The sequence below is a fragment of the Coregonus clupeaformis genome, chromosome 12 (genome assembly GCF_020615455.1).
Source record: "Coregonus clupeaformis isolate EN_2021a chromosome 12, ASM2061545v1, whole genome shotgun sequence".
Taxonomy (NCBI): Eukaryota; Metazoa; Chordata; class Actinopteri; order Salmoniformes; family Salmonidae; genus Coregonus; species Coregonus clupeaformis.
The window spans coordinates 52,061,848-52,126,625 of NC_059203.1; the positions used below are offsets into that span (position 1 = coordinate 52,061,848).

At 42.8% G+C, this 64,778-nt stretch overlaps 1 protein-coding gene across 1 annotated transcript; it reads left to right on the plus strand.

The window, feature by feature from the left end:
• The first annotated feature begins 9,136 nt into the window (after nucleotides 1-9,136).
• LOC121578723 (caM kinase-like vesicle-associated protein) lies at nucleotides 9,137-50,856 on the plus strand. Its single transcript, XM_041893109.2, has 11 exons — nucleotides 9,137-9,324; nucleotides 37,891-38,026; nucleotides 38,179-38,310; nucleotides 45,381-45,455; nucleotides 45,786-45,924; nucleotides 46,167-46,287; nucleotides 46,456-46,531; nucleotides 48,288-48,424; nucleotides 48,597-48,675; nucleotides 48,779-48,866; nucleotides 49,214-50,856. The coding sequence occupies exons 2-11, from the start codon at nucleotides 37,932-37,934 to the stop codon at nucleotides 49,559-49,561; spliced, it is 1,290 nt and encodes a 429-aa protein (XP_041749043.1). The 5' UTR covers nucleotides 9,137-9,324; nucleotides 37,891-37,931; the 3' UTR covers nucleotides 49,562-50,856.
• Nucleotides 50,857-64,778: the final 13,922 nt, after the last annotated feature.

Below are 64,778 nucleotides of genomic sequence, written 5' to 3' on the forward strand. Positions count from 1 at the left end.
TGCTTTGCTCCGTTCATCTTTACCTCGATCCTGACTAGTCTCCCAGTCCCTGCTGCTGAAAAACATCCCCACAGCATGATGCTACCACCACCATGCTTCACCGTAGGGATGGTGCCAGGTTTCCTCCAGACTTGACATTTGGCATTCAGGCCAAAGAGTTCAATCTTGGTTTCATCAGACCAGGGAATCTTGTTTCTCATGGTCTGAGAGTCTTTAGGTGCCTTTTGGCAAACTCAAAGTGGTCTGTCATGTGCCTTTTACTGAGGAGTGGCTTTCGTCTGGCCAATCTACATTTTACATTTTAGTCATTTAGCAGACGCTCTTATCCAGAGCGACTTACATTTAGTGAGTGCATACATTTATTTTTTATATTTTTATATTCATACTGGCCCCCCGTGGGAAACGAACCCACAACCCTGGCGTTGCAAGCGCCATGCTCTACTAACTGAGCTACAGGGGACTACTCTACCATAAAGGCCTGATTGGTGCAGTGCTGCATAGATGGTTGTCCTTCTGGAAGGTTCTCCCATCTCCACAGAGGAACTCTGGACCTCTGTCAGAGTGACCATCAGGTTCTTCGTCAACTCCCTGACCAAGGCCCTTCTTCCCCGATTGCTCAGTTTGGCCGGGAAGCTCTTGGAAGAGTCTTGGTGGTTCCAAACTTCTTCCATTTCAGAATGATGGAGGCCACTGTGTTCTTGGGGACCTTCAATGCTGCAGACATTTTTTGGTACCGTCCCCCAGATCTGTGCCTCGACACAATCCTGTCTCGGAGCTCTACGGATAATTCCTTTGACCTCATGGCTTGGTTTTTGCTCTGACATGCACTGTCAACTGTGGAACCTTAAGTAGACAGGTGTGTGCCTTTACAAAACATGTCCAATCAATTGAATTTACCACAGGTGGACTCCAATCAAGTTGTAGATACATCTCAAGGATGATCAATGGAAAGAGGATGCACCTGAGCTCAATTTCGAGTCTCATAGCAAAGGGTCTGAATACTTATGTAAATAAGGTATTTCAGTTTTTTATCTTTAATACATTTGCATTCCAGGTGGCTACCTCATGAATCTGGTTGAAAGAATGTCAAGAGTGTGCAATGCTGTCATCAAGGCAAAGGGTGGCTATTTGAAGAATCTCAAATATAAAATATATTTTGACTTGTTTAACACTTTTTTGGTTACTACATGATTCCATATGTGTTATTTCATGGTTTTGATGTCTTCACTATTATCCTACAATGTAGAAAATAGTTTAAAAAATAAAGAAAAACCCTTGAATGAGTAGTAGGTGTGTCCAAACTTTTGACTGGTACTGTACATCCCCATGTTAATCTTCTCATGTGTGTGAATAAAGTTCCCTGTGTGTGTTAACTCTTGGGCTGCCTTAGTCCCCTCTAAACTGGGGTGGTGTCAGTGGGTCACAGGTCAGCAAATATGTAGATCCGTGTCGCTCTCTTTCTAATGTTTTAATGGATGGGGTCATTTTTGCTGTTCTCCAAATAGTATTTTAGAGTTTTTTAATTCCATAGAAATGCAGTAAATGAGCTCAACTTTCTTAAAATGTATTGGGACCTCAGTAAAACTCAGATCCTGGCTACGGCCCTGAGGGGGGTATCTGTGAGTAGGGTCCCGTCAATATACAGTAAGGACTAGTCAAGTGTGAGTGTGTGTGTCTCTGCCTGCCTGACTGCCTGTCAGTCAGTTGCTACTCAAAGCATAGTCTACCTCGGTAAGTAGAGTGTTGCATGGCGATGAACTTGGCTCCTACTTCAGCTGGCAGACTTCTTCCTGGCCTCAGCGATGGTCAGCAGACTGTACCGAGGGGTGAAGGACAGCAGGGGGATCTGATAGCTGCTCAACTCTCCTGCAGTAGAAGTGTTGCATGCAGAATAAAGCATCTCTCATGATGATTGGATGTCAAATAAATCCTTGTCAATAGTTGAGAAGAGCTGCTGTTGCTAGGCTAGTCCCAGATATGTATGTCCAATCACCCACATCTACTAATCATAGACCAGGTGGTCATTCCAGGGATGCAAGCTTGTGAGGGCCCAAAAAGGTCAAAAAAAATGTTTTGCAAAAGTTCTGTTGGCTAGGAGTCTCTGACAACCAGAAGAGCCTAACATTGGCTGTTATTTGTATATAAAGCACTTCTCCAGAAACTCCCATAGTACCTCACTTCACTTCTTATTTGGAAATCCAGCCACCATCAGACTCGCTCTCAAGACTGGCTGGTTCCATGGGTCTCCACAGAGTCCGGGAAGATTACTAGCACATGGAATGACCTGCAGGCCACTTTGAGGCTCTATGGTGTCAAAGGGTCACTTCCGGACTTTGATAAGTAATGCGGTGAAGGAGAACTGCACTTTTTTCTATTGATGTTTTGATTGATTGTGTAATTTTATCTGTTGCTTTTGAATTTGACTTGTTGTAATGTGTAATTGTAAACGTATAGTGTTGTATTGAGACTTTTCATGTTGATTTATTGTTCCCAATGCACCCTTGTAAATGAGACCTTGGTCTCAATGGACCTGGTTAAATAAAGGTTAAATAAATAACAAATAAGAAAATACATGTGCTCTGGTAAAGTTGCCCTCCAGTGGCCACCACCACTCCTCCAGCCACATCTGGAACTCCTAGACAAAAAGACAGACAGGCTGGCAGACAGGTAGGCAGACACCAGTGGCATGTATTCATGGATTTCCAAGGGAAGCCAGGCTTCCCAAAAAAATAGACCAACAAAAAAATCACAAAAAAAAATGTATCTTTCGTCTCTCTGTGTTTCATAATTTTCCTTCAATTCACAAGAGGCTGAATGTTTCTCACAGGAGAAAGCATTTGAGCGAGAGAAACAGTGCCCCTCTGTTTCTCTACGTGATGCTGTCTGGTCCAAACGAGTATGACATTGTTGCTGCCCGTAGCATTGAAGGCAAGGGAATTCAGCGAGCATCTGGCCTCCCTTGACAAAAAATGTATAAAAAATTAGCCAATCAGCGAGCTCAACGAGCTCAACTGTGAATGGTCCTGGTGCACCAAAATAAAGTGTCAAGGGAAGCCAGCTTGGATTTGGCGCCTCCTATCAAATCCTGTTGAAAGCATACGTCATTGACAAAAAAACTTGAATTGTTCCATCATTCCAGTTTCCCAGTCCCTGCCGATGAAAAACATAGTGGATAGTGTTCTCGGGTGATGAGAGGTGATGGGTTTGCGCCAGACATAGCGTTTTCCTTGATGGCCAAAAAGCTAAATTTTAGTCTCATCTGACCAGAGTACATTCTTCCATATGTTTGGGGAGTCTCCCACATGCCTTTTGGCGAACAACAAATGTGTTTGCTTATTTTTTTCTTTAAGCAATGGCTTTTTTCTGGCCACTCTTCCGTAAAGCCCAGCTCTGTGGAGTGTACAGCTTAAAGTGGTCCTATGGACAGATACTCCAATCTCTGCTGTGGAGCTTTGCAGCTCCTTCAGGGTTATCTTTGGTCTCTTTGTTGCCTCTCTGATTAATGCCCTCCTTGCCTGGTCCGTGAGTGTTGGTGGGCAGCCCTCTCTTGGCATGTTTGTTGTGGTGCCACATTATTTAATTTGGATTTAATGGTGCTCCGTGGGATTTTCAAAGTTTCTGATATTTTTTTATAACCCAACCTTGATCTGTACTTCTCCACAACTTTGTCCCTGACCTGTTTGGAGAGCTCGTTGGTCTTCATGGTGCCGCTTGCTTGGTGGTGCCCATTGCTCAGTGGTGTTGCAGACTCTGGGGCCTTTCAGAACAGGTGTATATATACTGAGATCATGTGACAGATCATGTGACACTTAGATTGCATACAGGTGGACTTTATTTAACTAATTATGTGACTTTTGAAGGTAATTGGTTGCACCAGATCTTATTTAGGGGCTTCATAGCAAAGGGGGTGAATACATATGTAGGCACCCCTTTTCCGTTATTTATTTTTTAGAATTTTTTGAATCAAGTTATTTTTTTCATTTCACTTCACCATTTTGGACTATTTTGTGTATGTCCATTACATGAAATCCAAATAAAAATCAATTTAAATTACAGGTTGTAATGCAACAAAATAGGAAAAACGCCAAGGGGGGTGAACACTTTTGCAAGGCACTGTAAATCACGGTCACAAGGCATATGAATTATCACAGCGTAATATGGCTTTTTTGTGTGTGTGTGTGTGGGGGGGCTTGGCTTCCCCAGTGTTTTTACCCACGCACTGCTACTGGCAGTCACACACAGTCTGAGAGCTGGGCAATATAGACAAATGCAAAAAACAAATGTTGCCATTAATAGTTTTCACCTCCATCACTTGGTCGCGCCATGCCAATGTAAAGAACGTAACGTTCTCAAGCCACACTCTGCCGGCGGTGCCATAGCGGCCCCCAAAAGTCGTGATAGACAGAGGCTAAAGACTGTTTCATCTAAATTACTCTACAGTGGCCTGGAAATTCGATGGCATTGCTAAAGTAGGCAAATGTTTATTAGGAAACAACTTTTCCATCATTATCATGTTGTCAAATGAACTTTAGACAGATAGCAATGTTGTCATTAGCTAGCAAAGTTAATCAAAACAGCTTGCCTCCTTTTGAAATGTCATTGTATTTCCATGCCACTGTAATGTACTTTTGATTAAATCAGCTCTCATTGACAATGCATTGAGTAGAATGCTTGATCAGTCGGACATGCTTCTCAGATAGGGGCTTGCTTGTTCTTGATATGAGTATAGCCATAGCTAGCAACCATTGTGATCCCCTCGACAGTAGCTAATTTCAGTGCATCATTCATATCGCTTGCTAGCTAGCTTGTTGGCTGTGCTATAAATTATATAATCATGCTAGCTAATTGTTTCAATGTACCTTCCAAATGTGAAATTACAAGACAAAAGGACACTTACCTAAGGCTGTTCCTCTATGACCTCTTGGTTGTGAAGGTAAGGTAGCTAGCTAATCTTGTTCCCAGAGACTTCCATCCGAATGCACTGTGTGCCCCTGGGGACGAGGTTACCAGCTAGCTAACTTTTTGCGAGGGAATGCAAAATAATTACATTTTTTTCATTTTCTATGTGTCCCTTCAGAGGTTCCATAACATAGGCTACCATTAGCCTTGATAAATGGGCGCTTTCAAGCAGATCACTTTTGTCAAGTGTCACCGCCTTTCAAGGTGTGTTGCATTATAGGGATAAAAATGGTCTGACTTGCGCCAACATGTCGACTGCATTAACTTTGCAAAAATCATGTGATCAAAGGTCATGAAGTTTTGACTTCAGTCAACTACAAGTTTCTGCAGTTGCTGTTCACCAACTTCATCCTGCAGCCATCGCCTGCATTGTGGGAGGCTCCATTGTCAACCAATCATTGGGGTGTTTTTGTTTGACCCACACGAACACGACCAAAGACATGACTTGAAACAGGAACCAACTTTGCCACGATTCCTACAGTGGATTCAAATTAATGTAATATTTAAGGCTCTCTCTCACTAATTGATTATACAATGTACACAGATATGATTTCAGTTTGTGAGTGTGTGATATTGAGGTTGGAGACATTATAAAGAAAACCATTTATAAACAATGGCAACACTGCCAAGTTGATCTGAGCCTTGCTGTTGGAAAACCACATTAGTATCCGACTTTCGGCTGTCACAGATGCACCTCCTGTGAATTACCACCGCTCTTTTTAATGATGTCGAAACCCCACCTTCACAACTACCCAATTGAAAGCAGTGTATGCGTTGTTGTTTTTTGGCACGGGTAGTTAGGCACTCGCCTCTGCTTTGCAAGTTCCAAAGATGGACTCTCGCATCAGCTGTTCACTCTCTTTACATTTGTCAGCTATATTTTCAACTCCAAAACTCCTGAATTTTACATGACACAATCTCTGTCTGCCCAACTGAGTGGAGCCTTGTGTTTGTAAATCATCTTGGGATATTCCTAAATTAGGAATAAGGAGAGAAGTAATTTAGGATGCAGTTGGTGGTCCTGCAAGGACGCCTGCCTCTCTAATTGGCCCAAAAGGAATTGATGGCTGTCAAAGGGTTTAAATACTGTCTGAAACAGAGGACACCGACTGGACAAATGGCCTTTGTGTTGGCTTACATTCAAATTGACCATATAGAATGACTGGATGTGGGTTAGCATGTCCTTCTTTGGGACATATGATGGGCAACAGTCCTTGTTCTGCACAGAGCCACGAGGTCCAGACAAGAAGCAACTCCCCAGGGAATTATCAATGTTTTCAGTCGCAATTTGCTGTTACCTCATACAGAATAATGACTTCCAAGATATTGATAAAACGAAGCCTGGTTTATTCTAAGGCAACTTTAATACGGTAGCTAGTGTAAGCCTAAGACGAGCTCATGTCTAACTATGGTTCAGCTAAACGTCAGCATTCAGCCAGCATGTTTATGTGAGGATGCAGAAATTATTTTGTTTAGCTAGCTAGCTAGCTAGCTAGCTTGATAGCTAACATTACCTAGCTGTGTAACCTATATTATAATATGAGTGACACTGTATGATAACGTTACTGTGCTTTTATATTATATGGGAGGGGTAAACGTTCATTATTGATATGCTAACGTTACTTAATCATGAAGCATGTTGTTAGTTAGCTAGCTAGCAGGAGTTAGCTGTGTATTGTCAGCTAAGTTAATGTGTACGGACGAGGAAATAAACCATTTAATTGTCTACACATGCTTGTGGATTGTTGCAGTATTCAAGCGTGTAATATGGTTTGGTTGCATTATTCAACATTGTAATATGTTTTAGAAGAAAAGTTAAATTGTTACACTGAACAAAAATATAAATGCAACATGCAACAATTTCAAAGATTTTACTGAGCTACAGTTCATATAGGAAATCAGTCAATTCAAATAAATAAATTAGGCCCTAATCTATGGACTTCACATGACTGGGAATACAGATATGCATCTGTTGGTCAATAGATACCTTTGAAAAAAAAGCTAGGGGCGTGGATTTAAAAAACAGTCAGTATCTGGTGTGACCACCATTTCCCTCATGCAGCGCGACACATCTCCATCGCAATAGAGTTGTTCAGGCTGTTGATTGTGGCCTGTGGAATGGTGTCCCACTCCTCTTCAATGGCTGTGCAAAGTTGCTGGATATTGGAGGGAACTCGAACACACTGTCACACACGTCGATCCAGAGCATCCCAAACATGCTCAATGGGTGACATGTCTGATGAGTATGCAGGCCATGGAAGAACTGGGACATTTTCAGCTTCCAGGAATTGTGTACAGATCCTTGCGACATGGGGCCATGCATTATCATGCTGAAATATGAGGTGATGGCGGCGGATGAATGGCACGACAATGGGCCTCAGGATCTCGTCACGCTATCTCTGTGCATTCAAATTGCCATCGATATGTGTTTGTTGTCCTTAGCTTATTCCTGCCCATACCATAACCCCACCGCCACCATGGGGCACTCTGTTGACACAATGTTGACATCAACAAACCGCTCGCCCCCACGACGCCACTGTCTGCCATCAGCCTGGTACAGTTGAAACCGGGATTCATCCATGAATAGCACACTTCTCCAGCATGCCAGTGTCCATTGAAGGTGAGCATTGGCCCACTGAAGTCGGTTACGACGCCAAACTGCAGTCAGGTCAAGACCCTGGTGAGGACAATGAGCACGCAGATGAGCTTCCCTGAGACAGTTTCTGACAGTTTGTGCGGAAATTATTTGGTTGTGCAAGCCCACCATAGTGGGAATATGGCTTATCAAATAGACAGTCCTCTGAGGATAACCAGGAGAGGGAGGGAAAGTATGGTTTCATTAGGGTTCAGTCAGTCTACTAATGAAGCATCTACATACAGCTGTACAGACTCAAGCAGAGAAAACGGAAGGAAGCAATCCCTTTACTGAATGGCTGTAAGGGAAATTCACATCTCCCCACTGAGTACAATGTAACCACTGCCAAGGTCAGTAAGAACCATATTCCCATGGGTGACAATTAATAATGCCATGGAAATCATAATGTATTATTCAAGTAAAGTAGCCAAACGCCTGTAATAACAGCTTCTTCTGGGAAGCATCTTTTGGGTTATTAGTGTGTGTGTGTGTGTGTGTGTGTGTGTGTGTGTGTGTGTGTGTGTGTGTGTGTGTGTGTGTGTGTGTGTGTGTGTGTGTGTGTGTGTGTGTGTGTGTGTGTGTGTGTGTGTGTGTGTAAGGAATATTTACTTAGAGGAGCACATTCATATGTCAGTACATTGCTTTACCTGAGGGAAAATCCGGAAAAACAAGGGATCCACGTAAGGCAATTGGAGTGGATATAATAGCTTATAGAAGTCCCATTCACACAGCGAAGAGGCAGGAGAGCCCTCCAATACCATTTTGAGACACAAGCGTAAAGCCCATTTTACAAGCAATAACATGTGAGTAGACACTGCTGTCAAAGAAGATCCTCACACCCTACTGAAAGTGTTGCAGAGATCCGAGTAGATCCAAGTAGATTACTGCATCTACAAAAAGCTAAAGTTGAAGGAGAACTTTAAATTATAGCATTAATTAATATTTCACCCCCGCTTGATCCATTATGTAATTTTGCTACATACTGTATGTCAATCTTCAACTAGTCATTGATTGGATGACTACAGAGAGATGTGAAAGACTATTACAGACAACTATCAGTTTCCATAGAACCTAGTCTGATAAAGTTAAACCACACTAACTAATTAGTGTCCTTGTTGTATATATTTTACGGTTATTGTGTGTTTACAGTAATTTGAATAACAGTCAACAAGAAAAAAGTGACTGAAGAAAAAGTATTCACATCATGCTTCATGTGCATGCAGATGAAAATCCCTTTTATACTGGGTTGTAGGCTGATGGGTACTGTTCTTATTACAAACACAGTCTATTTGAAGGTACTAAAATCATTCCATGAAGGATCTCCTATATTGATCTTTTGTTGCAAGACAAAACAATTGTTTGTTTTGCGTCAAAAAACCTAGTGAGGTGAACATGAGACTAGCCAGCCACTAAATTTAGCTCTGTTCCTGTACAACACATTGCGGATGGGCAATGCGTCTATACTCCCCCCCACCCCCCCGCCCTCCCCCCTCACATGTGATGCTGCTGGTTGCGTTCTAAAGGCACAGCACTGTACCATGACGCTTATGTAGGACTTGGTATCCAAGGCAACAAACAACAGAACAGAATGGTCAGATTAGGCAGTGAAGCGTGAAGAAGAAGAGGGAAAAAGATCTCAGACTCATAACCAATAAGTCAGAAGCTAGAACACAAGGTGAAGAGGGACCTAAGTCTTTCCTCTTCCATCCTGTCTACAGCAGATCAAACAGGTAAGAGGAGAAGAGCTATCTCGCCGTTCTCACCAGTGATTTCATGTAGTTTTCCAATTACCTTGCAGTTCTGTTGTGGAATCTGTTGTCCTAGGTGCTGATGGTAATGATCAGTATGGCTGGGAATTGCCAAGGACCTTATGATACGATATTATCACGATACTTAGGTGCCGATACAATATGTATTGCGATTCAATACTGTGATTTTATTGCGATTCGATGTTCCGAACATATTACTCACCATATGTCTGCTGCAGAGGGACAAGAGAGAGCCATGAGAAAACGAGTTTTGATCAGTCATGGAAATAAAAGTGCTGAAAACAAATTGGCTCCTTATTAAAAAAGAAGATGGAGAACAAGCTATGAAGGAAAAATACCGGAGTTTTGGTGCAGGTACAGCCAACTAGCGCAAAAATAATATTGCGATATTGTCAAGATGATACGATATGATATATATCATCAAAAAGAATATCCGATATGTAACTGTATCGATTTTCCCCCCCATCACTAACATTCAGGGGTGAAAGTAGATTTGATTTCTTACAGGTATGGGACTCCCTATGTGTCACATAGATACAAACAATTAAAGCGTATAGTTGTAATCATAGAATTACATCTAGAATCCCTATTAATTACATATGATCTCTGTGTGCCTATTAGACCTAGTAAAATGTGTCATATGACTTTTAACATGTATTATCTTTTAATGTGGCATAAACACAACCAGTCATGATGTTTTCATCTGATTGTCAATCATTTCAAAAAAGCGCTCCTGTAGGCTACCTGCGCACGTTCGTCCACTCACCAAATAATTCCAGCATCCAAACAATTTGATGAATGGAAGGAGACATCTGTTACAAAACACCTAAACATGTATTGTAATGACACTTGTAGCCTGAATTTATGCGTCCATCGCTGTCCGCACGCGTCTCGGTATCGGCCACTCATCTCCACCTTGGCAAAATGTCAGTGTTCTCATAGAACCACACCGCAATTTGGAGAGTACGTATACCATCCAGTTTCAAGTCAATTCGCTCATATTTCACAAGGCTGACAGGCGGTAAAGTTAAATAATGGTGTAATAGCCAACAGTTTTCTTGGCATTTTGTGTTTAATTATTGTGATAGGCTCATTTTTTACCGGTACGGCGTAACCCCACTATTTATTTTTCCGGGATGCCGTACTAGACCGTACTGGCTAACTTTCACCCCTGGTAACAATCTATGTTTGTGTTTTATCTGTTTTACACTAAATCTAGTGTGTATTGAGGTTGATTTAATCAAATTCCTCTAAGCGGGGATAATACACAGCGATGGTCTTACCGTTCTGAAAGGCAATGTCTGGTTCCTAGCTTGGGGTTGTGCATGACCATCTCCCCTCTGTAACCAGCGCTTCATAAGCCTTAACCTTTGTGGGCCCCAGGTTGAGCCAGGGATCAGGCGCCAGAGTCATGCCTGTGTCAGACCTGGGAGACTGGGGAAAATGATTTATCTGGTTATTGTATGGTACTTACAGTATATATGAGACAGTATGAGATGAGCTACTGAAAAGGCCAGTCAAGGATGGACACTGACAGTACATCACCCAATTGTACAGTTCATGACGCCTTAATACTCCATCACAATATCTGCGGTGAAAGATTTGAAGTATCTGTAGCTCCCAAGCCATTACTCTCAGATAAAGACTGGCCGTGTCCGAATACCCATACTAGCGTACTACATATTTAAATTGCATACTATGTACTCATCGTCACATACTATTTAGCATGTACCGTTTAGTGAAAATGATGCAGTATGCCACGGCCACAACGCAGTAGTGGCTCCTGACTGGCTGAGTAGGTGGGGCGGGGTCGAGTGCGGGTGGATTTTTCCAAAACAGACAAGCATCGCATTAACCAGTCTGATAATAGCTCATTTTCAATTCAATGAATTTCTCTAAACTCTGAATTGAATAGAAATTGAGTTATAGGCCTACTCAGGGTGTTTATAGGCAGACTACCACATTATACCTACAGTGGGGGAAAAAAGTATTTAGTCAGCCACCAATTGTGCAAGTTCTCCCACTTAAAAAGATGAGAGAGGCCTGTAATTTTCATCATAGGTACACGTCAACTATGACAGACAAATCCAGAAAATCACATTGTAGGATTTTTTATGAATTTATTTGCAAATTATGGTGGAAAATAAGTATTTGGTCACCTACAAACAAGCAAGATTTCTGGCTCTCACAGACCTGTAACTTCTTCTTTAAGAGGCTCATCTGTCCTCCACTAGTTACCTGTATTAATGGCACCTGTTTGAACTTGTTATCAGTATAAAAGACACCTGTCCACAACCTCAAACAGTCACACTCCAAACTCCACTATGGCCAAGACCAAAGAGCTGTCAAAGGACACCAGAAACAAAATTGTAGACCTGCACCAGGCTGGGAAGACTGAATCTGCAATAGGTAAGCAGCTTGGTTTGAAGAAATCAACTGTGGGAGCAATTATTAGGAAATGGAAGACATACAAGACCACTGATAATCTCCCTCGATCTGGGGTTCCATGCAAGATCTCACCCCGTGGGGTCAACATGATCACAAGAACGGTGAGCAAAAATCCCAGAACCACACGGGGGGACCTAGTGAATGACCTGCAGAGAGCTGGGACCAAAGTAACAAAGCCTACCATCAGTAACACACTACGCCGCCAGGGACTCAAATCCTGCAGTGCCAGACGTGTCCCCCTGCTAAAGCCAGTACATGTCCAGGCCCGTCTGAAGTTTGCTAGAGTGCATTTGGTTGATCCAGAAGAGAATTGGGAGAATGTCATATGGTCAGATGAAACCAAAATAGAACTTTTTGGTAAAAACTCAACTCGTCGTGTTTGGAGGACAAAGAATGCTGAGTTGCATCCAAAGAACACCATACCTACTGTGAAGCATGGGGGTGGAAACATCATGCTTTGGGGCTGTTTTTCTGCAAAGGGACCAGGACGACTGATCCGTGTAAAGGAAAGAATGAATGGGGACATGTATCGTGAGATTTTGTGTGAAAACCTCCTTCCATCAGCAAGGGCATTGAAGATGAAACGTGGCTGGGTCTTTCAGCATGACAATGATCCCAAACACACCGCCCGGGCAACGAAGGAGTGGCTTCGTAAGAAGCATTTCAAGGTCCTGGAGTGGCCTAGCCAGTCTCCAGATCTCAACCCATTAGAAAATCTTTGGAGGGAGTTGAAAGTCTGTGTTGCCCAGTGACAGCCACAAAACATCACTGCTCTAGAGGAGATCTGCATGGAGGAATGGGCCAAAATACCAGCAACAGTGTGTGAAAACCTTGTGAAGACTTACAGAAAACGTTTGACCTGTGTCATTGCCAACAAAGGGTATATAACAAAGTATTGAGAAACTTTTGTTATTGACCAAATACTTATTTTCCACCATAATTTGCAAATAAATTCATTAAAAATCCTACAAAGTGATTTTCTGGAAAAAATTTTCTCATTTTGTCTGTCATAGTTGACGTGTACCTATGATGAAAATTACAGGCCTCTCTCATATTTTTAAGTGGGAGAACTTGCACAATTGGTGGCTTACTAAATACTTTTTTCCCCCACTGTATATATACTGTAGGCCATATCATCTATCTATCCTATTTAAAAAGTACTGAAGTCAGAAACAGATAATTCAGTTCCATTTCAACAAATGTATTAGTGAAACCAAAGTGCTGTGTCATACAGTACCAGTCAAAAGTTTGGACACACCTACTCATTCAAGGGTTTTTCTTTATTTTTACTATTTTATACATTGTAGAATAATAGTGAAGACATCAAAACTATGAAATAACACATATGGAATCATGTGGTAACCAAAAAAGTGTTAAACAAATCAAAATATATTTTATATTTGAGATTCTTCGAATAGCCACCCTTTGCCTTGATGACAGCTTTGCACACTCTTTGCATTCTCTTAACCAGCTTCAGCTGGAATGCTTTTCCAACAGTCTTGAAGGAGTTCCCACATATGCTTAGCACTTGTTGGCTGCTTTTCCATCACTCTGCCTTCCAACTCATCCCAAACCATCTCAATTGGGTTGAGGTCGGGGGATTGTGGAGGCCAGGCCATCTGATGAAGCACTCCATCACTTTCCTTCTTGGTAAAATAGCCCTTACATAGCCTGGAGGTGTGTTGGGTCATTGTCCTGTTGAAAAACAAATGATAGTCCCTCTAAGCCCAAACCAGATGCGATGGCGTATCGCTGCATAATGCTGTGGTAGCCATGCTGGTTAAGTGTGTCTTGATTTCTAAATAAATCACAGACAGTGTCACCAGCAAAGCACCCCCACACCATAACACCTCCTCCATGCTTTACAGTGGGAACTACACATGCCAAGATCATCCGTTCACCCACGCCGCGTCTCACAAAGACACGGCGGTTGGAACCAAAAATCTCACATTTGGACTCCAGACCAAAGGACAAAGATCCACCGGTCTAATGTTCATTACTCGTGTTTCTTGGCCCAAACAAGTCTCTTCATCTTATTGGTGTCCTTTAGTAGTGGTTTCTTTGCAGCAATTAGACCATGAAGGCCTGATTCATACAGTCTCCTCTGAACAGTTGATGTTGAGATGTTTCTGTTTCTTTCTATGTGAAGCATTTATTTGGGCTGCAATTTCTGAGGCTGGTAACTCTAATGAACTTATCCTCTGAAGCAGAGGTAACTCTGGGTCTTCCATTCCTGTGGCGGTCCTCATGAAAGCCAGTTTCATAGTGCATGATGGTTTTTGCGAATGCACTTGAAGAAACTTCATGTTCTTGAAATTCATGTCTTAAAGTAATGATGGACTGTCGTTTCTCTTTGCTTATTTGAGTTGTTCTTGCTATAATATGGACTTGGTCTTTTACCAAATAGGCCTATCTTCTGTATACCCCCTTAACTTGTCACAACACAACTGATTGGCTCAAACGCATTAAGAGGGCAGACCTGTTCATTGAAGTTTACATCAAATGCATTCCAGGTGACTACCTCATGAAGCTGGTTGAGAGAATGCCAAGAGTGTGCAAAGCTGTCATCAAGGCAAAGGGTGACTATTTCAAGAATCTCAAATATAACATTTATTTTGATTTGTTTTTGGTTAATGGATTTTGGGGGGGGGGTTTATCATTTCATTTACACAACATGCTTACCACTTTGAAGATGCAAAATATTTTTTTGCATTATACAATAAATAAGACAAAAAAACTGAAAACTTGAGCGTTCATAACTATTCACCCCCCCAAAGTGAATACTTTGTAGAGCCACCTTTTGCAGCAATTACAGCTGCAAGTCTCTTGGGGTATGTCTCTATAAGCTTGGCACATCTAGCCACTGGGATTTTTGCCCATTCTTCAAGGCAAAACTGCTCCAGCTCCTTCAAGTTGGATGGGTTCCGCTGGTGTACAGCAATCTTTAAGTCATACCACAGATTCTCAATTGGATTGAGGTCTGGGCTTTTACTAGGCCATTCCAAGACATTTAAGTGTTTCCCCTTAAACCACTCAAGTGTTGCTTTGGCAGTATGCTTAGGGTCGTTGTTCTGCTGGAAGGTGAACCTCGGTCCCAGTCTCACATTTCGGGAAGAATGAAACAGGTTTCCCTCAAGAATTTCCCTGCATTTAGCACCATCCATCATTCCTTCAATTCTGACCAGTTTCCCAGTCCCTGCTGATGAAAAACATCCCCACAGCATGATGCTGCCACCACCATGCTTCCTGTGGGGATGGGGTTCTCGGGGTGATGAGAGGTGTTGGGTTTCCGCCAGACATAGCGTTTTCCTTGATGGCCAAAAAGCTAAATTTTTGTCTCATCTTCCATATGTTTGGGGAGTCTCCCACATGCCTTTTGGCGAACACCAAACGTGTTTGCTTATTTTTTCTTTAAGCAATGGCTTTTTTCTGGCCACTCTTCCATAAAGCCCAGCTCTGTGGAGTGTACAGCTTAAAGTGGTCCTATGGACAGATACTCCAATCTCTGCTGTGGAGCTTTGCAGCTCCTTCAGGGTTATCTTTGGTCTCTTTGTTGCCTCTCTGATTAATGCCCTCCTTGCCTGGTCCGTGAGTTTTGGTGGGCGGCCCTCTCTTGGCAGGTTTGTTGTGGTGCCATATTTTTTCAATTTTTTTATTTGGATTTAATGGTGCTCCGTGGGATGTTCAAAGTTTTATAACCCAACCCTGATCTGTATGTCACGATCGTCGGTGAGAGAGGACCAAGGCGCAGCGTTGAAGGTGAACATATCCTTTTATTTTTACTGATCACACGATCAAAACAATAAACGATAACGTGACATCTACGGTTTAAACACAAACCGAAATGAACAAGAAACCACAAACACAAAGTGCAAGACAGACAGTTAAATATGGCTCCCAATCAGAGACACCCAGCTGACACTCGTTGCCTCTGATTGGGAGTCACTCAGACCAACATAGAAAAATAAACATAGACTTACACACCCTGGCTCAACATAACATAGTCCCCAGAGCCAGGGCGTGACAGTACCCCCCCCCCCAAAGGCGCGGACTCCGACCGCGCCAAACAACCACAACAGGGGAGGGACCGGGTGGGCACTCCGCCTCGGCGGCGGATCCGGCTCCGGACATGACCCAGGCACGGGTTGTGCTGGACTGACGACGCGCACCCCTGGCTTGGTGCGTGGAGGAGGAACGGGCCTTACCAGGCTGACGACGCACACCGTAGGCTTGGTGCGTGGAGCAGGGACAGACCGGACTGGGCTGACGAAGCACACCCCTGACTTGGTGCGGGGAGCAGGAATGAGCCGGACCGGGCTGACGACGCTCACCACTGACTTGGTGCGGGGAGCTTGGATGGGCCGGACTGGGCTGGCAACGCGCACCACCAACTTGGTGCGGAGAGCAGGAACGGGCCGGACAGGGCTGACGAAACGCACCACAGACTTGGTGCGGGGAGCAGGAATGGGCCGGACTGGGCTGGCGACGCGCACCACAGACTTGGTGCGGAGAGCAGGAACGGGCCGGACAGGGCTGGTGACGCGCACCACAGACTTGGTGCGGGGAGCAGGAATGAGCCGGACCGGGCTGACGACGCGCACCACTGACTTGGTGCGGGGAGCTTGGATGAGCCGGACTGGGCTGGCGACGCGCACCACAGACTTGGTGGGAGTGGCAGGAACAGGCCGGCCCGTACTGGGAACACACACCACTGGCCCTACGTGGGGATCAGGAACAGGCCGGACCGGACTGGCAACACACGCCAGTACCTCTCGCCGTGCCTCTACAACCTCCTTCCCCCTGGTGACCAGTGACTCCCGTAACCTGGCGTCCTCCTCTGCCAATCCGCTGGGCCGCTCTGCCTCGGTCTCCTGCTGGCCCGACGTCGTGAGCCCCCCCCTAAAAATTTTCTGGGGGTCTCTCCTCCCCGTGGGCCAGGCCTCCATCATTCTCGCCAGACTCTCACCCCACTGCTCCAAAGTCCAACCTCTCTCCTCTTCTCTTGGCTTGGCCCAGTCGAGACTCCTACTCCACTGCTCCCAAGTCCATCCTCTCTCTTCTTCACGCTGCTTGGTCCTGTTATGGTGGTTTCTTCTGTCACGATCGTCGGTGAGAGAGGACCAAGGCGCAGCGTTGAAGGTGAACATATCCTTTTATTTTTACTGATCACACGATCAAAACAATAAACGATAACGTGACGTCTACGGTTTAAACACAAACCGAAATGAACAAGAAACCACAAACACAAAGTGCAAGACAGACAGTTAAATATGGCTCCCAATCAGAGACACCCAGCTGACACTCGTTGCCTCTGATTGGGAGTCACTCAGACCAACATAGAAAAATAAACATAGACTTACACACCCTGGCTCAACATAACATAGTCCCCAGAGCCAGGGCGTGACACTGTACTTCTCCACAACTTTGTCCCTGACCTGTTTGGAGAGCTCCTTGGTGGTGTTGCAGACTCTGGGGCCTTTCAGAACAGGTGTAGATATACTGAGATCATGGGACAGATCATGCGACACTTAGATTGCACACAGGTGGACTTTATTTAACTAATTATGTGACTTCTGAAGGTAATTTGTTGCACCAGAGCTTATTTAGGGGCTTCATAGCAAAGGGGGTGAATACATATGCACACACCCCTTTTCCGTTATTTATTTTTTAGAATCTTTTGAAACAAGTTATTTTTTTCATTTCACTTCACCATTTTGGACTACTTTGTGTATGTCCATTACATGAAATCCAAATAAAAATCCATTTAAATTACAGGTTGTAATGCAACAAAAACGCCAAGGCGGATGAAAAGTAAAAGAAAACCCTTGAATGAGTAGGTGTGTCCAGACTTTTGACTGTTAGTGTATATAAATTAAATCAAATAGCCATAAGTGTTCAAATGTTCAAATCAAAAGGCTATTGCACAGAAAAACGTGGACAGTCGGGTGCATTACAAATTCAGAACTGCTGGACAGCAACATAATAAACTAAAGCACTGATAATTGGGAACGAGATCAGAATGACTGCTAAGGCTTGATCCATAAATTCAATTATCCTAGCCTACAAAACTAAAACAATCCATGTGTTCATGTCAAAAGGCCTGATTAACATGACATCAATAATGCAGCCACATCTCGAGTCCCCGGTACCGACACATTCAGAAAAAAAACAATTTGTTTAGTATTTAGTTTAAAAGCTCTGACGAAGGCCAAGAGAACAATAAATACTTTTCAATGAGAAAACAGAAATCCACTTTTTCAAAAATACTTTTCAAAGATGCAATATTCGTGATATTTTTAAGTAGAACAAAATCTATTTAGCCTACATTTGAACACCACCGCAGAAGCTTTGCTATTCTGCATCTTCCCAATTAAGTAGCCTAGTTTTGTTGTTTGGCTACTTGAAGAGAACTAGGTCCTGTCACTCACAGCCCACCCCTTCCAATCTACTAGATGAAGAGCCAAAATGAGTATAACATCCTGGCATTTAAACCATACTCAATTTTTTTGAAAATGTGCATACTATAAAACATATTTTCGTATACTGAAAATGCGTCATGGGCTATTGCGTTGTTTCCTGCTATTCGTTGATTTCGGTAGCGCATCCCCAAATCTAATGAATCAGTTGTTGTCAAAGCCAAAATTAGTATGACATCCGGGCATTTAAAGTATACCCGAAGGAATTTTAATCCGAGTAAGGAGATTGCATGTAAACTCATGCTAAAACAACCAATGGACTACTATACAGCATGTGTATTGCAACTTATGTTGATTATTTGATGATAAATCTGGTATATACATTTGTTTATGTTGTAGTTTGGTGATTTTTGCACCCTGAATTATAGTCCTAAACAGACTATGGTCCAGACAGTTGATAATACCGTAAGGCAGATTCTTTGAAGGACTATAGGTTTCCATCCAATTGGCGAATATTCTAAAATCTTCATAAAAACAACATGCGCATTTTCCCACCAGAGATGTGTTTGCATCAAATTGACTTGTTGCAGATAAAAAGCTGTGTGTGATGACATAAGTGCACATAAAATAATTTGTAGTGCACATAAAAATAACTTGCATAGAACCCCGAGTTGATTATCCCTTTTATACCATGGCTATATTTTAACACATTTGCTGGTAGAAATGTGTTCAACATCCACTGAAGTAGCTAGCAACTTTACTAGATAGCTACAGTAGTTACCTTGGTAAACAAACAAACAGATTTGCTAGTTTAGCTAACCAAACCATCAGTCCTAGTTGAAATTATGAAAATCGAATTCAACAATGCCAATAATGTTTTAAATTCGACTTTTGCTTTCAAAAGCAGCTCAAACATAGAACTATAGCCATTGAATTCTACCGTGCAGATATACTGTGCGTTATAGGGAAATGATGCACACGCTAGAATGCCCTTCAAGCCAATCAGAAACGAGTATTCAACAATGCCAAGGTCCAATTGTATTTGTCAAATGGCAGCCAAGTATCGATCATCATGTCACCAGAATAAGACCCTCTATATTTATTGGAAAGGAGCATCAGACTCATCACAGTGCACTTTCGCCACCCTGTGAAGTTCATCGTAACTTATTTCATCTGTAGCCTAATAAACTGTGTGCTTTCCCGAGTTGTAGTGGGAGGGCCAAACAACATATAATCGCGTGACTCCAAGTTAACTTCGATATGATGGTTATTGTATCAATATTTGCGTAAAGATGTTTCCACTGCCATTGCTCGCATAATTACATTTACAGACACAAAGATCCCACCTTTTGATTTGTCGACGTTTGGAAAGTTTACCGACAAATTAACTGTATCCATCAGGCCTGTCATGACATTTTTTTATCCAACATGTACTTTACTTGCATAAATATATTGGATGAAAACCTGGTTAGTGTGTAACTTGTTTGTCTCAGCAGTGTTGTGACGAGACTTTTTGCATATTCATGGTTTAGGGTTAGCACAGAGGCTCAGACAATACAGCGAAGAATGATGAATGTTTATGCATTATGCTAAGCAGTATTTGTATTAGCTAGTATCACCACTGATTGATGCTGTGTCTCGCAATTGTTTTGTTTGCTGAAACTGAATTGGATTATTGCTTTGCTTAGAAAACAAAATAATTGAATAAAAAGCAAACAAATGTCCTCTTATTCAGACATTAAACCATTTTTAAAAGTGACCCCTGAGCCAACACTTCACTATTTGAACAAGAGCTGGATAGCAAAACCATAATGTGATTGTAGAACAAAGTGTCACCAGGTGGAATGTCTTTATGAAGCAGTTATATAAGCTCATTTGGTGTGTGTGTGTGCGCGTGTGTGTATGTGTCTATCAGAGTATGCTTGTGTTACACCCCCTGCGCCCCCCCCTGCCGGCTCTCCCCACAGTTTGGGAACCACTGGGTTAGAGACAGCCAGGCAGGCAGCCGTTGTGGGGGCCGTTCCCCCAGGATCCATGCTTGAGAAGAGGTCTCAGCATGTGGAGAGTGGCAGGCTGTACTTTGGACTTCAAACTACTAACAAATCTGTGTTTTAACATACAGTACCAGGGAGTGATGCTGAGCTCTGCAGCTTTCAGATGGAAGAGAAAGGAGGTGTGCATACTGTATACAGGATGAATTCTGTAGGCTGTATACACCCAAATGTACACAGAACATGTTTAGCTACGAAATACATATGTTTCAAACGTATATCTGCATTATTCCATGTTGTTCAGTGAGCATGTGTCTTTGGCTATATGCTCTTACACCTACCTGTCTCTTCCCTTGATTTCTAGAAGACTGTCTGCAAAAATTACTCCTCAGATAGTGGATTGTGAACATGAACATTCTCCTTTCCCCCTTATGTTCCCCCTATAGTGTCCTATATAGTGCTGAATCACTCCCTGGAAGGGGAGTGATTCAAACGGTGTAAACGATCCCTCTTGCCTGCCAGTCAGAATGGTGTTACTACAGACCCCTGTGGGACTCCCTACACCCCTATCGGCTCCAACCTCCACTGTTCCCAGTTAACCAGGCACTCCCCACAACCAGCCTGGTCCTCCTGGTTTCCCTGTCTCCTGGCCATGCATTATTCCCTGTGATGATGATGTGTTGATTATGTGGAAGTGGGGTTTAGAGATAATTAGCTAGGTGTTCAAAACTCATTATGGAAGAACAGCATGTGTCGTCCCAGCAGGACTTGGTTGGCACTGGACTCTTGCCTCCAGGTTCAATAGTAGCTGATAAAGGAGAGGAGATTTGGTGTGAGAGAGGAGCATGTGTGCCAGCAGATATGTCTGCTATCACTGTACAATATCAGAATGTAGCTGGGCACTGCTTCAGGTTGAAAAACAGGGTCTTTGCTGCAGTAACATAAACCAGGTTTCCATTCAACCTTTTTATACGAGTAAAGTATGTGTCGGATAAAAAAATTCATCACAGGCCTGATGGATACAGCTAATTTGTCGGTAAACTTTCCAAACGTCGACAAATCAAAAGGTAGGATCTTTGTGTCTGTAAAATTAATTATGCGAGCAATGGCAGTGGAAACACCTTTATGCGCAAATATTGATACAATAACCATCATATTGAAGTAAACTTGGAGTCACTACGACTCGGGAAAGCACGCAGTTTATTAGGCTACAGATGAAGTAAGTTATGATGAACTTCACAGGGTGGTTAAAGTGCACGGTGATAAGCTTGATGCTCCTTTCCAATAAATATCGAGGGTCTTATTCTGGTGATATGATGATTGATGCTTGGCTCTTTTTGTTCATAATAATCTCATCATGTAAACTATACCCACACTGTATCTGCAAGCTGTTGGCTAGAATGCACATGTCAAGATCAGAGTGGGCACATTCGCTATATAACGCAACATTTTTAGTGACAAAACCCATTTAACAAATGTTTTATTAGGTATATGAGAATTTAACCGCAAAAGTTATTTTTATGTGCACTACGTCATCACGCACAGCCTTTTATTCGCAATAATGGAAACACATCCATGGTGGGAAAATGTGCATATTGGAATAGTCACATGAAAATCTGTTGCCTATTGGATGGAAACCTAGCTACTGATACATACTACATAGGCTACTGTTCAAGGCTAGACTACATCTGTATTCTCCAACTGCCTGTGCCAAGACACCCAATGTAGCCTACAGTTGGCAATGCTGGCCTCATGCCCTCATCATTCATACTACAGAGCAAACAGAAACACATTTGCAGAGGCTTATTTTGGGGTATGTATGGAAGGGGTAAAAGGTCAAAACAGAAATGAATGTATTCACACACAAGCAGCTTATGAAAATGTGCTGGCAAACCTGCTGGCACCGCTCTTTCATTATCACTATACAACCACATAGAATATGGAATATGAATGCTAGGATCAATGTGATGCTAGGTGACAGAGGATTACAGGTCCCGTGTGTGCAATGCCAGGGATGTGGGTTCGATTCCCACGGGGGACCAGTACGAAAAAGTATGCACTCACTACTGTAAATTGCTCTGGATAAAAGTGTCTGCTAAATGACTAAGATGTCAAACGTAAAAAATGTTTAATAGGTACAAACGTACCTCTGCATGTGTTATTGCCAGAGAGTAAAAAGTTCACAAAGCTAATACCTCTAAAACAAACATTTGGGGAGTGATGTGGTCGATCTAATCTCAGACCTACGGAGAAAGGTTTTGACTAACTTAAAGATCTAGTGTCCCCCATGTCAGAACTGACTCGCTGTCAAATGTACAGCTAAAATCAAGACAGATATGACAACCCTCATACAGTATGTCATCATCCCCTTTGTTTTTGACTTCTGAACTCTTTTGTTGTCGATTTTACAGTAGGCTACATTTACTCCAGGTACTGTAGAAGCAGTGTTATGTAGAAGTCTGTGGCAACTGTGATGGAAATTAAACATTAGGTACAGTTAGACTGATGTGTGTGAGGTTGTCAGGAAGGTGAGCTAAGGTAAGGGCAATAGCCTGTATGGATATTACTACACATCACTGAGACTGCTAATCCTGAGGGGAGAAAATACAACAGGCGGTATTCCCTGTGAGGAAAGCTGTCAAATGTCACAGCAACATGTGACAGCCTATATTTAATGTAAAGCCTAGATGAGGCTTCCCAACCCCTAACGGTCTATTAGCTTGACGGAGCCTGAAAAAACTGAACAAAGGGACAGGCCAATGTAGTGTGTCCATTCTTCTGTCGTGGAATGGGTTTGTGTCTCTTGTGGAGTAGGTCTGGATTAGAATACACAATGGACTAGTACCACTATATTTATGAATGGAAAATAGTTACAGTATATCAAAATATAAATGATATTAGTAATGTTTCAGGACATATGACAACACAGAACAAATGGCCCATGTACTAAGTATTAAGATCGAATTGTACTACGCTGGCTCTGACGCTCATCAGATGTGGCAGGGCTTGCAAACTATCACAGATTAAAAAGGGAAACCCTGCCACGAGCTGCCCAGTGACGCAAATCTACCAGATGAGCTAAATGCCTTCTATGCTCGCAATACTATGCAAGCAACACTGAACCATGCATGAGAGCACCAGCTGTTCCGGACAGCTGATGTGAGTAAGACCTTTAAACAGGTTCACATTCACAAGGTTGGACTACCAGAACACAGACGAATTACCAGGACGCGTACTAGGAGCATGTGCTGACCAGCTGGCAAGTGTCTTCACTGACATTTTCAACCTCTCCCTGATCCAGTCTGTAATACCTACATGTTTCAAGCAGACCACCATAGTCCCTGTGGCCAAGAATGCCAAGGTAACCTGTCTAAATGACTATTGCCCCGTAGCACTCAAATCTTTACCCATGAAATGCTTTGAAAGGCTGGTCATGGTTCACATCAACACCATCATACCAGACACCCTGGATCCAACCCAATTTGCATACCGCCCCAATAGATCCACAGGTGACGCAATCTCTATTGCACTCCATACTGTCCTCTCCCAACTGGACAAGAGGAAGAATACTGTGTGAGAAGAGACCTATGTGAGAATGCTGTTCATTGACCACAGTTCAGCATTCAACACCATAGTGCCCTCCAAGCTCATCACTAAACTAAGGACACTGGGACTGAACACCTCCCTCTGCAACTGGATCTTGGACTTCTTGATGGGCCTCCCCGGTGGTGAGGGTAGGGAACAACACAACCGCCACGCTGACCCTCAACACGGGGGCCCCTCAGGGATGCGTGCTTAGTCCCCGCCTGTACTCCCTGTTCACCCACGACTCTGTGACGGGCACGACTCCAACACCATCATTAAGTTAGCTGACGACACAACAGTGGTAGCCCTGATCACCGATGACGATGAGACCGCCTAGAGGGAGGAGGTCAGAGACCTGGCACCACACTGCCAACAACCTCTCCTTCAACGTCAGCAAGAATAATTAGCTGATTGTGGACTACAGGAAACAGAGGGCCGAACACGCCCCCATTCACATCGACGGGGCTGTAGGGGAGAGGGTTGAGAGCTTCAAGTTCCTCGGTGTCCACATAACTAAGGATCTATCATGGGCCACACACACCAACACAGTTGTGAAGAAGGCACGACAGCGCCTCTTCCACCTCAGGAGGCTGAAAAGATTTGGCATGGGCCCTCAGATCCTCAAAAAGTTGACTGGCTGCATCACCGCTTGGTATGGCAACTGCTTGGCATCTGACCGCAAGGAGCTACAGAGGGTAGTGAATATGGCCCAGTACATCACTGGGGCTGAGCTCCCTCCATCCAGGACATCTATACCAGTCGGTGTCAGAGGAAGGCCCTAAAAATTGGCAAAGACTCCAGCCACCCAAGTCTCAGACTGTTTTCTCCGCTACCGCACGACAAGCGGCAACGATGCATCAAGTCTGGAACCAACAGGACCCTGAACAGCTTCTACCCTCAGCCATAAGAATATTTAACCAAATAGCTACCCGGACAATCTGCATTGACCCTTTTTGCATTAACTCTTTTGACTCATCACATACTCTGCTGCTACTGTTTATTATCTGCCCTGTTGACTAGTCACTTTATTCCAAGTTATATGTATCTATATATACAGTCCCAGTCAAAGGTTTGGACACTACCTACTCATTCAAGGGTTTTTCTTTATTTTTACTATTTAATACATTGTAGAATAATAGTGAAAACATCAAAACTATGAAATAACACATATGGAATCATCTAGTCAACAAAAAAGTGTTAAACAAATCAAAATATATTTTATATTTGAGATTCTTCGAATAGCCACCCTTTGCCTTGATGACAGCTTTGCACACTCTTGGCATTCTCTCAACCAGCTTCACCTGGAAGGCTTTTCCAACAGTCTTGAAGTAGTTCCCACATATGCTTAGCACTTGTTCGCTTCTTTTCCTTCACTCTGAGGTCCGACTCATCCCAAACCATCTCAATTGGGTTGAGGTCGGGGGATTGTGGAGGCCAGGTCATCTGATGCAGCACTCCATCACTCTCCTTCTTGGTACAGTGCCTTGCAAAAGTATTCATCCCCCTTGGCATTTTTCCTATTTTGTTGCTGTCACGGTTTCGGCCGAGGCTGCTCCTTCTCCTTGTTCGGGCAGGCTTCGGCGGTCGTCGTCCCCGGAGTACTAGCTGCCACCGTTCGTTGTGTCTGTGTGTGTTTGGTTTGGTCTGATTTGTTACACCTGTTGCTCATTTCGTCTTGATTATGTGTCCTTTAAGTTCTCGTTGTTTCTGTCTTGTGGTTGTGTGTAGTTGTTCTATGTCAGCAGGTGTTGCCAGTCAGTTTGTGCTCTATGTTATTAGAGAGTCCGCACGTTGTGCGTTTGTTGTACTTTTACGCTGAGTGCGTTTATTTTTCCCTTGTTCACCGGCTCTGTTTATAGCCGTTGTTTCTGTGGACTTTATTAAAGTGTTTTTGGACTTGCATCTGCATCCTGCAATTGATTCCACACCACACCTACGCCCGGCCTTGACAGTTGCATTACAAAATGTAATTTAAATAGATTTTTATTTGGATTTCATGTACTGGACACACACAAAATAGTCAAAATTGGTAAAGTGAAATGAAAAAAAGTAACTTATTTAAAGAAATTCTCAAAAATAAATAACGGAAAAGTGGTGCGTGCGTATGTATTCACCCCCTTTGCTATGAAGCCCCTAAATAAGACCTGGTGCAACCAATTACCTTCAGAAATCACATAATTAGTTAAATAAAGTCCACCTGTGTGCAATCTAAGTGTCACATGATCTGTCACATGATCTCCGTATATATACACCTGTTCTGAAAGGCCCCAGAGTCTGCAACACCACTGAGCAATGGGCACCACCAAGCAAGCAGCACCATGAAGACCAATAAGCTCTCCAAACAGGTCAGGGACAAAGTTGTGGAGAAGTACAGATCAGGGTTGGGTTATAAAAAAATATCAGAAACTTTGAACATCCCACGGAGCACCATTAAATCCATTATTAAAAAATTGAAAGAATATGGCACCACAATAAACTTGCCAAGAGAGGGCCGACCACCAAAACTCACGGACCAGGCAAGGAGGGCATTTATCAGAGAGGCAACAAAGTGACCAAAGATAACCCTGAAGGAGCTGCAAAGCTCCACAGCGGAGATTGGAGTATCTGTCCATAGGACCACTTTAAGCCGTATACTCCATAGAGCTGGGCTTTAAAGAAGAGTGGCCAGATAAAAGCCATTGCTTAAAGAAAAAAAATAAGCAAACACATTTGGTGTTCACCAAAAGGCATGTGGGAGACTCCCCAAACATATGGAAGAAGGTACTCTGGTCAGATGAGACTATAATTGAGCTTTTTGGCCATCAAGGAAAATGCTATGTCTGGCGCAAACCCAACACCTCTCATCACCCCAAGAACACCATCCCCACAGTGAAGCATGGTGGTGGCAGCATCATGCTGTGGGGATGTTTTTCATCAGCAGGGACTGGGAAACTGGTGAGATTGAAGGAATGATGGACGGCGCTAAATACAGGGAAATTCTTGAGGGAAACCTGTTTCAGTCTTCCAGAGATTTGAGACTGGGACGGAGGTTCACCTTCCAGCAGGACAATGACCCTAAGCATACTGTTAAAGCAACACTCGAGTGGTTTAAGGGGAAACATTTAAATGTCTTGGAATGGCCTAGTCAAAGCCCAGATCTCAATCCAATTGAGAATCTGTAGTATGACTTAAAGATTGCTGTACACCAGCGGAACCCTTCCAACTTGAAGGAGCTGGAGCAGTTTTGCCTTGAAGAATGGGCAAAAATCCCAGTGGCTAGACGTGCCAAGCTTATAGAGACATACCCCAAGAGACTTGCAGCTGTAATTGCTGCAAAAGGTGGCTCTACAAAGTATTGACTTTGGGGGGTGAATAGTTATGCACGCTCAAGTTTTCTGTTATTTGAAACTGGTAGGCATGTTGTGTAAATAAAATGATACAAACACCCCAAAAATCCATGTTAATTAATTAATTAATTACAGGTTTTAAGGCAACAAAATAGGAAAAATGCCAAGGGAGGTGAATACTTTCGCAAGCCACTGTAAAGTAGCCCTTCACAGCCTGGAGGTGTGTTGGGTCATTATCCTGTTGAAAAACAAATGATAGTCCCACTAAGCCCAAACCAGATGGGATGGCATATCGCTGCAGAATGGTGTGGTAGCCATGCTGGTTAAGTGTGCCTTGAATTCTAAATAGATTCCAGACATTGTCACCAGCAAAGCACCCCCACACCATAACACCTCCTACTCCATGCTTTACAGTGGGAACTACACATGCGGAGATCATCCGTTTACCCACGCCACGTCTCACAAAGACACGGCAGTTGGAACCAAAAATCTCCAATTTGGACTCCAGACCAAAGAACACATTTCCACCGGTCTAATGTCCATTGCTCGTGTTTCTTGGCCCAAGCAGGTCTCTTCTTCTTATTGGTGTCCTTTAGTAGTGGTTTCTTTGTAGCAATTCGACCATGAAGGCCTGATTCACACAGTCCCCTCTGAACAGTTCAACGTTGTTGAAATGTTCCATATTGACTGACCTTCATGTCTTAAAGTAATGATGGACTGACGTTTCCCTTTGCTTATTTGAGCTGTTCTTGCCATAATATGGACTTGGTCTTTTACCAAATAGGGCTATCTTCTGTATACCACCCCTACCTTGTCACAACAGAACTGATTGTCTCAAACGCTTTAAGAAGGAAAGAAATTCCACAAATTAACTTTTAAGAAGACACACCTGTTAATTAAAATGCATTCCAGGTGACTACCTCATGAAGCAGGTTGAGAGAATGCCAAGAGTGTGCAAAGCTGTCATCATGGCAAATGGTGGCTATGTTAAGAATCTCAAATCTCAAATATATTTTGATTTGTTTAACACTTTTCTGATTACTACATGATTACATATGTTATTTCATAGTGTTGATGTCTTCACTATTATTATACAATGTAAAAAAAATGTACAAATAAAGTAAAACTCTTGAATGAGTAGGTGTGTCCAAACTTTTGACTGGTACTAAACATAACTACCTCAATTAGCTCGTACCCTTGTACTAGTACCCCGTGTATATAACCAAGATATCATTACTCATTATTATTACTTTTCTATTATTTCTCAATTTTATTTCTCTGCATTGTTGGGAAGGGCCTGTAACTAAGCATTTCACTGTTAATGAAGCACGTGACGAATAACATTTTATTTTATTTGATGTATGTTTATCAGTTGCAGTAATAGCGTTGCATGAGGGGAGGCTGATTATATTAGCGCCACTGTGCTGTTCAGCCAGCGAGTCAGGCAATGTGTATCTCTGGAGACCTGATCCTGGAGTTATATAGTAATGAGTCCCGCTGTGGCCCACACTACACTCATCCTCCTCTTCTCCTCTCCTCTGTGTCTTCATCCCAGGGACTCTCTCCTTCCTGCGCTGATGATTGATTCACAACCTGAAACAGAACTATTCGCGCTTCTTCTCCTCTCTCGCTGCACAGGGTTCATTATTTTCCTCTCCTGGCTCATGTCGGCTGGAGATATTGCCCACTCCGCTCCGAACGAATGCAGGCAGGACTGCTGCTGCTGTAAACTGTTGAAACACTAGACACGGAATTTAATCAACGCTTTGAAAGTTCTTGTGGAAAAAATTAATAAAAATTAAACACCCTCCTCTGCCAGAGTGTAGACTGAGTAGATAGCTAATGGCTCTGGCTTTTGTGTGTTTATTAGAAAAATATATTTTCTGTATGCAATCATTCTGGCTCTGAAATTATACTTCAGTCTGCTCTCCTGGCCCAAAGAGCTATTCTGGGAGATAGGCTCTGGAAAAAGGAGTGTGTTCTTTTCATGGTCTAGTCAGTGGAAAAGCAGGCTTTAGCTCAGCCATGAGAAGTTAATGTGTTAATAAAGCACTTTCTTAATGTGTATGTCTATCTGAAATGGCTAGGGGTCTTCCATTTTACCACTAAGAGAGAGAGGTATTTTTTTAGGTTTAGAGCTTTAAAGCCAGTAAAAAATTTGCCCAATGTCCATCAAATCTCTGCAGGATGTTCAAAAACATTTTTTTGACTGCTAACAATAGATTATAGGTCACAAACACCAGAGATGTCCTCACCTTTCTGATTTGAACCATAATCAAGTGACTTTGTCTGCCTGTTGTCAGTCCTGCTGCACCCTCAGCGCCATCGGAGACATCAGGTTTTCAGGGGAAAGGATGAGAGCCTGTGATGCGACTTCCTCTTTTGGACATGCGCCTCGCTGTTTACAGTCCCCAGTGAACAGGGTTCTACACAAAATTGTTCCATTGGTGGCACTGGTGCTACAAACTTTTTCAGTTGGTGGCACCAGCACATGATTTGGTCGCACCAATTGTTTCATTAAAAAAATATATACAGTGAGGGAAAAAAGTATTTGATCCCCTGCTGATTTTGTACGTTTGCCCACTGACAAAGAAATGATCAGTCTATAATTGTAATGGTAGGTTTATTTCAACAGTGAGAGACAGAATAACAACAACAAAATCCAGAAAAACGCATGTCCAAAAAAATTATAAATTGATTTGCATTTTAATTAGGGAAATAAGTATTTGACCCCCTGCTGATTTTGTACGTTTGCCCACTGACAAAGAAATTATCAGTCTATAATTGTAATGGTAGGTTTATTTGAACAGTGAGAGACAGAATAACAACAACAAAATCCAGAAAAACGCATCTAAAAAAAATTTTGACATTGATTTGCATTTTAATGAGGGAAATAAGTATTTGACCCCCTCTCAATCAGAAAGATTTCTGGCTCCCAGGTGTCTTTTATACAGGTATCGAGCTGAGATTAGGAGCACACGCTTAAAGGGAGTGCTCCTAATCTCAGCTTGTTACCTGTATAAAAGACACCTGTCCACAGAAGCAATCAATCAATCAGATTCCTAACTCTCCACCATGGCCAAGACCAAAGAGCTCAACTAGGATGTCAGGGACAAGATTGTAGACCTACACAAGGCTGGAATGGGCTACAAGACCATCGCCAAGCAGCTTGGTGAGAAGGTGACAACAGTTGGTGCGATTATTCGCAAATGGAAGAAACACAAAATAACTGTCAATCTCCCTCGGCCTGGGGCTCCATACAAGTTCTCACCTCGTGGAGTTGCAATGATCATGAGAACGGTGAGGAATCAGCCCAGAACTACACGGGAGGATCTTGTCAATGATCTCAAGGCAGCTGGGACCATAGTCACCAAGAAAACAATTGGTAACACACTACGCCGTGAAGGACTGAAATCCTGCAGCGCCCGCACCAACCTGAAAACGGTTAGGCTATCATTAGCATCACTAACCGTTGCACAAAGTTGTAGGCATATAGGACCTACAGGCACCCCACACAGCAACTGAAAGCTACAGGCCCGAATGAAGAAAATACTGTCAGGAAAGCAAATGATACGGGCATAATTTCAATAGCAGGTGATTTGGTTTTTGATTTGCAGTCTGAGCAAGTAGCCTATGTGCAGGGTACATTGGCAATTAAAAGACTTGCAAGGACTTTTTCAAGCACTTCATTGTATTTTTCAAGGACATATTTTTTTTGTAATAGACTATAGAAATAAAACTTTCCCCAAAATGTATGCAAAAAAGTAGGCCTATGAATTACCACTTGAAGAATAATGCATTTTTTAATAGGCCTACCCAATGGCATTATGCATTGACATTCACATTATTTTTACATTCTAAAATATGTCAGAATAATGTGGGCATTGCCTGACTAAATAGACAGCATGCTCCGACACAAACACACTACTTGGCGGCAGGTAGCCTAGCTGTTAGACTGTTGGACAACTAACCGAAAGGTTGTTGGTTTGAGTATGAATAGTTCCTCTGTAGCTCAGTTGGTAGAGCATGGCGCTTGCAACGCCAGGGTTGTGGGTTCATTTCCCACGGGGGGCCAGTATGAAAATGTATGCACTCACTAACTGTAAAGTCGTTCTGGATAAGAGTGTCTGCTAAATGACTAAAATGTAAATATTTGAGCCGACATGGTAAAAAATCTGTTGATGTTCCCTTCAGCAAAGCACTTAAACCTAATTTGCGCCTACAGTGCTGTATTACTACGGCTGACCCTATAAACCTGCATCTATCCAGTGCATTTTCTTTTATGAAGTCTGTCCATGTGGTAGCTAGCTAGTCAGTCTTGCCATTTGAGATGTTGAAGTTATTGAGGGGTTACTTTATCATGTTTTAAAAGGAGAAAGCGACCAAAAACCTTTGAAATGGAACACTTTGAATGGAAAACCAAATTCAAGCCAACATTCGATGCTGTCTTGCTCATAATAACCACACATGGTTTTATAGCAACAAGCATAATAGCGCAACACCCTTCAATTGAAATGGCGGGAAACAAACGAAAGCACCTACATCTCTCAAACTGATCAGAAATGAAATCATGGAATAATTATATTGGAGCAGTAGAACTTCTAAATCGGCTACCATAACTTCAATGACTTTCAAGGACCAAATAGCCAAGAGGAAATGTCTGATTTTTAAGTTAGGCTATTCCATGATGACTGAACTGCAAATATTCAAACAATACTTTTTTGTCCTGAATACAAAGTGTTATGTTTGGGGCAAATCCAATACTACACATTACTGAGTACCACTCGCCACATTTTCAAGCATAATGGTGGCTGCATCATGTTATGGGTATGCTTGTAATTGTTAAGGACTGGAGAAATCCACATGCAAAAACCTAGAGGAAAACCTGGTTCAGTCTGCTTTCCATCAGACACTGGGAGATTAATTCACCTTTCATCAGGACAATAACCTAAAACACAAGGCCAAATCTACACTGGTGTTGCTTACCAAGAAGAAAGTGAATGTTCCTGAGCACTCAAATAAGTTCTGGCTACTCAAACATTTTGAGGAAACCGATTACCTCAAAACAATTTTTTTAAGAAACTTAAAGAGCTGAAGTGAGCATTACTACCTTAATATGAGTAAAACAAATACTGTTTTTTTTGTAAGGTATTCTTACATTTAACGCACACACTAAGCCACGCCTCCAATCATTTCCCAGTGTGCCTTGCCTTTTCGATTGAATTGTAGAGTTACCACCCATGACTGTATTTGTTAGTGACAGAGACATCATTGTTGAATTCATTCAGTTTCAGTCCTGTGGCCTTCACCGAGTGAGTTCCTATGCAAATATTATCATTGTAATTAAACCATTAAATATATCATGAGGCCTTATACAGTGACCTGGAACTCAGTGTACAGGCCACACCAGGCCTGCAAGCAGGAGTGCAAAATTCCACAAACATTCCCCAAATATTGTCCAGTAATCTTCCAAATAGGATTTCTGGAAAACCTGGGAAATGTACCAGAATTTTGCAACCCTAACTGTAAATCACATTATTCTGGCTTGTAAAGTAATGTGTAATTCCTATTGGAATCTAGCCAGTGTTAGGCTATCCAACAGTTGAAATGTGTATTCACCCATAACCTGCATTCATAATGACTGCCAGGGTTAAGAACAGTGGGAGGAAACTACCTAAGACATTTAAACTGAAACAACCATTTCAGTAACGGGTGCAAAAATTAAATGATTGGATTAGTTTATACTGAACAAAAATATAAACGCAAAATTGCAAAAATGTAATAGATTTTACTGAGTTACAGTTCATATAAGGAAATCTGTCAATTGAAATAAATTCATTAGGCCCTAATCTGTGGATTTCACATGACTGGAAATACAGATATGCATCTGTTGGTCACAGATACCTTTAAAAAAAAAAGGTAGTGGCGTTGATCAGAAAACCAGTCAGTATCTGGTGTGACCACCATTTGCCTCATGCAGCGCGACACATCTCCTTCACATAGAGTTGATCAGGCTGTTGAATGTGGCCTGTGGAATGTTGTCCCACTCCTCTTCAATGGCTGTGCAAAGTTGCTGGATATTGGCGGGAACTAGAAGATGCTGTTGTACACGTCAATCCAGAGCATCCCAAACATGCTCAATGGGTGACATGTCTGGTGAGTATGCAGGCCATGGAAGAACTGGGACATTATCAGCTTCCAGGAATTGTATACAGATCCTTGTGACATGGGGCCATGCATTATCATGCTAAAACATGAGGTGATGGCGGCGGATGAATGGCACGACAATGGGCCTCAGGATCTCATCATGTATCTCTGTGCAATCAAATTGCCATTGATAAAATGCAATTGTGTTCCTTGTCTGTAGCTTATAACTGCCCACAGCATAACCCCACCGCCACCATGGGTCACTCTGTTTAAAACGTTGACATCAGCAAACCGCTCGCCCTGCCCAGTACAGTTCAAACTGGGATTCATCCGTAAAGAGCACACTTCTCCAGCATGCTAGTGGCCATAGAAAGTTACCATTTGCCCACTGAAGTCGGTTACGATGCCGAACTGCAGTCAGGTCAAGACCCTGGTGAGGACGACGAGCACGCAGATGAGCTTCCCTGAGACGGTTTCTGACAGTTTGTGCAGAAATTCTTCGGTTGTGCAAACCCAGAGTTTTATCAGCTGTCCGAGTGGCTGGTCTCAGACGATCCCGCAGGTGAAGAAGCCGGATGTGGAGGTCCTGGGTTGTCGTGGTTACACATGATCTGCAGTTTTGAGGCTGGTTGGACGTACTGCCAAATTCTCTAAAACAACGTTAGAGGTGGCTTATGGTAGAGAAATTAACAGTCAATTCTCTGGCAACAGCTCTGGTGGACATTCCTGCATTCAGCATGCCAATTGCATGCTCCGTCAAAACTGGAGACATCTGTGGCATTGTGTTGAGACATCTGTGGCATCTGTAACATTTTAGAGTGGCCTTTTATTGTCCCCAGCACAAGGTGCACCTGTGTAAGGATCATGCTGTTTAATCAGCTTCTTTGTATGCCACACTTGTCAGGTGGATGGATTATCTTGGCAAAGGAGAAATGCTCACAAAAGGGATGTAAACTAATTTGTGCACAACATTTTAGAGCAATAACATTTTAGTGCGTATGGAACATTTATGGGATCTTTTATTTTAGCTCATGAAACATGGGACCAACACTTTACATTTTACGTTTATATTTTTGTTCGGTATATATGTGTAATGATGTCATGTCATAGTATTGTGAGGACCGAGGTAGAGTTATGAGATAATTGGTTTGGTTCCACTGAGTCTACATTCCTTATGTCAAAGGAGATTACTGATGTTTATGGCAGTATGATTGATGGACAGGATATAATGACCTGGGGCAAAGGGTAATAACAACAGAGGAGGGGAGTGCCTATGATGGTTGCCAGATGTATGTGAAAGGAAGGATAACCAAGAGTATAAAGGAGGTGAGATTTGTGTGTGTTGGCAGTTCAATTGACAAAGGGCAGAGCTATATCCGTTTGTTAGATGAACCCACAGGCTCGTGATCAAATAAATACTTGGTAAAATCTCCACAGAATGTCTAAGTAAATTCTTGCATCTTGAACTTCTCAATACCAGAAACTCATCATAACAACATGGGAAGACCGGAAATGGTTGTCTAGCAATGATCAACAACCAATTTGACAGAGCTTGAAGAATTTTGAAAAGAATAATGGGCAAATGTTGCACAATCCATGTATGGAAAACTCTTAGCGACTTACCTAGAAAGACTCACAGCTGTAATCTCTGCCAAAGGTGCTTTTACACAGTATTAAGTCAGGGGTGTGAATACTTATGTAAATGAGATATTTCTGTTTTTCATTTTAAATACATATGCAAAAATTTGTAAAAACATGTTTTCACTTTGTAATTATTAAGTATTTTGTGTAGATGGGTATGAAAAAAATAATCTATTTAATCAATTTGGAATTCAGGCTGTAACACAACAAAATGTAGAATAAGTCAAGTGGTATGAATACTTTCCCCTAGATAAAAAATTGCATTATTACAACAACAAAAATAACCGGCCCAAGCGGGCCACTGACCGGGATGATCGACTGGCCCGGAGGGTTTCCAAAACCTTCCCTGTATGTGGAGCCCTGACACACACAGACAGGGGCATTCCTGTGTCGTTGTTGCCTCTTCAGAAAGTTGGTTTATTTTTGGTCAATTGCACATTACTGTTTGAAAAGATCATGAGGATAAGAAAATGCTCATTTTGAACCAAAAACTAACGTGACCAGGTCCATTTTTTTCACTGGCACCCTTGCGACCAGTTAAGAATGTGTCTCACTGCGAAGTGAAACAGTCGCAAATGTGACTGTTTTGGTCGAAGTATTGAACCCTGTCGGTGAAGCGTAGCAGATGAGCGTACGACTGGAAAACATGTAGCTTTCTGAGCAAGTATTTGAGGAAGCACTAACTAAAACTTCCAATATTCACAGGATAGCTTCTTGCCACAAAGTCGACAGACACCACATACCAATTTTTTGTCAGAGATTCCATTATTGCTAGATAACGCAAGCTAGTATCTGGCTAGCAGCTAGCAACGGCACATTTGCTAGCTTGCGCTCTGAAGTTGTTTCTGTCAGGAATATTAACAAGGCGACACTCTGTCTTAACCCCTCCTCCACATTTGCTGGATTGGTTGAACAGTGCAGAAGAGAACCGACCCCGACAGTTTCTCGTCATATGGGACAGTTAGTTTCAGGTGTTTATTTATGAACTGTAGTGTACAACAAAATTGTTTACCAATAAATGTACTCACCTAGAGCTTTGCATTTCTTATATAAACTGTAGTTGTACCTAACTATTTGTTACTCCTAATACTACTACAAGATTAGAACTGTTTTGAAATCATGTGCATCTACAATGGCTATTACTGCAGCCCTGGTAATGGCTCATTTACAAAGGCCAAGTGCCTTATTCCCTGTATCATTTATTTTTCCATTGTTTCCTCATATATTCATGATCCTTTCATAAGGCCGTGTTATTTTCCTCTACCACAGAGTGAAACCTCGCATTGATTTTCCACCAAAGATGAGCAATCCATTTTTCTTCTCATAATAGGGACATGATTGATGGCTCCACTGAGATGGCACCTCAGTCAAATTCACTCTCCTCCTCCTCCTCCCACTATATTTCACTCTGCTTCCTGCTGCCAAATCAACGGGATTGTTCAGCAGCCAGAAACCCATCCAGAGAGGATCATATTCGTATTGCATGTATTCAGGGAACTGTGTGCTCTGTTCAGAAAGAACAATAGCTACTGCTGCTCCTGGTGGTATTAATAGTCCCAAGGCTGAATACTGAGTATGTGTAGCTGCTGTGGACCAGATTTATGGAAACCTATTCAGTTCTATAAAGTCACTTTGTAAATGGTGATTTCGCTTTGTTTCTCAATCAAAGACAATCAATTCACTTTGCATCTGAGGATCACACTGGCTAATAAGTAAATTAGTTAGAACAGAACAAAGAATGCTATCCTGAATTCATGAAAATATGAGCGATGTGCCGGAGATTACATCTATGTATTACATAGATGGGGCGGCAGGTAGCTTAGTGGTTAAGAGCGTTGTGCCAGTAACCGAAAGGTCGCTGGTTCTGATCCCTGAGCCGACTAGGTGAAAAATCTGTTGATGTGCCCTTGAGCAAGGCACTTAACCCTAATTGCTCCTGTAAGTCGCTCTGGATAAGAGCGTCTGCTAAATGACTAAAAAAGAAAACATTTGCCAGCTTGTCTTTTGTTACATGCATCTATTCCCCCCTGCATTCCCCACTGCTGTACATCCTGTCATAGTATTCTCACAGAGATACAGAGAGCAGACAAAGGTTGCAGCCGCAATGCCAGTACAGGGCTGGCTGACTCACTGTTGAGTGAAAAAGAAACACGCCTTAAGTCTTTGTACAGTAGAGTTATGTGATGGGTGAATATGAATTAATCCGGTTATTTTCAAGGTCCCATGGAATACAATGTTCTCTAAAGCTTTTAATCAAAGTCATTATAATATTGAGTCCAAAGTGCATTATGAAGACAATGACCGGCATACTCGAAACACATTTTGAAAATGATAAGTGCATGCTGCCTAATGTGTGCATTGATTGAAATAATATATTTTTTGGTCTGCACCTTAATTGTTAGCAATGACAGGCTACTTCTAGACTAGATACCTCTAACACAATGTCAGGCCTGGTCTTATGTAACCTCACTCAGAGTATTGTTACACTTATGTTCAGCAAGTGGACTGCTACAGTAGGTAGGTGAGGGCTTTAACATCCAGCAGGAGCCTATTACAATTGTGCCATTTAGAGCTAACAGTGAAATGCTTACTTAAGTGCCCTTCACAACAATGCAGAGAGGAACATTTAGAAATAATAGAAAAATAATAACACGAGGAATAAATACACAATGAGTAACGATAACTTGGCTATATACACGGGGTAAGTACCGAGTCGATGTGCAGGGGTATGAGGTAATATAGACGTGTATATATAGGTAGGGATAAAGTGACTAGGCAACGGGATAGATAATAAACAGTAGCAGCAGCGTATGTCATGGTGCTCTTATTCAGTTGTTTAGTAGTGAGATGGAACTCATACCTATGACCGCAGCACAGCCATGCACAAAAAAAAAATAGTTGTTTAGCATGACCTCTCATTTACAATTGCTTTAATGTGTATTGTAGCAACTATATGCTCTGTCTTGTTAACAGGTGGTGTTGGTGTGATATCCCTGTGAAGGGCAGGAGCTGCCATGCCATTTGGCTGTTTGACACTCGGGGAGAATAAGGATTATAACAATCCCTCAGAGGTGACCGATAAATATGACCTTGGACAAATTGTCAAATCGTGAGTATTCCTTCACAATGCTTAAACGACTGTTACATTCTGTATTCTGGGACTGTGACTAAATAGTAAAACATATGCTTTTTCCATTCAGTATAGATTTGACAGTTTTAAAATGTTTATTTAGTTTGTTATTGTGTGTGGTCCTTATTAAGGGAGGAGTTCTGTGAGATCTTCAGAGCTAAGGACAAGAACACACTCAAAATGTTCACCTGTAAAAAGTTTCTGAAAAAGGATGGGAGGAAAGTGAGGAAAGCTGCCAAGAATGAGATCCTGATCTTGAATATGTGAGTGAAATTCAGTTTTAGCTTATGCATTAATGCAGAGCTTTATCCTTGGCATCTGAAATGCCACAGGAAATCATGAATCATTGTGTGTTATAATGATCTATCGTTTTACAACACCATAGAGATAGTTAACAGAAATGAGTTAATAATGGTTACTAATTACTGACATTATTGTTTCTATAACATCCCCATAATGTTTCCATAACATCACCATAACATTCCCATAACACCACTCCTGTTCAGCTTGAATTATCCATTAGCCTTTAACAAATAGTTACAATAACGCAATATCTCTTGAGCAGTCCAGTATTGAATTTGAAGTAGGATCTGTAATGAAAGAGCCACAGAGCCATCAGTTATTGAAAAAAATGATATTAAAATGTAATTAAAACAATTGGGATTACATTAATTAAAACAATAATTAACGTAAAACTGTGAATAAAATATGCCAATCAAGATTCCTTGAAAGGCCTAATTAAATGTATTATTAGGATGTCAGTGGATTACTTCTGTAGTGAGACCAATCTCTATTTTGAATTCATTAATCAGAATTTCACTGGAATTGGAAATGGTCCACTCTCCATACATATTGAAATATAATCATTAAGCCACTCCTACAATATCACAAGTAATGTCCGTTTTTAATGCCTATTTGTAAATGTTTGTCTATGGGGAGAGTGGGGTAAGTTGAGCCATTTTTTACATTCAGCAGCACTCAGTCAAGGGAAATATTGTATTATTTCTAACAAAGATATCTACATACAGTATATTTCAGGATGTTGTGTATTCCCCCAGAATTCATATAAACATCACAGTTTTGAAAACATAGCTTGTCCCAAAAAAGTGGTCTCTGACACAATTTACCCCGGCTATGGTGTAAGTTAAGCCGCCTTCAAATGTATGTACTGAATGAAATATTACCACTATCTTTTTAAAACCATGTCTATCTTTATTCCCCAATAACAATTGCTTTTTTGTCTTTAAATAATTTTAAGCATCTTTTAACACAGGCTTAACACCTAACAGTTTGTACTTTTTTGAAACACTTTTGGCATAGGCCAGGCCCTGTTGTTACCTCATTTCCCAGTGGTAATGCCTTTCATTATGCCTTGGAAGAAAACACTTACCCTACCAGTCAAAAGTTTGGAAACACCTACTCATTTAAGGGTTTTTCTTAATTTTTTAATTTTTTTACATTGTGGAATAATAGTGAAGACATCAAAACTATGAAATAACCCATATGGAATCATTTAGTAAGCAAAAAAGTGTTCAACAAATCAGAATATATTTTATATTTATATATTATACTCTTGGCATTCTCTCAACCAGCTTCATGAGGTAGTCACCTGGAATGCATTTCAATTAACAGGTGTGCCTTCTTAAAAGTTAATTTGTGAATTTGTTTTCCTTCTTAATGCGTTTGAGCCAATCAGTTGTTTTGTGACATGGTAGGGGGTATACAGAAGATAGCCCTATTTGGTAAAAGTCCATATTATGGCAAGAACAGCTCAAATAAGCAAAGAGAAACGACTGTCCATCATTACTTTAAGACATGAAGGTCAGTCAATACGGAAAATGTCAAGAACTTTGAAAGTTTCTTCAAGTGCAGTCGCAAAAACCATCAAGCGCTATGATGAAACTGACTCTCATGAGGACCGCCACAGGAATGGAAGACCCAGAGTTAACTCTGCTGCAGAGGATAAGTTCATTAGAGTTACCAACCTCAGAAATTGCAGCCCAAATAAATGCTTCACAGAGTTCAAGAAACAGAAACATCAACTGTTCAGAGGAGACTGTGTGAATCAGGCCTTCATGGTCTAATTGCTGCAAAGAAACCACTACTAAAGGACACCAATAAGAAGAAGAGACTTGCTTGGGCCAAGAAACACGAGCAATGGACATTAGACCAGTGGAACTTTGTCCTTTGGTCTGGAGTCCAAATTTGAGATTTTTGGTTCCAACCGCTGTGGCTTTGTGAGACGCGGTGTGGGTGAACGGATGATCTCCGCATGCGTATTTCCACCCGTAAAGCATGGAGGAGGAGGTGTTATGGTGTGGGGGCGCGTTGCTGGTGACACTGTTTGTGATTTATTTAGAATTCAGGGCACACTTAACCAGCATGGCTAACACAGCATTCTGCAGCGATACGCCATCCCATTTGGTTTGCGCTTAGTGGCACTATCATTTGTTTTTCAACAAGACAATGACCCAACACACCTCCAGGCTGTGTAAGAGCCAAGAAGGAGAGTGATGGAGTGCTGCATCAGATGACCTGGCCTCCTCAATCCCCCAACCTCAACCCAATTGAGATGGTTTGGGATGAGTCGGACCGCAGAGTGAAGGAAAAGCAGCCAACAAGTGCTCAGCATATGTGGGAACTCCTTCAAGACTGTTGGAAAAGCATTCCAGGTGAAGCTGGTTGAGAGAATGCCAAGAGTGTGCAAAGCTGTCATCAAGGCAAAGGTGGCTATTTGAAGAATCTCAAATATAAAATATATTTTGATTTGTTTAACACTTTTTTGGGTACTACATAATTCCATATGCTATTTTATATCCGATCCGGGACTCGAGCAGGTTCAGATCCAGAATTCTAAATAATGTCACAGGTCTGGGTCAGATCTGATATAATTGTCACAGGTCTCAGGTATGTGTAATTTTACATATCTGAACCCGAATGCTGCAGTAGAGAGAGAGAGAGAGAGAGAGAAATGGTATAATTTATTCTGCTGACATTTTCACGAGAGTAGCACATGTAGCTTGTTGTTGGCCAATCATAAGTCATCAAAGTGTCATATAGCCTCCTTATGTAGCAAAAGTTAGGAGATAGATTACATGACCAAAATTATTTTGACACCTCCTCGTCAAACATCTCATTCCAAATCATGGGCATTAATACAGTTGGAGTCGGAAGTTTACATACACTTAGGTTGGAGTCATTAAAAATAGTTTTTCAACCACTCCACAAATGTATTGTTAACAAAGTCTGTTAGGACATCTACTTTGGGCATGACACAAGTTATTTTTCCAACAATTGTTTACAGACAGATTATTTCACTTATAATTCACTGTATCACAATTCCAGTGGGCCAGAGGTTTACATACACTAAGTTGGCTGTGCCTTTAAACAGCTTGGACAATTCCAGAAAATGATGTTGTGGCTTTAGAAGCTTCTAGTAGGCTAATTGACATCATTTGAGTCAATTGGAGGTGTACCTGTGGATGTATTTCAAGGCCTACCTTCAAACTCAGTGCCTCTTTGCTTGACATCATGGGAAAATGAAAAGAAATCAGCCAAGACCTCAGAAAGAAAATTGTAGACCTCCACAAGTCTGGTTCATCCTTGGGAGCAATTTCCAAATGCCTGAAGGTACCACGTTCATCTGTACAAACAATAGTACGCAAGTATAAACACCATGGGACACGCAGCCGTCATACCACTCAGGAAGGAGACGCGTTCTGTCTCCTAGAGATGAACGTACTTTGGTGCGAAAAGTGCAAATCAATCCCAGAACAACAGCAAAGGACCTTGTGAAGATGCTGGAGGAAACAGGTACAAAAGTATCTATATCCACAGCAAGGAAGAAGCCACTGCTCCAAAACCGCCATAAAAAAGCCAGACTACGGTTTGCAACTGCACATGGGGACAAAGATCTTACTTTTTGGAGAAATGTCCTCTTTCTGATGAAACAAAAATAGAACTGTTTGGCCATAATGACCATCTTTATGTTTGGAGGAAAAAGGGGGTGGCTTGCAAGCCGAAGAACACAATCCCAACCGTGAAACACGGGGGTGGCAGCATCATGCTGTGGGGGTGCTTTGCTGCAGGAGGGTCTGGTGCACTTCACAAAATAGATGGCATCATGAGGAAGGGAAATTATGTGGATATATTGAAGCAACATCTCAAGACATCAGTCAGGAAGTTAAAGCTTGGTCGCAAATGGGTCTTCCTAATGGACAATGACCCCAAGCATACTTCCAAAGTTGTGGCAAAATGGCTTAAGGACAACAAAGTCAAGGTACTGGAGTGGCCATCACAAACCCCTGACCTCAATCCTTTAGAAAATGTGTGGGCAGAACTGAAAAAGCGTGTGCGAGGAAGGAGGCCTACAAACCTGACTCAGTTACACCAGCTCTGTCAGGAGGAATGGGCCAAAATTCACCCAACTTATTGTGGGAAGCTTGTGGAAGGCTACCCGAAATATTTGACCCAAGTTAAACATTTTAAAGGCAAGGCTACCAAATACTAATTGAGTGTATGTAAACGTCTGACCCACTAGGAATGTGATGAAAGAAATAAAAGCTGAAAGAAATTATTCTCTCTACTATTATTCTGACATTTCACATTCTTAAAATAAAGTGGTGATCCTAACTGACCTAAGACAGTGAATTTTTACTAGGATTAAATGTCAGGAATTGTGAAAAACTGAGTTTAAATGTATTTGGCTAAGGTGTATATAAACTTCCGACTTCAACTGTATGTGGTTGGTCCCCCCTTTGCTGCTATAAAAGCCTCCACTCTGAGAAGGCTTTACACTAGATGTTAGAACATTGCTTCAGGGACTTCCTTCCATTCAGCCACAAGAGCATTAGTGAGGATGGGCACTGATGTTGGGCAATTAGGCCTGGCCGATCCACACCGATCTCGACAAACCATTTCTGTATGGACCTCGCATTCTGAAACAGGAAAGGGCCTACCCCAAACTGTTGCCACAAAGTTGGAAGCACAGAATCGTCTAGAATGTTATTGTATGCTTGTAGCGTAAAGATTTGCCTTCAATGGAACTAAGGGGGCTAGCTCAAACCATAAAAAACAGCCCCAGACCATTATTCCTCCTCCACCAAACTTTACAGTTGGCACTATGCATTTGGGCAGGTAGCATCCGCCAAACCCAGATTCGTCCGTCGGACTGCCAGATGGTGAAGCGTGATTCATCACTCCAGAGAACGTGTTTCCACTGCTCCGTCTAATGTCTAATGGCGGAGAGGTTTACACCACTCCAGCCGACGCTTGGCATTGCGCATGGTGATCTTAGGCTTGTGTGCGGCTGGTCGACCATGGAAACCCATTTCATGAAGCTCCCGAAGAACAGTTCTTGTGCTGATGTTGCTTCCAGAGGCAGTTTGGAACTTGGTAGTGAGTGTTGCAAATGAGGACAGACGATTTTTACGCACTACTCACTTCAGCACTCGGCGGTCCCGTTTTGTGACCTTTTGTGGCCTACCACTTCGTGGCTGAGCCGTTGTTGCTCCTATAGGTTTCCACTTCACATTAACAGCACTTACAGTTGACCAGGGCAACTCTAGCGGGGCAGAAATTTTAAAAAAGTGCCATCCTATGACGGTGCGACGTTGAAAGTCACTGAGCTCTTCAGTAAGACCATTCTACTGCCAATGTTTGTCTATGGAGATTGCATGGCTGTGTGCTCGATTTTATACATCTGTCAGCAACAGGTGTGGCTGAAATAGCTGAATCCAGTAATTTAAAGGGGTGTCCACATACTTTTGTATATATAATGTATCTAATCAATGGAAGATGGAATTAAAATTACGGAATTAAAAGTTAAAGGAGAAGGATAGGCTACAACGACCAAGAGCCAACAGCTACTTAATATTCTGAATTGAGTTGTTGTTATTTGTAACTGTAGGAAGAGAAAGTGCATGCACTGCAGCCTCAATTAGCCTAGCTCGCTAGCTAGTTTATCTACAGTGAACAAAAATATAAAAGCAACATGTAAAGTGTTGGTCCCATGTTTCATGAGCTGAAATAAAAGATACCAGACATTTTCCATAAGCACAAAAAGCTTATTTCTCTCAAATGTTTTGCACACATTTGTTTACTCATCACCATCACCTCATGTTTGAGCATGATAATGCACGGCCCAATGTCACAAGGATCTGTACACAATTCCTGGAAGCTACAAATGTCTGAGTTCTTCCATGGCCTGCATACTCACCAGACATGTCACCCATTGAACATATTTGGGATGCTCGGGATCGACTTGTACGACAGCGTGTTCCAGTTCCCGCCAATATCCAGCAACGTCGCACAGCCATTTGAAGAGGAGTGGGACAACATTCCACAGGCCACAATCAACAGCCTGATCAACTCTATGCGAAGGAGATGTGTCGCGCTGCATGAGGCAAATGGTGGTCACACCAGATACTGACTAATTTTCTGATCCACGCCCATACCTTTTTATTAAAAGTATCTGTGACCAACAGATGCATATCTGTATTCCCAGTAATGTGAAATCCATAGATTAGGGCCTAACAAATTAATTTTCTTTGACACATTTCCTTATATGAACTGTAAAATCTTTGAAATTGTTACATGTTGCGTTTATATTTTTGTTCAGTGTATCTTCTTGGTTTGATGTATTCAAGACTGGTACTACGTAATCATATTGGATGATAAATAACCTAACTATGGCAGGTATTAGTCTACCATAGAGTCAGCTTGGTTGGTTGCTGTCTCTCATCTCTCCCTCCCTTCTCCCTGCTCCCCATGTCACTCGCTCACAGTAGCACGCCCCCTTCCCCGCCTGCTAGAGCAGCATCTCTCTCTCCCTCCTCTACCTCGCGCTTTATCAGCTCCGGTTAATAAAGTAGCTTAAAAACGTGACTTTTCTGCTGCTTCTCTCACTCGGATCGGGTCTGGATCCGACCAGGTCTATACAGAACGGGTCTAGTTAGTTATTCATTTTTTGGACCTAACTTGCTTACCACTTCTTCCATGTGGTTTCTTCCTTCGCAGACTCCATGAAATGATGACCTCTTCTTAAATATTTGGTCAAATTATAAATTTTAAGTATGGTTTCCTAGAAACTTACCCCTTTGGCTCAACTTACCCCACTCTCCCCTACTGATTTTATTTTGTGCATGAGTAGGCATTTCATAATCTGAATTTCACTTAAATTGGAAATGGTCCAATTCTCTAATTATTAGTAAATCATTAAACCACATACAAATGATCAAATGTAATGTATTTTGATGATTGCTAGTTAATCTTGGCTTATAATTGCTTGATAAATAATATTGTTTATGTCTTTCTCTGTTTTCCTTTTTAACAGGGTAAAACATCATAACATCCTCCAGCTGGTTGATGTCTTTGAAACTAGAAAGGAGTACTTCCTCTTCCTGGAGCTGTGAGTGTTATTGGAAATTATTGAATGACGTTGGTTAGTTGTTGTTTTGTTGTACTCATTCCCTTGAAGTCATTGTGGTGCCGTCCCAATGATTACACCATTTTACGGAGAGTACAAAAAGATAGCCTACGTCCTGCAGACTTTCCAATGCAAACTTCCCTTTCTGAACCCCTGTGTGAAATGTCTATTTTCCATATTCTGCAGGAGAATCTCATTTTAGTCATCTCATCTGAGAGTTGATTTGATTTGTTGAGTGTTGCAAGAGAGCTACAGTACATTTGAATGATACGACATATGACAGTGGTTTTCTCTGGATGTTCTTCTCTGCAGAGCTACAGGCAGAGAGGTCTTTGACTGGATCTTAGACCAAGGCTACTACTCAGAGAAGGACACCAGCAACGTTGTCAGACAGGTGTTGGAAGCCGTGGCCTATCTGCACTCCCAGAGAATTGTCCACAGGAACCTCAAGGTATACTTACACACAGGACACTGCTCCCATCTGGTGTTGTATAGAGGCTATTACACCACAGGCCATTCAGTTGGGTGCCAGCATTAGAAATGAAGCTACTTTGCCCTCTGCCTTGATTTTTATTCAATTCAATGGCACCCTGAGTAATTGTTTAACCTGACAATTATGTATATTTTTGTAATGCTTTCTACAAAAATTAATTATGATGTATTCAAATGTACACTTTGTTTTGTCTCACACAGCTGGAGAACTTGGTGTACTTCAACCGCCTGAAGCACTCTAAAATAGTGATCAGTGACTTCCACCTGGCCAAGCTGGAGAACGGACTCATCAAGGACCCCTGTGGAACCCCAGAGTACCTTGGTGAGGGGGTAGGGAAGAGGGCAGATCATAGACTTATGGGGGCAGATGGATTTGGCATGAGAGTGGTACAAGTCTTTGGCCAACTTTAGAGCTGTACACCATCTTGCTACCTCTGGGCATTCCATTTTTCTATTCATAAAATATTGGATACTGTGTGTCTTCCTGCAGCTCCTGAGGTGGTGGGACGTCAGAGGTATGGAAGGCCAGTGGACTGCTGGGCCATCGGGGTCATCGTGTATATTCTGTGAGTGTTCTTTATCACCTACAGTTGAAGTCGGAAGTTTACATACACCTTAGCCAAATACATTTAAACTCAGTTTTTCACAATTCCTGACATTTAATCATGGTAAAAAATTCCTTGTCTTAGGTCAGTTAGGATCACCACTTTATTTTAAGAATGTGAAATGTCAGAATAATAGTAGAGAGAATGATTTATTTCAGCTTTTATTTCTTTCATCACATTCCCAGTGGGTCAGAAGTTTATATACACTCAATTAGTATTTGGTAGCATTGCCTTTAAATTGTTTAACTTGGGTCAAACGTTTTGGGTAGTCTTCCACAAGCTTCCCACAATAAGTTGGGTGAATTTTGGCCCATTCCTCCTGACAGAGCTGGTGTAACTGAGTAAGGTTTGTTGGCCTCCTTGCTCGCACATGCTTTTTCAGTTCTGCCCACAAATATTCTATAGGATTGAGGTCAGGGCTTTGTGATGGCCACTCCAGTACCTTGACTTTGTTGTCCTTAAACCATTTTGCCACAACTTTGGAAGTATGCTTGGGGTCATTGTCCATTAGGAAGACCCATTTGCGACCAAGCTTTAACTTCCTGACTGATGTCTTGAGATGTTGCTTCAATATATCCACATAATTTCCCTTCCTCATGATGCCATCTATTTTGTGAAGTGCACCAGACCCTCCTGCAGCAAAGCACCCCCACAGCATGATGCTGCCACCCCCGTGCTTCACGGTTTGGATGGTTTTCTTCTGCTTGCAAGCATCCCCCTTATTCCTCAAAAAATAACGATGGTCATTATGGCCAAACAGTTCTATTTTTGTTTCATCAGACCAGAGGACATTTCTCCAAAAAGTACGATCTTTGTCCCCATGTGCAGTTGCAAACCGTAGTCTGGTTTTTTTATGGCGGTTTTGGAGTAGTGGCTTCTTCCTTGCTGAGCGGTCTTTCAGGTTATGTCGATTTAGGACTCGTTTTACTGTGGATATAGATACTTTTGTACCTGTTTCCTCCAGCATCTTCACAAGGTCCTTTGCTGTTGTTCTGGGATTTATTTGCGCTTTTTGCACCAAAGTACGTTCATCTCTAGGAGATAGAACGCGTCTCCTTCCTAAGCGGTATGACGGCTGCCTGGTCCCATGGTGTTTATACTTGCGTACTATTGTTTGTACAGATGAACGTGGTATCTTCAGGCGTTTGGAAATTGCTCCAAAGGATGAACCAGACTTGTGGAGGTCTACAATTTCTTTTCTGAGGTCTTTGCTGATTTCTTTTGATTTTCCCATGATGTCAAGCAAAGAGGCACTGAGTTTGAAGGTAGGCCTTGAAATACATCCACAGGTACACCTCCAATTGACTCAAATGATGTCAATTAGCCTATCAGAAGCTTCTAAAGCCATGACATCATTTTCTGGAATTTTCCAAGCTGTTAAAAGGCACAGTCAACTTAGTGTATGTAAACTTCTGACCCACTGGAATTGTGATACAGTGAATTATAAGTGAAATAATCTGTCTATAAACAATTGCTGGAAAAATTACTTGTGTCATGCACAAAGTAGATGTCCTAACCGACTTGCCAAAACTATATTTGTTAACAAGACATTTGTGGAGTGGTTGAAAAACGAGTTTTAATGACTCCATCCTAAGTGTATGTAAACTTCTGACTTCAACTGTAAGTTCACTTAAGTTTACAGTGTCTTGCACATTCAGTACTAATGTCATCGTCCTTCTCAGGTGACTATCAACAGTCTTGTTTTCCCTTTCTCTAGCCTGTCAGGAAACCCCCCTTTCTACGACGAAACGGAAGATGAAGACTATGATAATCATGACAAAAACCTTTTCCGCAAGATTCTGTCAGGAGACTATGAGTTTGACTCACCGTACTGGGATGATATCTCTGACTCAGGTATAAAGCATAATGTAATATCAAATCAAAATGCAGTACTACGTATCACATTTAGGAACCAGTAAACAGGTAGATGGGAAAAGTAAGGTTTTTAGGGATGTCCACTTTTGTTGCACCAGAAGAGAGAAAGAGCAGATGTGTACTGTATTGTTCTTGTTGATTTCTTCCACAGCAAAAAGCCTGGTGTCATGTCTGATGGAAGTGGAGCAGGATCAAAGACTGACTGCACAGGAGGCCATCAACCATGAATGGTATGGATCCAAGATTGAAATACATACCAATTTCTGTCTTCTCAAGTGTACAGTATGTGTATGTGTTTTGGTGGGTTTTCTGTTTACCTGGCCCTTGTTTCAGGATTTCTGGGAATGCAGCCTCCAATAAGAACATCAGGGATGGAGTGTGTGGGCAAATTGAAAAGAACTTTGCCAAAGCCAAGTGGAAGGTACGCTTCCTTTCTGTCAAACTTTTAAACAAAATGTTTACAACCATATCTGAACTGGGCTACACCGTAGTATGCATAATGCATGAATGTTGTGCATGTGAAGTTCTATTCATTTACTGGACAGTTTGTTCAGTTAGATTAGCCCCGCGTAACTCAGTTGGTAGAGCATGGCGCTTGCAACGCCAGGGTTGTGGGTTCGATTCCCACGGGGGGCCAGTATGAAGAAAACAAAAAAAACATGTATTCACTCACTAACTGTAAGTCGCTCTGGATAAGAGTGTCTGCTAAATGACTAAAAATGTAAATGTCTTCTAAAAATATCCTTCTATGGTCTTGGTCTTCCACAGAAAGCTGTAAGGGTCACAACCCTGATGAAGAGGCTTCGAGCTCCAGAACAGAGTGACTCCGGTGCCTCCAGCCCAGTTCCAGGGGCCTCCGCTGGCCCTGTCACCCCTAGCAACACTCCAGTACCCCCAGCTGATGCTTCTGAGGGCACCCCTGCCAGCACAGAGGCCTCAGTCAACCTTCAGGTTCCTGATTCACAGAATGCACCCACCATCATCACTCCTGATTCCCAGCCCCAGCCCAGCCCAGCTCCTGAGGAGCCAGAGGCAGAGCCCCTGGAACGGTGTAACGGGGACTCAGCAGCACCACTCCAAACACCCCCACAAACACAGGAGGATCAGAATGGCTAGACAGAGCAGGACCAGTGTCACCCTACCCTGTAAATAAGGCGCTGGCATGATGATCCATAATCTGCTTTATGCCTAGCCCCACCCACCCTCTTGCAGCATTAGTGCAGCATAATCTCAGTCTGTTTTTTGTTTTTTTTGCCTTTGCTCTGCACCCTGTGATTGTTTGAATGGTCTGTCTATCTTTTGCATTGTTATCGCTCACTCTTTTCCCCTCTAGTTTTGTTGATACTCATCCTTTTGAAAATGTTTCATGAAGTGCAAGGAAGACATACATCTAATATTTGTTTTGAGCAGGTCTCACACTTTCTCTTCACTGAATTACTTTTCATTTGATAGAAATCTAAATTCTATCAATTTATCTATTTGAATCTACATGTTTGTAATGGCCTGCCACCTTGGTTAGAGGGCAACTTAGAGAGCAATCTCAAAATCTGTTTTCTACTGTACCGTACCCAATGTTAGTGAGAAATGGTCTGATAACTGCTTATATTCTCTCTGTATACTCTTTTTTGGAAAGAAGAAGGAAATCTGGTGAGAAAAGCTGTATGCTTGATTATTGGTCCAAATAAAATAGTGTATAGGCCTTTATGAACATTTTGCAAATAGTAGCTCATGTTGTATGTAAGTTTAAGATAGTGTCAAGCCAGTTAAAGAGTGTGTTATTTATGTTTTAAGCATCTTTTAGCTGAGCTGAAGTGCTGCCAAAGTATTATGTAAATCTATGAACTGAGCAATATTTGTATTGCTGTATAAAACTGTGACACTTTTCAGAATTGTTTTTAATTGTGACTGATCAGTATGATTTACATTTTCATATGCCATGACCAGCCAATTCCACCTGATTGCTTTTCAAATGACACATTCGTCATTGATCCTAAAATGTGTTCCTATGTAGGTATGGGACGGTAGAAAATATTTTAAACAGATCATACCCTTTTCACATTATTGTTTTTGCCATTTCATTTTTGCCCATGAATACCTGTAAAGCTGAAAAATATTTTCTTAATTCACTTTGTCTGATTCATATCATGGGAGCCACCACAAAACAAAGTGTGACAAATCAAAGCAATGATTGAATCAATCCTCACACATTTAAAAGAATGCTATATGGTTAATGTATGAATTAATTATTTAACAGTATGCTTTTATTATGTATTTATTTAGCTAATCTACTTGTACATTTTCTTGTATTTTGAGTCATGTCCCATATGTAGTCTGTATTTCTTGACTGTAATCTAAAATAAAATGTATTGGGATTCACAAGTTATCATTTTGATGCACAATGTATAGGTGCTGCATCGATGCCCAAAAGGTGAGTTGCAAGACTGTGTAGGTTTATGGTCCAGAGCAGTTAGCATGTTAACCCATTACACCCTCATCATTTTGCTATTTGATTTTGAATTTTAAGACCCCTTGAAGTAACAAAAAAAATATATAAAACAATTATTTCATGAACATTTTTATTAGGCCTTACTGATATTATCCCATACAAACACATTGCATTACAGATTCACTAAATGGAACAACAGATAGTCCCCACAAAAAAATCTAAAGGAAATTTGTTCTGAAGTGTGTCCTATATCTGAGAAACATAAGAAATATGTATTTAACCCCTTATTTTTGGCACTGAACAGTCTCCATATATAGTTCAATTAATTATTTTAACTGGTACCTGGGGACCTTCAGAAGAGTCTTGTGAGGCCTGTGGGCGTCAAAACAACCAACATGTACAGTGCATTCGGAAAGTATTCAGACCCCTTGACTTTTTCCACATTTTGTTACGTTACAGCCTTATTCTAAAATGTATTAAATAGTTTTTTTCCCTCATCAATCTACACACAATATCCCGTGATGACAAAGCAAAAACAGGTTTTTAGAAATGTTGGCAAAAAAATAAAAATATCACATTTACATAAGTATTCAGACCCTTTACTAAGTACTTTGTTGAAGCACCTTACAGCCTCGAGTCTTCTTGGGTATGACGCTACAAGCTTGGCACACCTGTATTTGGGGAGTTTCTCCCATTCTACTCTGCAGATCCTCTCAAGCTCTGTCAGGTTGAATGGGGAGCGTCGCAGCACAGCTATTTTCAGGTCTCCAGAGATGTTAGATCAGGTTGAAGTCCGGGCTCTGGCTGGGTCACTCAAGGATATTCAGAGACTTGTCCCGAAGCATCCCCTGCGTTGTTTTGGCTGTGTGCTTATGGTCGTTGTCCTGTTGGAAGGTGAACCTTTGCCCCAGTCTGAGGTCCTGAGTGCTCTGAAGCAGGTTTTCATCAAGGATCTCTCTGTACTTTGCTCCGTTCATCTTTCCCTCAATCCTGACTAGTCTCCCAGTCCCTGCCGCTGAAAAACATCCCCACAGCATGATGCTGCCACCACCATGCTTCACCGTAGGGATGGTGCCAGGTTTCCTCCAGACGTGATGCTTGGCATTCAGGCCAAAGAGTTCAATCTTGGTTTCATCGGACCAGAGAATCTTATTTCTCATGGTCTGAGAGTCCTTTAGGTGTCTTTCAGCAAACTCCAAGCGTGCCTTTTACTGACGAGTGGCTTCCGCCAGGCCACTCTTCCAAAAAGGCCTGATTGGTGGAGGGCTGCAGAGATGGTTGTACTTCTGGAAGGTTCTCCCATCTCCACAGAGGAACTCTGGAGTTCTGTCAGAGTGACAATCGGTTTCTTGGCCATCACCCTGACAAAGGCCCTTCTCCCCCGATTGCTCAGTTTGACCGGGCGGCCAGCTCTAGGATGAGTCTTGGTGGTTCCAAACTTCTCCCATTTAAGAATGATGGAGGCCACTGTGTCCTTGGGGACCTTCAATGTTGCAGACATTTTTTGGTACCCTTCCCCAGATCTGTGCCTTGACACAATCCTGTCTCTGAGCTCTACGGACAATTTCTTCAACCTCATGGCTTGGTTTTTGCTCTGACATGCACTGTCAACTGTGGGACCTTATATAGACAGGTGTGTGCTTTTCCAAATCATGTCCAATCAATTGAATTTACCACAGGTGGACTCCAATCAAGTTGTAGAAACATCTCAAGGATGATCAATGGAAACAGGATGCACCTGAGCTCAATTTTTAGTCGCATAGCAAAGGGTCTGAATTACTTATATAAATAAGGTATTTCTGTATTTAATCCATTTTAGAATAAGGCTGTAATGTAATAAAATGTTGAAAACGTCAAGGGTCTGAATACTTTCCGAATGCACTGTACGTGTTCGTGAGTCTCATCTTTCCATAGAGGAGTCATAATAGTTTGTAAGCAAACCGTTCTGACACCACAGAAGACCGATTTTCGGGATGTCTCATGGTCTGACAAACATCGCTCTAACTCTGTCACCTTTCACCACAGATGCGGAAGTGCGACAACGGCGGATGGGGTGGACTGATATGCATCCAATACAAAAAAAACAGATCTAGTATTTCTAGCTTAAACTGACAGATTTCTATCAGGATTTTTGTATTATGCTAATTTGATTTCCACAGGGGCGCGGACATCTACTCTAGGGGTTTTAACAGAGAGGAAGAAGCGAAACGAGAGGCTCCACTGCTGTCAACATCTGTCCACGAGAGAATACAGCGATAAGCGGACCAAGTGGGGAGCTGTCTCTGTCCATTCATACTTTAGTCACACGCAATATCTTAGACACCACGGGCCCGATTTTGACGAAACTTAGGTGAATGATGCGTCTTGCCATAGAGATCTGGCATTTATGAAATTACACCGATTGGCACAAGGGGGGCGCTATAGTAATCAACTAAAATTCCGAACTTTGAACAAACATATCTCCTGTCCCGTTTGAGCTAGTCATGGCCTTTTGTACATACAGTATATGAATCTCCTCATGGGCAACACGTTTCCCATAAGGATTTATAAGCTCGTCACCATTACATTTTCTGCAAATTAGAGTTTTTGTATCCCACCAAACTTTGAACAAGCATATCTCCTGTCCCTTTTGAGCTACCGTTATGACATTTTGTACATATATGCATCTCCTCATGCGAAACAAGTTTCCCATAAGGATCTATAAGCTCTGCCCATTCACAAAAGGTGAACATTTTGAAAGGGTGTGTAGACTATCTGTAGGCACTGCAATTCCATATAGATACAGTTGAAAATTAATCATGTTGGCAATGTTTCTTTTTGGGAATAATCACATTTATGGATCTGTCTCCCTACCTTCCTACGTTAGTCACACGCGATATCTCAGACACCACTGTCTGGATTTTGACGAAACTTGGGTGAATGATGTGTCTTGCCAAGGACATCTGACTTTTGTTTATTACACTGATTGGCCCAAGGGGGGCACTATAGTAATCAACTGAAAACTTTCAACAAGCATATCTCCTGTCCCGTTTGAGCTACAGTCATGAAATGGTGTACATATATGCAGCCCCTCATGAGCAACAAGTTTCCCATAACATAAGCTCCGGCCATTAGATCTTCTGCAAATTTGAGTTTTTTTTCTACATTGTAGAATAATAGTGAAGATATCAGAACTATGAAATAACATATATGGAATCATGTAGTAACCAAAAAAGTGTTAAACAAATCAAAAGATATGTTATATTTGAGATTCTTCAAAGTAGCCACCCTTTGACTTGATGACAGCTTTGCACACTCTTGGCATTCTCTCAACCAGCTTCACCTGGAATGCTTTTCCAACAGTCTTGAAGGAGTCCCCACATATGCTGAGCACTTGTTGGCTGCTTTTCCTTCACACTCCGGTCCAACTCTTCCCAAACCATCTCAATTGGGTTGAGGTTGGGGGATTGTGGAGGCCAGATCATCTGATGCAGCACTCCATCACTCTCCTTCTTGGTAAAATAGCCCTTACACTGCCTGGAGGTGTGTTGGGTCATTGTCTCCCGAGTGGTGCAGTGGTCTAAGGCACTGCATCGCAGTGCTAGCTGTGCCACTAGAGATCCTGGTTCGAATCCAGGCTCTGTCGTAGCCGGCCGCGCCTGGGAGACCCATGGGGTGGCGCACAATTGGCCCAGCGTCGTCTAGGGTAGGGGAGGGAAAGGCCGGCAGGGGATGTAGCTCAGTTCGTAGAGCATGGCGTTTGTAACGCCAGGGTTGTGGGTTCAATTCCCACGGGGGGTATGAAAAATAATAATAATTAATGTATGCACTAACTGTAAGTCGCTCTGGATAAGAGCGTCTGCTAAATGACTGAAAAAAAAAAAAAACATTGTCCTGTTGAAAAACAAATGATTGTCCCACTAAGCCCAAACCAGATGGGATGGCATATAGCTGCAGAATGCTGTGGTAGCCATGCTGGTTAAGTGTGCCTTGAAATCTAAATAAATCACAGACATTGTAACCAGCAAAGCACCCCCACACCATCACACCTCCTCCTCCATGCTTCACGGTGGGAACTACACATACGCAGATCATCAGTTCACCTACACTGCGTCTCACAAAGACACAGCAGTTGGAACCAAAAATCTCAAATTTGGACTCCAGACCAAAGGACAGATTTCCACCAGTGTGGTCCTCTGTAGCTCAATTGGTAGAGCATGGCGCTTGTAACGCCAGGGTAGTGGGTTCGATCCCCGGGACCACCCATACGTAAAAATGTATGCACACATCACTGTAAGTCGCTTTGGATAAAAGCGTCTGCTAAATGGCATATTATTATTTTTACTATTATAATGTCCATTGCTCGTGTTTCTTGGCCCAAGCAAGTCTCTTCTTCTTATTGGTGTTCTTTAGTAGTGGTTTCTTTGCAGCAATTCGACAATGAAAGGCCTGATTCACACAGTCTCCTCTGAACAGTTGATGTTGAGATGTGTCTGTTACTTGAACTCTGTGAAGCACTTATTTGGGCTGCAATTTCTGAGGCTGGTAACTCCAATAAACTTATCCTCTGCAGCAGAGGTAACTCTGGGTCTTCCTTTCCTGTGGCGGTCCTCATGAGAGCCAGTTTCATCAAAGTGCTTGATGGTTTTTGCGACCGCACTTGAAGAAACTTTCAAAGTTCTTCTAATTTTCCGGATTGACTGACCTTCATGTCTTTAAGTAATGATGGACTGTCATTTCTCTGCATCATTCGTGGGGAACGACATATTTACTGTTGCCTTGTTTGTATGGAGGTCTATGAGAGAGTGTCGGATTTGGTCAACAAAACATTTGATTGCTAACTTGCTAAGTGAGGCTTATTTGATCAAATTGAAGTTTCGTCATGTTTAGGTTGCTACAAATGTACTGATATACAGGGGCGGTGTGTTCAATAGGGCGATATGGGCGACGCACTGCCAAACGGGAAAAGGAAGGGATTTTTTTTCTAATCAATTATATCACGGCAACAGTAGTTATCAGTGTTGTAATCTAGACGTCTGATCTGCCACAGTGCCACACTGCCACTAAATGTCCAATCAGGCTAAAGTCGTGCTTCAAATGGCCACCCCCCCTTTTGGGGCGATTTCAGTCAGGTTGAAAATCGCCCAGAAGTCTGTCATAGACTCCCATGTAAAATCTATTTTTTTCAAATTTCAGAGCTTTCAATACAATCTCTATGGGTGTCTGAGGGCTTGCACTTACGCGCTTTCGTCATACGTAACGTAACCATGAACGTAACTAAGAAAAGAGCGGGTAGCAGCGTCTCTGTTGCGACCTGCAGTGTGTGTGACGTTTGGTGTGGCGTTATCTTATGTTTTTAATCTTATGTTTTTAATTTGTACACTTAGTGGCGTTATTTTATGTTTTTAATTTGTACACTTAGTTTACAAACATTCTGCCAACCATGGATTTCCAGTGGTGGGGTCACGGTGTTGGACTGATCTTGTTGATCGTGTACATACCCGCTGGCAGCGGAATCCAATACAGCAGGGAGTTTTTACTACAATGCAACTCAAATACGAACGCGATGGATATCCCAATGGCCCATCTAATACCTGATTGTCTGCGAGTGGATTACAAACCCAAATGCAAACGTGGAAAACGCGGGGGAATCAGACAACGACTTAAAAAAAATTAAGAACAAACTTCCCTTACCCACCACCTTGCTGATTAATGCCCAGTCACTGAGGGGGGAAAGCGGATGAGTTGTCAGCGAATCTGCGCTTCCAACACGAATATCGGGAGGCCTGTTTGCTGGCATTTACTGAGACTTGGCTGGATGACAGAGTCCCCGGACAGAGAAGTGGAGCCGGCCGGCTTCACCCTGGTCAGAGCGGACCGCGATCTGACAGTCACAGGGAAACTTCACGGCGGGGCGTCTGCCTGCTTGTCAGCGACCAGTGGTGTAAATCGATCCTGGTAAGAGAGCGACTCTGTACCCCCGACATTGAACTGCTTTCTGTGTCACTGCGACCTTACTATCTGCCCCGTGAGTTCCCCCAATTGTTTGTTACCGTTGTGTACATTCAACCAAAAGCTAATATAACAAAGGCATCAGAGATTATTTATAATCTGTCACAGAAACTGGAATCCATCTCCCCGACGCACCCAAATTTATTTTAGGGGATTTTAACAACTGTACCTTGCACAAAGTCTTGCGCACATACCATCAGTATGTGAAATGTCACACTAGGAAAAATAGGACTCTTGATTTGTGCTATGGGACAATACCAAAGGCGTTCTCTGCCACCACCAGACCTCCTCTGGGGACATCAGACCACAATGTGGTCTACCTCAGGCCAATTTACTGTCGCCTCCTGGAGAGGGAGAAACCCACAGTTAAAACTGTCCAGATCTGGAATGACAACAGTATCACTTGGGGTGTTTTGACTGTACAATGTGGGAGGTATTTGAGGACAGCAGCTCTGATCTGGATGAACTCACAGAGGTTATTTCAGACTATGTAAACTTCTGTGTTGAGTCAGTTGTGCCTACTAAGACCTGTAAAATCTTCCCTAACAACAAGCCTTGGGTATCAAAACATCTAAAATCACTACTTGCTGGGGGTGATAGACAGGCTTTAAGAGATGTACAACGTGAGATAAAAAGACAGATACTGGTGGACAAGTTTTGCGGAGTGTTTGAGTTAGCTTTGCGAGGCAAAGATGAAACTGAGGGCTCCACCAACCCTGGTAAGCCAACACTTTTGAGATCAGTCAATAAATGCTTCTGGTATTGACTTATATGCTGCCCCTGTCTTCATGTTGTTGCTGGGCATATCTTTTTTAAAATGTGTGTAGGTCACCTAAATCATCAGAAAAATTGCCCCCCCTGAGAATTTTTTCAGGAGCCGCCACTGCTGATATAAGTGGACGCACATGGCATCTTGGCAACTTTGAGAAAAACGATTGTATATCAGAGTTGTGTCTGTTGTTCCCATGCATATCTGCCCTCTCATTGGCTAGAATGTTCCCACTCACTTTAACACAGTAGTATGTTAGCTAACAATACACAATATGGGTTTCAGTAGATAAAGTAAAGTTAGCTAGCTAGCTAGGTGACTTGCAATAGCTTACTTATCTACCCACCGTATTTGTCATCTGCCCTCTTGGTGCTGGCATGAGCTATAGCTTAGCTTCTAGCTAAATCCAACTCTTTGTTTCGAATCCTCTTCGCTATATTCTGGTTGAAACATGTATGGTTGAATGTAACTGTCGTATCGGGTGAATGGTGGCAATTATTGCTGTCAACAAAGAGTCCGCTTAGGCTGCACCGTGTTTTAGAGGCTTTTATTAATATCACACGGTTACAGCATAAGTGACAGATGTCATGACATCCGGAGAGCGACGCCTCAGAATGGCCGCTCTGCCTTTCTTCTTCGTTTAGCCCCTACTTATAAACAATGCAAAAAGATGCTCCCTCTTCTGGCCAATCACCAGTCTCCCCTGTCTACAACACACTTCCTGTCTGTTGTATGTGGCGTTACACTAAAACATTCCCTCTTGATACTAAAATCAACATTCTTTCAGTTCCACTTAAAACATTTAACAAAGGCATAATCCCAATACACGACATAACCATGTAGCTAATATAACATTTTTTAAATGCTGCATTGTCGAATTTGTGTTGATGAGAGGAATCACTTGAAGCCATTGCGGTCTGGTCAGTGTCAGCTTGTATATTTAGCTTGCATATTTAGCCATGAATCCGCCAATAAACGTCCAATGGATCTATCGAACAAAGACAACCATATCTACATGCACAAAAACGTGTAGTGTGATCAGTATAACATAGAGCTTTAGCGAAATGCCACAAAGCAGGACTACATTTATTTTCAAGATACAATAGATCTCTGATTGTAAAACCTCTTCTATTTTTAGTCATAGATATGGCTACCTGTAGTTGTTTAGCTAACTTAGCTAGCTAGCTACCTAAGTTAGCCAACATAGGGTGTATCATTCAGCGCACAATGCCCAGACCTACCTTCCTCCTGGGCAATTATGTATGAAACACATCTCACTGACCTAGAAAGGCCTTGGACATGATGAAAACAAGCCCAGATTCCACCAGGGTGAAATTCCCCTTTAAGAAAGCTTAACTTTGATATGTGTTTTTGGTTGTTGAGTCAATTAGACCATGCCCATTTAAAGCTTATATATATTTTTTAAGCATAATATTTAGGGTGTGTTAGGTCATTTATTTGTTTTTTACTGAAGTCAATACATAATTCAAATTCTGATCAAGTTAAAAGTACAAATGCGGGGTAATCAATCAAATCAATAAATGTTAAGTCAATAAATAATAAGCAATTACTCAAACAGTTATTAAACCAAAAATAGGCAAAAAAGAAGGCAACAAAAGTAAACAAAACGGGAAGATTTTGCTGTTTTTTGTTTGTATGTTTCGTTTCACAGTGTCTATTGAGGTGTAGGTCTTGATTGTTTGAGTTGGTAGTTTCTGCTTGCCTGTTTGGTCTGTTGGAGTGGTTGACGGTGGGTAGCGTCCTTGTGTTGGGGAAGGGGTAAGGTCTGAGCTGGCAGTGGCTGGGTGGAGGTGGCAGTTGTGGTGGCCGCTGCGATGTCCAGGGTTGAAGGAGGGATTGGGGCTGGAACCTGGAAAGCCTGGGTTCATACCGTGCTGGGGCCAGGACTGTAAACCATGAGTTGGTGCTGGACTGGGGACCGGGAAACAGGAACCGGGAACCAGGGCTGGTGCAGGTGCTGGGTTGGGGTCTAGGTCTGTAGATGGCAGGAAGGACACCTTCAGGAGCAAGTAGACACACAAGGAAGCCCTAGACCCGGAGGTCAATGGTGGATCTCCGCTTTGGTCTGCTCGCTCCGGGTGAAGGTAAGACCTTGGGTCCCTCCTCTGTACCTCTTCTGGTGTCAGGGCCAGTAAGGAACAGGGAGGAGGGATCTGGGCCTGTAAGGTCAATAAGTTCAAGGGGTAGGGGCTAGGATGGAGGGACCAGGGGTGGAAAAGAGTGGGGGGTAGGGAGTGGTATGGGGAAAGGTCTTGGAGGGGACTGTTCTTCTGAGGGGGTAGGGGACTTCGGGGGGCCTGCGTGCTGACTTGGGGGTTGTGGTTTTGGTTCTGGGGTTGTTTTGTTGTCTGGTCTCTTGCTGGTGTGTTGTTTTGTCTTAGTTTTTCATTTGGATTTTGTGTGTTCTGGCCATTGTGGTTCTTCTTCTTGACTGTCAGAGGTGTAAAGGAATTGTGAGAGGTGGAGGGGGGCTTTGTTCAGGGGGGTGGGGTTGGGGACCGGCTCCCCTCTGGCCCGGGGTTTGAGGATTGGAGGTGGCCAGGAAGGGGGCGCTGGTGGAGAGGCCGGCAGAGGTGGGGGTCGTTTCTGGGGCATGTTGGGTGGTGGTGGAGGCCGTTTCTGGGACGTCTTGTGGGGTGGGGATTGTTTCTGGGACATCTTGGGAGGTGGGTTGGACGGTGCCTTTGGAAACTCCTGGCTAACTCCGTGATCCTGTTTTGTAGTATACCTATCTGGCAGTGTGTACAAGCTTAACCTTTCATCACTGAACAAAACATAACACATTAACTGGCATGACAATCAGTCTCATGGCCACAATGACACACCTCCAAGTCTTCTAATAGGCTGCCGCCACTACATTGCCCCCACTACCGCCACTACATTGCCTCCCTGAAATCCAACACAATGTCCTAGATGGGGATCTTCGGCGGCGGCGTCCTGGTTGCCATGGGGGGGTGCCAACCTGATCTCGAGATGAGGGCCTGTGGCAACAGCATCCGGGTGGCCGTGGGGGTCCCATCATGACCTTGCTCCTCAGGTGAGGAAGCCACTGCTTTGTCCGATGGCCCAGGGCTGGGTGGAGGAGTAACCACCTCGTTGTCCTCTCTGTCTTCACAAGGTGTAAGAGGCTGGTAAGGCACCAGCCGATCTTGATGTAGGACCACAACTTGTCCGCGAGTCTGAAGCTGGATGCGGTACACCATGTCAAAAAGTAGTTCCAGAACCATGCATGGGCCTTCCCAGTGACTGATGAGTTTTGGGCTCAGACCACACTTGCGACAGGGGCTGTACACCCACACTTCTTGGCCAGGTTGGAAAGGCTGTCCTCGGCAGCGGGTGTTGTATGTCCTCTTCTGCTTGACCCCTGCTTCTGTCAAGCGACATCATGCAAAGTCATGGGCTGTGTCCAAGTGCTGCTTAAGGTGATGGGGGTACTGCTGTTTCTACAAAATTTCTCCCTGATCTCTGTGGAGTTCTTCCGGTGCTCCAAACCGGCAGAACAGCTCCTCAACCAGCTTGTTGGCAGTGGCCAGTTTGTCCCACCGGTAGTAGTAGGTCTTGGCTTCAGGGCACAGGGGTGTGACTCTGAACCAGCCCCGAACTGTTGCCAACACTGGGTCGCCTTCCTGATCCCTCTTCAGGTCTTGGCCATTTCAGGTTTCCAAGGGTGCTGAGCTCCTGTCTGCTGCCTGAATTGCTGCCACTGTGGGCAGGAGACCCTCCTTTTTTCCCCAAATGTGGGCAGTGCTTGCAGTCTTTTTTTTTGGATGGGGGAGGTAGATCAGCTTTAATATTGCAGATTGTTCCATCAATGTAATTGTCTGCATCATTTCCATTCCCCCATATATTTTTTTTGTAAATATATCAAATATAAATATTTTCCTTTATTATTTTCCCCTAACCCTACCACTCCTCCCCTAATTGGAGTAAACTAATGGACAACAACACTTAGGCTTCTACTTCCAGCTTATACATACTATATACATTTTATGGACCCAGGATATTTTACAATAGTTATCTTTTGTTTGTTTTTAATCCCATCCTTCAGCTCCACTCAACCCCTCCCATCTATCTCTGAACACCATCCAGTTTTGATTTCTATTTGCCATATCTTTTTCAACTGTGCTGTAATGTTTCACAAAAGTTATCTTTCTATTCTCATAGATTCTACATATTGTAAATTAAAGATAACAATTTTGACTTTTTAAATCACCCAGCAGTGCTATTTGCAGAGTTAGCTCCATGTAAATGTTGCAATTCTTCAGCCATTCCTGAACCTGTGATCAAAAACAAGCTACATATGGACAGTACCAAAACAAATGATTAAATGATTCTGTCTCTTCGCAGCAAAATCTGCAGAGCTGGGATGGTTGTACTCCCCATATATATATACAGTGGGGAGAACAAGTATTTGATACACTGCCGATTTTGCAGGTTTTCCTACTTACAAAGCATGTAGAGGTCTGTAATTTTTATCAAAGGTACACTTCAACTGTGAGAGATGGAATCTAAAACAAAAATCCAGAAAATCACATTGTATGATTTATAAGTAATTAATTTGCATTTTATTGCATGACATAAGTATTTGATCACCTACCAACCAGTAAGAATTCCGGCTCTCACAGACCTGTTCGTTTTTCTTTAAGAAGCCCTCCTGTTCTCCACTCATTACCTGTATTAACTGCACCTGTTTGAACTCATTACCTGTATAAAAGACACCTGTCCACACACTCAATCAAACAGACTCCAACCTCTCCACAATGGCCAAGACCAGAGAGCTGTGTAAGGACATCAGGGATAAAATGGTAGACCTGCACAAGGCTGGGATGGGCTACAGGACAATAGGCAAGCAGCTTGGTGAGAAGGCAACAACTGTTGGCGCAATTATTAGAAAATGGAAGAAGTTCAAGATGACGGTCAATCACCCTCAGTCTGGGGCTCCATGCAAGATCTCACCTCGTGAGGCATCAATGATCATGAGGAAGGTGAGGGATCAGCCCAGAACTACACGGCAGGACCTGGTCAATGACCTGAAGATAGTTCGGACCACAGTCTCAAAGAAAACCATTAGTAACACACTACACCGTCATGGATTAAAATCCTGTAGCGCACGCAAGGTCCCCCTGCTCAAGCCAGCGCATGTCCAGGCCCGTCTGAAGTTTGCCAATGACCATCTGGATGATCCAGAGGAGGAATGGGAGAAGGCCATGTGGTCTGATGAGACAAAAATATAGCTTTTTGGTCTAAACTCCACTCGCCGTGTTTGGAGGAAGAAGAAGGATGAGTACAACCCCAAGAACACCATCCCAACCGTGAAGCATGGAGGTGGAAACATAATTCTTTGGGGATGCTTTTCTGCAAAGGGGACAGGACGACTGCACCGTATTGAGGGGAGGATGGATGGGGCCATGTATCGCCTGCTGGGGCACACACCTGTTCGGGGGGCTTCAGCTGCTCCTTCTCATCTGGAGGAAGGATCTTTGTGGGGCTGTCTGTTCACAATTCCTGCGGTTGTGGTTGCATTATTCCACTGCTTCGAAGTTCCATCACAGAGTCTTTCATCTGGAGTTTCCGCATTCCAACATCTAGGCATGCCCCTGCTTGACTGAGGAAATCCAACCCTAGGATGTAGTCATCTTGGATATCGGCCAACCAGAACTCATGCTCTAACGAGACATTGCTGACTCTCACCGATAAGGACCTCCGGCCTTCATGTCCGCAAGCTCCTGTCACTGTGCGAAGACATACCGAGGTAGAGGTCCAACCCAGAAGGCCTGGTGTCTGGAAAAACACCAGGCTGAATAAGGGATATCGTGGAATCTATCAATCAACGCCTGCCAGGCCTCCCCGCTGTTGCCGCATGGAAGGTAGAGGTCCTGCATCTGGCCCAAACGACCAACAAATGTTGTTGGATCCTCTCTGTTGTCAGGGCCCGGAGGAAGGCATGTAGGGCCAGTTCATCTTTATCAGCTGTGGCAAACTGGGGGTACCCTCATCTGGCGTAGTAACGCATATCTGCAGCCAGGGCGCCAAGGCTCTAACCTCCCTTTATCTTGTAACTTGCTAGCTTCTCCCGCATGCTCTCGCTGGAGTCTCTACTGCCAAACCTCTGCCTCAAGGTGGTAGTTAGGAGGTGTAGTCCCTCCACTGGTCAGAGCTGAGGTCTAGTAGGTCCCCTCCAGAGGCAAGCTGCACAGCCATTTCCTCTTCAGCCCATCCATTTTGCCACGCGGCTAGCTGAAACTGGGCTAGGTAGGGTTTCTAGGGCTCCACTCCCCCATAGCAGGCAACCTTCACTGACCGGATGGGCACCTCATTCCTTGGACCACTTCCCGCCGAGGCTCAGCTCCTGTAGCAGAGTGCTCATTTCTTCCTCTTCTTGCCCGGTCTTCTTCACCAGATGCTTCACAGGCTTGGGTGTATAGCTATCCCAGTTCTGACACCAATGTAATGGTGACTGTCTAGTAGACATTTTGGTATCACATGCACTTACTAGCTGTCAAATCCTCAAAAGGTTCTACAGCTGTACCATTGAGAGCATATTGACTGGCAGCATCACTGTTTGGTATGGCAATAGCACCGCCTTCGATCGAATGGTGCTACAGAGGTTTGTGTGGACAGCCCAGTACATCACTGGGCCGAGCTCCATGCCATCCAGGACCTCTATATCAGGCGGTCTGAAAAGAAGGCCCGGAAAATCATCAAAGACTCCAACCACCCATAGACTATTTTCTCTGCCTCCGCATGGCAAGAGGTACCGGTGCATCAAGTCTGACACCAACAGGCTCTTGAACAGCTTCTATCCCGAAGCAATACGACTGATAAATAGCTAACAAAATAGCTACACGGACTACCTGAGTTACCACTTTATTTACCTTTTATTTCCATCCTTGCACTGTCTCTCTGCACACTCACAGGGCCCTACACACTCACACACAATGTCACTCCAACACACAAACAAACACTTACTCCATAATTTGCCCGCTCACACATAATATACACATAGATTTATACTGACTCTACACACCCGCACACCCACTCACATACAAACTGCTGCTACTCTGTTTATCATATATCCTGTTGCCTAGTCCCCTTACCCATATACA

Excerpts from the sequence above, each read along its gene's own strand:
- LOC121578723 (XM_041893109.2), top strand. The coding sequence starts at position 37,932 with ATGCCATTTGGCTGTTTGACACTCGGGGAGAATAAGGATTATAACAAT. Across the intron at positions 45,925-46,166 it reads TTGTCCACAGGAACCTCAAG|CTGGAGAACTTGGTGTACTT; the intron begins GTATACTTACAC and ends TGTCTCACACAG. Across the intron at positions 48,425-48,596 it reads GGATGATATCTCTGACTCAG|CAAAAAGCCTGGTGTCATGT; the intron begins GTATAAAGCATA and ends TTTCTTCCACAG.